Source organism: Chanodichthys erythropterus, chromosome 23 (assembly GCF_024489055.1).
Source record: "Chanodichthys erythropterus isolate Z2021 chromosome 23, ASM2448905v1, whole genome shotgun sequence".
NCBI lineage: Eukaryota > Metazoa > Chordata > Actinopteri > Cypriniformes > Xenocyprididae > Chanodichthys > Chanodichthys erythropterus.
The window spans coordinates 21283564-21355652 of record NC_090243.1 but is presented as its reverse complement, the minus strand read 5'-3'; the positions used below and the strand labels follow the sequence as shown (position 1 = coordinate 21355652).

General features: G+C 37.4%; 2 protein-coding genes across 2 annotated transcripts; both read right to left on the bottom strand.

Annotated features, from left to right (window-relative positions):
• Positions 1-16246: 16246 nt before the first annotated feature.
• Positions 16247-28832, bottom strand: LOC137013441 (myosin-7-like). Its single transcript, XM_067377194.1, has 39 exons — positions 28755-28832; positions 28627-28659; positions 28188-28397; positions 27961-28104; positions 27725-27881; positions 27613-27640; positions 27403-27511; positions 26970-27062; positions 26807-26870; positions 26614-26712; positions 26427-26530; positions 25875-26013; positions 25668-25786; positions 25362-25511; positions 25095-25265; positions 24675-24981; positions 24510-24589; positions 24225-24430; positions 23369-23492; positions 23154-23290; positions 22815-23070; positions 22482-22724; positions 22224-22400; positions 21976-22121; positions 21549-21639; positions 21075-21464; positions 20860-20986; positions 20653-20771; positions 20370-20566; positions 20004-20187; positions 19616-19781; positions 19412-19536; positions 18922-19230; positions 18624-18827; positions 18221-18517; positions 18012-18116; positions 17779-17874; positions 17548-17682; positions 16247-16375 (listed from the first exon to the last, which is right to left on the bottom strand). The coding sequence occupies exons 3-39, from the start codon at positions 28383-28385 to the stop codon at positions 16355-16357; spliced, it is 5817 nt and encodes a 1938-aa protein (XP_067233295.1). The 5' UTR covers positions 28386-28397; positions 28627-28659; positions 28755-28832; the 3' UTR covers positions 16247-16354.
• An 8593-nt stretch (positions 28833-37425) lies between these two features.
• LOC137013748 (uncharacterized) lies at positions 37426-69884 on the bottom strand. The gene is made up of 75 exons (XM_067377681.1): positions 69865-69884; positions 69736-69768; positions 69384-69596; positions 69157-69300; positions 68921-69077; positions 68814-68841; positions 68597-68705; positions 67330-67422; positions 66563-66626; positions 66368-66466; positions 66181-66284; positions 65603-65741; positions 64807-64925; positions 64511-64660; positions 64249-64419; positions 63829-64135; positions 63664-63737; positions 63379-63584; positions 63114-63237; positions 62896-63032; positions 62553-62808; positions 62225-62467; positions 61967-62143; positions 61730-61875; positions 61279-61369; positions 60805-61194; positions 60590-60716; positions 60383-60501; positions 60093-60289; positions 59747-59930; positions 59411-59576; positions 59208-59332; positions 58720-59028; positions 58422-58625; positions 58025-58321; positions 57832-57936; positions 57618-57713; positions 57387-57521; positions 57075-57091; positions 55405-55459; positions 48570-48995; positions 48334-48490; positions 48227-48254; positions 48010-48118; positions 47635-47727; positions 47472-47535; positions 47279-47377; positions 47092-47195; positions 46728-46866; positions 46514-46632; positions 46209-46358; positions 45947-46117; positions 45369-45842; positions 45084-45289; positions 44815-44938; positions 44596-44732; positions 44261-44516; positions 43928-44170; positions 43670-43846; positions 43431-43576; positions 43021-43111; positions 42541-42930; positions 42328-42454; positions 42115-42233; positions 41822-42018; positions 41475-41658; positions 41085-41250; positions 40878-41002; positions 40404-40712; positions 40120-40323; positions 39728-40024; positions 38566-38670; positions 38351-38446; positions 38119-38253; positions 37426-37819 (listed from the first exon to the last, which is right to left on the bottom strand). The coding sequence occupies exons 3-75, from the start codon at positions 69582-69584 to the stop codon at positions 37799-37801; spliced, it is 11853 nt and encodes a 3950-aa protein (XP_067233782.1). The 5' UTR covers positions 69585-69596; positions 69736-69768; positions 69865-69884; the 3' UTR covers positions 37426-37798.
• Positions 69885-72089: the final 2205 nt, after the last annotated feature.

Below are 72089 nucleotides of genomic sequence, written 5' to 3'. Positions count from 1 at the left end.
TAGCAGAGTGTTGGGTCAAGCAGATGTTTTTTTCAAGGTTTTGATTTTTAAGAAATGTGAAATTATTTGTGGCATGTTGCTTACATTATTTTGGTGGTTAGCACAAATGTCTCATTAAGGCCTTCACTGTGAATTAACAGGAGATCTGGTAACCTTAACATCCTGTCTCTTTTCCTTTAGCTGCCAGGTCCATCTCTTGCTATGACGAAGTGGAAGATTCCAATCCACACTCTTCCCTGAGATGGAGGCGATTCACTCTCACTCTCTATAATTCTGATTGTGTTTGGCTGGAAGAAGAAAGTTATATACACCTAGGATGGCTTGAGGGTAAATTATGGAATAATTTTCATTTTTGGATGAACTAACCCTTTAGGTCATCATTTTTACAGTCATTTCATGGTTTAGGGTGTTTCCATAAACGCTGATCTCACCCAAATACAGTATTATTTTTTTCTTTTATGCAGGTCTTAAAAAAGGTCTTAAAAGCCTTAAAATGTATTTTTTTTTTAAAACCCCCGCATATACAATGTGCAGTCGATTAATAAATAATTTTGAATATTTTTTTTATTGGCTAACAATTACATTGTCCATATCTTTTCATGTAATTGCAAAATGCTTATATATAATATTAACTCTGTTTTTATGTTTTAATTAAGTAATGATTCATTAAAAAAATAAAAATAAAACCAGTTTGAAATAAATGTTAAAATCAGGAATAAGAAAGCTGCAAACTGCATCTCTCGTTCAAACTTTTCAAAAAAGAAAAAAAAAAAGGAAAAAAATTCTGTAAAATTGCACTCTGACCAATATGGATTTTCTAAATGCTTTGTGCGTCTGCCGCATCATGTGTCCAGGCTAAAAACTTGATGGAAAGCCCTAATATGCTTCAAAGCACTGATTCACATAGTGTGCTTGAAGTCTGTTGCTGTCCCTCAGAGAGCTGACCGAGTGGTCATACCCTTCAAGTTGTCTTGTTTACATGGCATTGTGTCCTTTACTTCAGTCCTGAGGACAAAGATAACCTGTTAAATTCTTTTGACTGTCTCTGTAATGGAAGAGATCAGATAGGGTGGTTTGAAATGTATATAGGACATGCCTCATCTGTAGACATCCATCATTTGCATGAACTCTTACCACTTAAGTTACATGACCTATTACATGACCTTATGCCTCCTCTGTGTCATGCTTGAGATACTGTTTAGCCACCTTGAACTTTCAAAAGCTAAGGTTACCTCTCATTGAACAATGTTAATGCAAATTGCCTCCAATTTATCATATTGCCTGTATGTCTACGAAAAATGGTCATTTGTCAAGTTTATATAACATTTTTAAAGCTTTTCATGTGTGTCAGAGGCTCCTCTCACATATAGTACTGTTTGTGCTAAGCTTTATGTTCCTAATATAGCACAAGTGACAAGTGTTAAAGCTGCCACACTTTCTTCATCAAGTGTTAATTATCCCCCTCCTTCCCCGACTCCTCCTTGAACGTCTGTTGGATCCACTGCATCATCTTGAGCAACGACAGGCACTTGTCACATCTACCCATTGAGTAGTTCTGTAACGAACAGTTCAAGATGACAAAGAAAATAGGGCTGCACAATTTTAGCAGAGTGTTGGGTCAAGCAGATGTTTTTTTCAAGGTTTTGATTTTTAAGAAATGTGAAATTATTTGTGGCATGTTGCTTACATTATTTTGGTGGTTAGCACAAATGTCTCATTAAGGCCTTCACTGTGAATTAACAGGAGATCTGGTAACCTTAACATCCTGTCTCTTTTCCTTTAGCTGCCAGGTCCATCTCTTGCTATGACGAGGTGGAAGATTCCAATCCACACTCTTCCCTGAGATGGAGGCGATTCACTCTCAGCCCCTTTGTCATCTCAGCTCACCAGAAGGTCAATGACTTGACCCATTGTGCTTCATGACCATTGAGCAGGCTATTAATGGAGACTGAGGGTGTCTGTTTGTTTGATTTACTTGGACAAGTGTTCACTGGACGTCCCATGATGCTTTTGCTCCTTTGAGTTGCTTGTCATTCCTTCATTATCCCTTGTTCGAGCCAGCTGTATGATGAAGACACAGAATACAGGTATTGATATTTATACAGTGTAACCCTATGTTTGTTTATCAATGTATGTATCTATGTATCTATCTGAATTTGATTGTTCTCCACAAGAACATATTATGCTTACATTAGGCATGACTTTTGACCTCTGCTGTGCAAATGTTTATTTTTCTCTTCACTCTCTTGTCACTGGTTTTTCTATCCCCACTCAGCCACACACAAACACTCTGCTCCCTGCAGGAGAAGGAGAACACATCACTGAAGCACAGATGAAGGTAATGCAAAGCAATGCTTTTTCTTGTTGATTTTTAGTTGCTCAGTGTTGTAATTGACACAAAAAAAATTTAAATATCATATTTCATAAATATTGAATTAAACTATTTAATGAGCTAAAAACAATCATGTGATCATAATGTGTGAGAACCATTACAGTTTTTTCTCAATCGCATTGGCTCATTTTTCGAAACAGTCTTAACATTCTCTAAACTGTAAGTGCATCTGTCGCAACTCTTCGCTTAAAATAAAAAAAGTGTTTTTGCCATCGTGTGAGCCACACTGGTTAAAATGTTTAGATGTATTTTCACCATGGAAATATTTGTTATATACAAATTTCCTGTGTTTTCTATTTTTTAGTTGACACTGTCTGTTATCTACACTATACAAGAATGTCAGTTCTTGTCATTCCACTAAGCTTTTTAGATACAGATTTCAGCAGTAGGTAAAAATGTACTAGAAAAAGCCAATACTGTAGTACACAAAAAGAAAATGGACATAATGTGTCCTTATCTACTATGTACTTACATCAAAAAAAGTACAGTGTACTTATTGTGTTCATTTTGTTTTGCAAAACACTTGCTGCTATTGAGGTGGATACGGGTAAGGGGCAGATTTGGTGGTATGGGTAGATTTAAGGGGTAAGGTCAACAGTGTAATTACAGATTTATTTACAGCTGTAAGTACAATGTAAAAAATCAACACAGTAAGTGCATTGTATAAAATGATTAATGTAAATTTTAGTACAGTTAAATAGTTATGGTAGTTAAAGACACCTAATATAAAGTTGGACAGAACATTTTTATTTATGCTTTACATGTAAACTCCATATAGCCTACTGTACGCTTATGATTCTTATTTCATTGCAATGGCAGGTTCCTAATTCATTACATTTGCAAATTTAGCAGACATTACAAACATTCCATGTCACATGTATTTATGGAATATACATGCATGTAGTGAAAGGACATAAATTGATCATTCAAAGATTTCTGTGTAATTTAATTTCAATTTTCATTGGTTATGATTGTTAAAAGGTGAAATGCCTGGGTCATACTTCACACCAACATTTATAGAAAAAAAAATAAATCAAGGCCTTTAAATCTTTAAATTCCCAGTTGCTTTCTGTAATGTGAAAAAATATATTTTGTTGTAATATAGGAAAAGTTTAAACACCAAAATGTAAAGAAAAATTATGTTTGCAAAAAAAATGAAACCTTTAAACCTTTGAATTCCTAGTTTCTTTCTATAATGTGAAAAAATTGCTGTAATATAGGATAAATCATTTAAAATGTAAAGAATGTTTTTAAAGTACTATCAAAATCTTTATCATTATAGTATCTGTACTGAATTTATTTTACACTGATGTTATCCAAATGAAGTCACAATGGAAAAAAATCATCCTAACAATAGGAATATTTTTCTCATTATCAACTTTTTTTCTTTTTGGGGTGAATTGACATTTATCTGTGAGATTGTACTTACATTAATTAATACCTTAATTTGGTTAATAACTGAGAATGTGTTTTGATAATAGACAGTGGGACAAGTTGTCACAGGGGAAATATCTCAGTAACTTTTTGGTTTGGTCAGTGTTATCAGCTTATTGAGAGAATTATCATGTTATACTCTCTCATATACACAGTCTTTACTCATTTGTTACTGTTGGTGTAATTGGTAACACTTTACAATAAGGTTCAGTTCATTTACGCATTTGGTTATGCATTAGGTAACATGACCTAACAATGATCAATGGTTTTACAGCATAGGAATATAGGTTAATGTTAATTTCTGCATATACAAATTTTTTTATACAGTGGCATGTAAAAGTATGTGAACCCCTTGCAGAATCTGTGAAAATGAGAATTATTTTAATAAAATAAGAGGGTTAATAAAAAAATGCATGTTATTTTTTGTTTAGTACTGTCCTGAGTAAGATATTTTACATAAAAGATGTTTGCATTTAGTTCACAAGACAAAACAATAGCTGAATTTATTAAAATTACCCCATTCATAAGTATGTGAACCATTGATTCTCAATACTGTGTGTGGTTACCTGATCACGACTGTTCTTTTGTTTTGTGACGGTTGTTCATGAGTCTCTTGTTTGTCCTGAGCAGTTAAACTGAGCTCTGTTCTTCAGAAAAATATTCCAGCTCCTGCAGATTCATCAGTTTTCAAGCATTTTTGCATATGTGACTGTAGGATTTTGAGATCTGTGTTTTCATACTGAGGGACTCAAACACAACTATTAAAAAAGGTTCAAACATTCACTGATGCTCCAGAAGAAAACACGATGCATTAAGAACCGGGGTGTGTAAACTTTTGAACAGGATGAAGATGTCACAATTTTACAATTTGATACTTGCATGTTTCCCGGCAGAAAAATTAAGTACAATTTACCTTGATGTTTGAATTCAACATCCTTCATTTTACAGACACATAGCATGTACCATCTTAGTTGTATAACATCTTTTCACAACAGATCTATTTTGTAACCCACAATGTGTCATCGTCGAACCTTGGTGGTGATTCCTTGAGCTGATTTCACCTGTACACAAATCTTAGAGAGGAAATGAAGACATTTCTTTACAATAGTTTAACATGTCATGTTCACACAATTCAATTGATGCCACTCGTTGTTTAGCCCCTTCCATTCCCAAAAATGGGGTCTTCCAACCTAATTTAAAACATTTCAGGCATATTTTCAGCCATACATTAAAGGTGCCCTAGTACTTTTTTTAAAAAGATGTAATATAAGTCTAAGGTGTCCCCTGAATGTGTCTGTGAAGTTTTCAGCTCAAAATACCCCATAGATTTTTTTTTTTTTAACTGCCTATTTTGGGGCATAATTAGAAATGAGCCGATTCAGGGTGTGTGGCCCTTTAATTCTAGTGCTCCACGCCCCAAGAGCTCGCGCTTGCCTCAAACAACATAAAAAAAAAGTTCAAACAGCTAATATAACCCTCAAAATGGATCTTTACAAAGTGTTCGTCATGCAGCATGTCTAATTGTGTAAGTACAGAGTTTATTTTGATGTTTACATTGATTCTGAATGAGTTTGAGGCTATGCTCCGTGGCTAACGGCTAATGCTACACTGTTAGAGAGATTTATAAAGAATGAAGTTGTGTTTATGAATTATACAGACTGCAAGTGTTTAAAACTGAAAATAGCGACGGCTCTTGTCTCCGTGAATACAGTAATAAACGATGGTAACCTTAACCACATTTAACAGTACATTAGCAATATGCTAACGAAACATTTAGAAAGACAATTTACAAATATCACTAAAAATATCATGTTATCATGAATCATGTCAGTTATTATTGCTCCATCTGCCATTTTTCGCTATTGTCCTTGCTTGCTTACCTAGTCTGTTGATTCAGCTGTGCACATCCAGATGTTCTGCCCTTGTTTAATGCGTTTCATAATGTTGGGAACATGGGCTGGCATATGCAAATATTTGGGGCATACACCCCGATATTTTGAATCTAGGGCACCTTTAACTCTCTGGAGTCGGGTAACGTGCCGGCGAGTTTTGCAGGATTTTTTTCACATTGCAGCAAAACAGACTTAAAATACTCTGTCATTTTTTGTCATAGAGACATAAGTAATATATCAATTGAAACTATAGCATGTCTTCTTTTATTTATGTACACTCAGAGTAAAAACAAAATGTTGTGCTTTTTGTAAAATAAAGAAAACTAACATGATGCGTGATCTCTCGTCTCCCTCTGAATGAAGTCCAATCTGATAGTTCTCAGAAAATGAACTGTAACTTAGTGAATACTAATGACAAAAAAATTAGACTTATGTGTAAAGAAACGTTGAAATATCAGGTTTTAAATCATGTAAGTCAAATCGAAAACAAACACTCTGTGTTTATGTAATCTGTATGAAAAGAGACACATGTCAGACCTCCATGATTCAGCTCATTATCCTCTAATGCAGGCAAATTCTGAGGCAATACTTGTATGCATCGTCTCAATCGTGTATTTATTGTCTTGAAAAGTGTTTATCTGGATGTTAAAGCCATGGTAAGCGACCTCTAGAAGACATGCCATCAGTTCCTGGTTCCTGTTCTTCTTTAGATTAATTTGTGGACTAAAAATGCACAAAGGGCCCTCCGGCTGCAAGTATGAATTGAAGACACAGTATCCAACGCTCACAGTGATGACAATAAATATTGAATAAATATTACTCCTCTGTATAGAAAATTTACATAAACATATGAGAATCCATTAATATTTCTCCAAATGTGCATGCGTTTAAGCTAAAAGCCTATATGAAATGCCATAGAGGTAACATATCTGTTCAGACACTTTGCATCACAGAAATACATTAGTTTTTAAAGTATATAATAGAAAACCATTATTTTAACTTGTAATAATATTTCACAGTATTGCTTTTTTTTCCTGTATGTTTGATATACACCATGGTGAGCTTGAGACATGATCACAGAGGGCTTTTTCACAGCCTACCTGTCTGAAAGAGCTCATTATTTATGCAGGTTATTACAACTCATTATGCAATTCTTTTGTCTTCTCAGGTGTAAATGACCCATTATTCATGATGATTTACGCCTCCACGCATACCGTTTCAAAAAGTGATAAGTGTCTTAGAAAATTTAAATCTCTCTATTGTTTTATATGAAGGAGTAGGCAGAATCATTTTTACATCATTCTGAAGCAAAAAACTCTAGTCTACAACCTCCAATAGCCAGAAGTCTTGTGAAAACATATATAATATTATTTTTTTGGCCTTATTTAAGTGACTTAAGTTTTTTTTTTTTCAATAAACACGCATAAACGTTATTCCTTCAAAAATACAAACATGTACAAACATTTTTCTCACATATTATTGCAGCGTAGTTCGTGCTGAATACAGTGTAATGACACTTTTTTCCATTAATATGTTTATGAACAACTGAAAAAAGCACAAATGTCAGGGCATGTCAAAACTTCTCCAGGCTCCAAATCAGCCTCAGACTCCAGAGGGTTAATTTAGTTTCCATCCTCCCTTTATGATGCATTTCCCATCAGTTTATCATAGTGGTTGGAGAAATGTTCCTCTAAACAACATTTGCCATCAACACTAAACTAAACACCGTCTTTAATTCTGCAACCAGATTCCCTCCAGCTTTCTCTGCCTCTGAACATGCTCTGTAAAGAGTTAGAAAACACATGGTTATTTTCAGATAACAGATTACACACAATCTCTTGTGTCTGCTCCAGCACTTCCTACAGAAACAGAGACTTTTTTCATTAGTTTTGTAGCACAAACAGAAATTCAAACCCCAGCACCTCAAACAAAAATTGTCTACCACCCCAAACCAATAACGGGTGTCTGTGTGAATAGTCTCAATTTTGTCAGTCATCAGTTTACCTGCTCCAGTGAGGGTCACAAGCTCATCTGCTTATGCCAAATAATTAGAGGACAGCAGCCCTGAATCTAACACTTCACATTCCATGGTCACAACTTATTCTTTGCAATTCAGGCCTGTTGTTTTGTCTCTGAAGGCAGAGCCATCTATAAAACACCTCCCATCAGCTTTGACCCCCTGCCTTAGGTTGTCCCCTGTCTGGCCAAAGAGGATCTTACCCGTCATTGAGAAATCACCTTGTGCACACTGGTAACCGCTCTTTCCCATCATGAAATCTCTGACAGTTTTCTTCAACAGAATCAGGTGTTTTCTGGAGCTTATGGAAGTTGCATTCAAGAGCCACCAGAGCCATTGGACTGCCTAATAGTGTTAAAACATGGAGACAGGTTAATGACAGCAGTATTTAATCACTAAAATCATTAGGCATTCTCTTAGCAGCAACATATCAGTGCTGAGATTATACTCAGTGAACTTATTACAACTGTCCATTCAGTGTAGTGTTCTGTTACATCTGTAACCGGAGCCATCAGCCCTGCACATTGTGGTGACAAACATCATACAAAAAGTTATTGGTCATAGAAGAAATTCATCAAAATAGTCACTTCTATCATTCAAGGTCTATATTATTAATTTAAAGACCTCTTTATACTCATTTGTCAAAGTTTTCCTTTGACATATTTAACAATTAACTGCCGTCTTCATGGCAATCATTTCTTTTAACATCTCTGTGTCCATGATTTTCAACTGAGACACTGTACTTCACCATAAATAGCTTGGTATCTCTTATGACACAGGCTCATATAGCAGCATTTAGCTGACTTTGAATGAGAGAGAGACTCTTGGGCATTCAGGAATAGTACACTGCCTTTTAATAACTTTTAACATCAGACGTTATCTACTGTCTTTTGTCTCTGGCCCAGCTTAAGACTTTGCCAGAAATGACGTACGTTTTCAAATAAACAACTGTTTATATTTGTCTTTTACTAACACATCAGATAATTTAGAAATTAGAAATTTCCAATCAGTTCGAGTCTGTTGTCTCATTTTTGCCATTTAAACCCCTTTCATTTTGACCATCAAAAAAACATTTAAAAATTAAAGGTCCTGAATCATTTTAGTTATTTTACACCAGGGGTTCTCAACCTTTTGCAATCTGGGCCCCCCCAAAGCTGGTTCATTGCAGTTGGGGTTTAGATATTTGCAACACTACAATGACACTAATAATTCTTAATTTCTGATAGAAATGCAAAATCAATCGGTAGTTATTAATAGCATATCAAGACACAAACCTTTACATTCAATCGCATTTGGTCCCATTTATTTTTGATCACAGTGCATACACATACAAACTTTAAGTCCAAAAGTGCGCACATTTGGAGAAATACACGTTTACCTCAGATTTCATTAGATAGAATATAAGCCGGGCCGTATGCAGGGTTTCATAATTACAGAGGTCAGAAAATGTAGTTTGCTAGGGGGGTACGGAGACATGCTCCCCCGAGAAAATTTAGAATTACTTAGTGTACATATGTGCATTTTTTAAGACGTTTTAAGGCCAACAATAGCGTTAAAACCATGTCAACAAATACATACATGCACAGTTTTGAGACAGCTTTAATTGCATGTTTGGTAATTTCATGACTTAACTTACAACAGAACAACAGATGGTGAATGCACGTAGTTTCTTTTGCATTTTATTTAAGCTATAATAAATGTATATATATGTACATATATACATACATATATATATATAATTCTAACCTTTAACAATTCTTTAATAACTTTTTTAAATTTTATTTGTTTGATTTTTATGCATTAACACTTTCGGGTCGGCGGTCACGCCGGCGTGATCAGCGCATTTTTTTTCTTACCAGTGTGAAAGAGACTCAAAATACTCCGTCAATGTTGCACATACAATTAAGAGTCATACACCATTTTAATCTGTGGAATATCTTCTTTTATTTGTGTCCACTCAGAGTAACAACAAAATGTTGTGCTTCTTGTAAAATAAAGAAAACTAACATGATGCGTGATCTCTCGTCTCCCTCTGAACGAAGTCCAATCTGATAGAAAAAAATTAGACTTATGTCTAAAAAAACATTGAAATGTCAGGTTTTAAATCGTGTAAGTCAAATCTAAAAACAAATATTCTGTGTTTATGTAATCTGTATGAAAAGAGAGCCATGTCAGAAGTCCGTTATTCAGCTCACTATCCGCTAATGCGGCCACGCCCACGGAGCCAGCGCTATTCAGACGCAAATTCAGTCAATACATGCATTCATCGTCTCAATCGTGTATTTTTTGTCTTGAAAAGTGTTTTGAATAGCCATAGTTAGCGATCTCTGGCCTCTGTTAGTTCGGTTATTTCCTGGATTGCCTATTCTTCTTTAGTGCTCAGGCATTTGTGGACTAAAGGTGTACAGAGCGCCCTCCGGCTGCAAGTATGAATTCAAAACAGTATCCAGCCCTCATAGTAATGACAATAAATCCTGAATAAATATTACTCCTCTGTATAGAAAATTGACAAACATGAGAATCCATCAGTATTTCTCCAAATGTGCATGCTTTTAAGCTAAAAGCCTATATAAAATGCAATAGAGGTAACATAATTGTTCAGACACTTTGCATCACAGAAATACATTATATTTTAAAGAATATAATAGAATACCATTATTTAAATTGTAATAATATTTCACAGTATTGCTATTTTTTCTTTATGTTTGATTTACATTATGATGAGATTTGAGACATGATCAACAGAGGGATTCCCAGCCTACCTGACTGAAAGAGCTCATTATTTATGCAGCTCATTAGAGCTCTTTATTCGATTCTTTTTTCTTCTCAGGTGAGAATCACCCATTATTCATGATTATTCACGCCTCCACGCATACTGTGTTTCTTGACCAAAGATGTTTTAGAAAATCTCTCTATTGTTTTATATGAACAAGCAGGCAGCATAATTTTTACCTCATTTTGAAACTCTAGTCTACAACCTCAAATACCCAGAAGTTTTGTGAACAAAGATTTAATATATATATTTTTGGCCTTATTTCAGTGACTTATTTAGTTTTTTCAATAACCACGCATAAACGTTATTCCTTCAAAAACACAAAAATGTACATACATGTTCCTCACATATTATTGTAGCCTAGTTTGTGCTGAATACAGTGTAATGACACTGTTTCCATTAATATGTTTATGAACAACTGAAAAAAGCACAAATGTCAGGTCATGTCAAAACTTCTCCAAGGCCCCAAAAATCCTCAGAACCCTGAGGGTTAAAACTCATAATAAGAATATGCTAATTCGTCTCTTCTTCAGTTGCGTCACACGCCAGTAGTAGCCTGTTATGTTCTTCGCGCAAATATCCAGATTTCAGCGCACTTTTTATGTTAAAAAATAACTAACTCGCTATCTATGATGCATTTAATAAAGAAAAAATGATTTGATAAAGATGACAGGACGTCGTAACAACTTTTATCGTTTGAAGGAGAACTAACAGATAGGCTAAATGAGTTTATGATGATATCAACATCTTCAATTCAAAACCCAGCCGACTCTGACTTGTTTAGAACAGATATCAGCCATACAAGGTAAGCTATGTGTTAAGTCTGGCCCGCCGTGGCATGATAATGCAATATTTTTTGCATGTACTTTGTGAGCAAGGGGTTTTCTGAAATGTATTAATAATAAAATATAATTAGTGCCGAGATTCTTCACAGCAGTGAATAAATACAAATACATTCGCCGCATCAATTGTGTACTGTAATGGTCTCGTGGTAGAATTTTTGGCAAGCATTTCTGAGGTTCTGGGTTCTAATCCGCCCTCATCTTTTTTTTCTCATTAAAACCAAAGGTGTTCATCGGTGATCGTACATCAAGTGCAAGGACATGTTGTGTGCATTTTGTTTTGTGCTTTTACCAGAACGAAATGCTCGATTGTCTGTGTGAAGACTGCACATGTGCACAAGCGCCAAGAGAACTGATAACAGCAGCAACATTGGCCATGATTTCATAAACAACACATTCCAGCGGATAGATCACCTCTTATTTACCATCCACTTTCTGTCTCCGCCACTGGACAGTTATATATAAACACAGTGTTTTACTTGGCGATGTTTTAAAAACAGATTTTTATTTTTGGTATTTTATATGCTCTGTTGGTGGTTTGTGGAGTAACATCACCCAGGGGGGATATTTTTTTTTATCCCCACCGAGGATAAAAATAATTCAGCAGAGGCAGGGATACATAGACCAGAAGGGGTCCCCCTACAAATCGCACCCTGTGTGTATGTATATATATATATATATATATATATATATATATATATATATATATATATATATATATTTTTTTTTAATATATATATATATATATATATATATATATATATATATATATATATATATATATATATATAAAACTAAATATGACCTCACGTTTTATACGTTTGCAGTCTCTGAAACTTCCGTCCGTCATAAAAATGAATTCGGATGGTTCGATTTTCTGCATTTTTCGCATCCATAGCAAATATTTTGAGGGGTGTTTTTCGACAATTGAGAGCCACCAAATGATGAATATGAAAAAATGAATACGACAGTTTTGGACTCAGGGTGCAAGGACATTAAACTTTTGAGGCTTGCGCAGCTTCTCGAGGAGAAATCAAACAAATGAGCGTTTCTAAAGTCTATGAGCGCAGCACACACAAATAAACTAAATTGACATACTGCAGTTAAATTTCAAAATTTTATATTTATAACATTTGAATACAGTTCAGCAACATACATCACACGACCTGACGACCAAGAGAGCTGACAATTGACCATCACTTAATTTACCAACACCTCGCAATTGAAAATGTGTCACTGATATGACAGTTCAACAAACAAGTTAATAATATTAAGTCACTTACATTTTAGACGAAATAATGACTGTTTTGGTCTATTTTAGCAGTGAAAATAGATCAGATGAATCCAAACAAAGATCACAACATAGCGCATCTCACAGCAACACTCAATCGTGTTTTGAACAAATCGTTTGAGTCAAAGATTCAATGATCCACCGGTTGAGAACCACTGTTTTACACTATGATAGCGATGCGCTCATCAAATAAAAAACATACTTGAGAATGTTCAAATATTTTTCCATAAAGTGAAACATTCTTTCGAAATTTTCATTTTCATAACACTTTTGCTGCTATATTTCTCTTCATTATAGCCACTTATCCCATATTCCTCTTTCAAATAATTAGTCTGCAGATGCAAAACATATCTTCAATATGGTTTCTACTGTTATGCAGAACCATGTTGTTTTACCCATATCTCAACTACTAGGTTGCACCAACAGCCTTATAGCTGCTTTCTCCTTCAACCATTATTATATAAGTTGTAGTTCTCTTCAACTCATTCCCTTATGACCTTAAGTCTTATGAAACTCAATGTTCCTTCTCTCTAAACATCATAACATTTGACTAATTTTCCTACATCTAGCATGCATTTTTGGCTATACAATCTTCTCATTTAACAAAACACGGGTGTATCATATTTTGTAAGCTTACTCTGGGATTTCCCCATATTGGCTCTCCTGAACTCCTGTGGATGTACGTTGTCGGTGCGCACCTAAATAATCTGTTGGACGTCTCCTACAGACCCGACTTTTCACCTAAATTCGGACAGGTTGAGCCTTCCGCTCCAGCTTAAGACGTCTAAGCCGTGTCACACAGACTCCCCTGGCTTCCCCTGAACCCACAAATTTTCTGTAGTCCCCTGAATTTCCCTTCCAGAAATTAACTATGTTGCTTTTGCCCACGTGATCTCAATTCCCCTTAGGAAACCCCTTAACCATGACCACAGAGTCAACCAGACCAATCAATATTGTTTGTTCCGTTTCCTAATCTTTTACCCAATTTACCAAATCACAAATTTTCAATTTCCCATAAAAATTTATAATTTATCTCTTACCAGAGAGTCATGCAGCCACCTGGGTTTGTTTACTGATTTCAGTGCTGTCCCCTTCTGGACCCTTGCGGTCAGCCCCTCATCCCTCAATCTATTTGGGGTAGGGCTGAGACTACTAAATCCAGGATGATCAGTCACCATCCGCTCTTGGGTCCAAAAGGCACATCCAAGGAATCCCACTCTTCTGACATCAAATTGTTGTGGCAAAAATCAACAGGACCCTTACTGCATAAGAGACAAACACGTCCAATTGTCTTTCGAAAGTTTTATTTCTTGCAAGAAAGGTCAAACAGTCAACAGAAACACAAGTAGCTGCAGAGTGTAAGACAAAGAATGAAACCTTCCCCTTACTTTTATATCTCTAACCTCCAAGGCTGAAGCCTCTGTCCTTTTACCATTTTAGGAACATGTTTACCACTATAGTGTTTTTCCACTTGTCACCCAAAGAATGCATATTTAAGCACTTCTGAGAAAAAAAATCATTTAACCATAAGCATATAAGTAAAATCATATGGAAATTATACAGAAACTCAAAATTGCTCCCACAGCTGCTCACAGAAATAATTTATATTGACTGTAATTCAAATCATAATTCACATTCACCATTGAGATGTAATGGTCTATGTAGCCTATTATTATTTGAATTTTCCCTGCATTTTACTGCTCTATCAAAACTGAATAAATCTAATTTAATGCCTTTGATGGAGGCATTATAATAGATCCATGCACACTGAACCCTCAAATTTTTGTGGCTTCAGTCAAAGATGGGATACTCTTTTAAAGCTGGCAGCATCAACAGTTTATATATCGAAATATATCGTATATCGTTTTGAGCCACTGACCATTACACTGTATGTTTTGACACAGCTCATCCTCAAGGAATAAAATGAAATAAGGTATTATGGAAATAACATGTTAATTTTTTTCCTGAGCAATACAATTGGAAAAGTTAAAAAGATTTTTGAAGCTGTTATGTGTATATGGTGTATACATTAATTAATGTTCAAAAATAAACCTACACAGAGAAATTAAAGAAATAAAAAGCTGTGACAACCTGCCCCATTCTGCTTTACATGGACACCTAGAAAGTATGATTCATATGAGATTTAATGGTGGTGGTGTCCTCTACTGGTGGTGACTGACTATTGCAGTGCTCAAATTCACAGCATTGTGGAGGTCACTTTAAATTAGGAATTAATATATTGCTAACATAATTGACAAAAAATATTATCTTTCAATTCAATAAGTATTAAAATTAAATTGAAAAATATTATTTTTCAATTCAATAAATAAAAAGATATTTTGAATTGAGCTGAAAAGTAAATTCTTAGTCTAAAGATGATGGCTGCTCACAACAATAAATTATATTGACTGTAATTCAAATAATAATTCACATTCACAGATATAATGGTCTATGTAGGCTATTATTATATGGTACTTGAATTTTCCCTGCATTTTACTGCTCTGTCAAAACTGAATAAATCTAATTTAATGGCATTGATGGAGGAATTATAATAAATACATGTGCACTTTAAATCATAATGCCTTAATTTAATTTTATTCCTTGATGATGAGCTGTGTCAAAACATACAATGTGATGGTCAGTGCCTTACAACTTAATATGCATTATGTGGTTTGCAGTAGTTTGGTAAAATTGGTAAACACCCTGTATCTTTGTATGGTTGGCCCTACTTCAAATGACAAGTGTGATGGAATTTTTGAACTAACTAACATTTATGTTCTTCTACAGGCCTAATAATAATCTAATTTTGAAATAGAGAAATAGTCACTAGGTGTTGTAAGTGGAAAACTTCTGCTGTGCTGGCTAGACAGCATCCTTCTAAGGATAAAAAATAGTCTTTAAGAAATTGTTTTAACCTAATGAGTAATCTGAACTATTAACCCTGAGACATTTTTTGATGATCTTGTGATTCAGTTGTTCTAATCTAAATTTATGTGGACAGAGGAACTGAGATGTTTTTCTTAAATCTAAACCAATCGTATTAAGACTGATGATAATGAGTAATAGATCATGCCATACTGACTGTGAAGTGTACCTGAAATCCTATAAAACTTGTTTTATTCCTTTGTCCGGAGAGAGATTCTCTGGGAATAATTAGAACCCTCCTGGCCGTGATTAAAGCTTAGAAGGGCAACAACTGGAGTCTCTGGTTATTGCTGCAGCAAGTCAGGTTAGGGAACAAGGTTTAAGAGGGTCAAGACGTTGACCAAGATATTGAGCATCGATTAGGAGACGCTCCGAAAGATCATATATTATTGAGTGTCGATTTGGAGATGCTCCCAAGTGTATTATTGAATGTCGATTAGGAGATGCTTCGAAAGATCAGGATATTTAATGAGTGTCGTATAGGAGACGCCCCAGAACAGGTAACTTAAATCAGGTGCGTCTTGGAAAATCTACCACACAAGTTAAGAACATTTCGAGTTTAGATTGAATTATCTTAGACTGGACAGTTTAGTCTGTGGCACATACAGTATATTCAGGCAACTGATTTACTGTCATGTTCAGGATCATGTTGGGATATTGCAGTGTTTACATTGTTTAAAAAAAGACAAAAGAGGATGTGGTATTCATTTTCATGGCTGTTTTATTCTACAGAACTACAGAAGAGATTGTCACAGCAATCAGTGTTTAGAGAGATCCATCTAATATTTTCACTCCTCATCGGCCCCTTTCTGTTAGAAAGAAGAATTACAAAAAAAAAATGTTAAAGGTAAGCTGATCCAAGCTGATTCAAAATGGCTTAAACTCTACACAGACAATTGACATTTATGGTATTTTATTTTAATAGCCACACTTGTTAAATAGTGAAATGCATTTCATCAAGTGTAGTTGTTGAATGTAGTTGCTATTCATATTCTAAAGTCACTAAAAAGTGCAGATCTAGAGTAGCTATTAAGTCGAGTAGGGCTGTCACAATTCCTTGATTAAATTTGAGTACTCAATTGCAATTTACTCGTGTTGAGTAACCGCAAGATACCGAAAGTGGCACATTCCACAGATGAGAACTTTCACAACTTTGACGCAAAGCCCTTACGTCACATGTTACGTCCTCTCTGAGAGCGGCTTTGTTCACAGTAAATACTGCTCCACACAAACCGATTCTCTATAGTATCGTGTTTGTTTGGGTTTCCATTAACGTGCATTTGATTAAGCATAGAAAGTCTGATGCGCTTTGTGTTTAATAGCGTTAGGTGTTGCACTGTTATCATTTTCATGAGTGGAGCGCAACTCACACTCCATCTCTGCATATGCTGTATGTTTGCATTGCTTATAACGTTCATCTTGGAATGCAATTGGTGCTAGGTTTGTAAGGCATACATCAATATCTTTCTAAATATGCTAGCTGTTCATCATGATTTCAAAATAAAATTTTAAACCCTCACTCTGAGTTTGCATGTTTTAAAGTGTCCACATATTCTTGTTCAAGAAATTACAGTGGCTATAGCATTTCTATCTTAAGGGGTGGCCCAATGTTACATATTAAGTGGACATTTCAAGGAAATGTTGTTTGGCCAACATTAAACAAGGATTCGATCTGCTGTGAAGTATAATAATCTTCAGGCCGTTGGCACCCTCTGCAAGCATTTTTTATGTATATATTTTAGCAGTGTTGTTCAATAAATCCATATGATTACTTGCTTTTGATACTTTATTTGAATCTATTATTTTTGCCTCATTGTTATGTATTTTAAGTCATTTTAACAGCTATTGTTCGCCTTAGGCCTATTTTTATTACCACAAATAAAATTACTTATTTTTTACTCATAACAGACTTATTACTCTGTTACCAAAATAATCGTCAGTGACAGCCCTAAAATCAACGAAATTCACTTGTTTTAAGTACCTTGGATCCTGTATCACGGCTCTTGGCTCTCAGCTTGTTGACCTGAGATTCAGCAATATCAGCCCTCTCCTCTGCCTCATCCAGCTCATGCTGAAGCTTACGGAACTTGCCCAGATTGGAATTGGATTGTTCTTCCTAAAAATTACACAAAACAGCATTTGTGAAAATCAAAAGATACAATTACTGCAGAAGTTGTATCATATGATGGCACCAGTGGGGGAAAATACTCACCGCCACCTCAGAAGCTCTCTTGTAGGATTTGACCTTCAGCTGGAGTTTGTCCACCAGATCCTGCAAGCGACCCAGATTCTTTCGGTCTTCCTCAGTCTATGCAAAGCAAAAAATGTTTCTAGTATATGCAGTATACATTTAAATACTGTAAGACAACACCTTATGTATTTTCAACAAAAAACATGATCAAATCAACCAGGGACAAAATAGTTAAGAGGCTTAATTTTTCCTACCTGGTAGGTGAGCTCCTTGATGCGTCTTTCATATTTACGAATCCCCTTGATAGAGTCACTGGCCTTTCTCTGTTCTATTTCCACCTCACTTTCCAGCTCTCTCACCTATCAGATGTGTAACAATTATGGTATAAAATATTTTAAGTTTAGAATAAGCATTTTACAGAAAACACTGTATACTTGTTTCTAAAAAAACACTAGCAACTTACCCTGACTTCCAGTTTCTGGACCTGCTTCTTGCCACCCTTCATGGCAATCTGCTCAGCTTCATCCAGACGGTGCTGCAGGTCCTTGATGGTCTGCTCCATGTTCTTCTTCATGCGCTCCAGATGAGCACTGGTGTCCTGCTCCTTCTTCAGCTCCTCAGCCATCATGGCAGCATCAGTGATGGCCTTCTTGGCTTTTTCCTCAGCATTCCTGCACTCCTGCACTGCCTCCTCAACCTCAGTCTGAAGGTGAGTATTATCTCCCTCCAGCTTCTTCTTCTGATTCAGCAGGCTGGTGTTCTGAACATAGACAATATTGACATTCATGTAGTTTCTAGTTGATATTGTCTACTGATTGAGGTTTTAATGGTTTTACTTGTGTTTGTCAAATGCAAATGTGTCATACCTGAGAATGCAGGAGCTGAACTCTCTCACTGACATCCAGCAGTTCCTGCTCAGCCAGTTTCCTTCCTCTCTCAGTCTGTTCCACCATGGATCTCAGCTCATCCAGTTCAGCCTGCAGCAGATTGTTGCGTCTCTCCACGATGGCAAAGTTCTCTTTAAGATCATCATTACTGCGAAGAGCGTCATCTAGTTGCAGTTGGGCATCCTGTTAAGTACAAGTTTTACAAATGAAAAGACTGAAGAACTATATTGGATTTCACCAAAGCATCAAAAAATCTTGATTTGAAGTTTCGTCATACTTTGAGATGTCCATGAAGTCCCTTGAGTTGCTTCTGGGCTTCTGCTGCTTGTCTGTTAGCCTGGCTGAGCTGAATCTCCATCTCATTGAGGTCTCCCTCCATCTTCTTCTTCAGTCTGAGAGCTTCATTCCTGCTGCGAGTCTCTGATTCCAGTGAGCTCTGCAGGGTATCCACCATTCTCTGCTGGTTCCTCTTGGCCTGCTCCATCTCTTCATCTTTCTCAGCCAGCTTACGTTCAATTTCAGCTTTGACCTGATTGAACTCCAACTGAGCTCTAAGTATCTTGCCTTCCTCGTGTTCAAGGGAACCCTATGAAGAGTAAAATTGGTGTTTGTTATTGTTGAGTTTTAAAGTTTTGTTTAGCCTTTTTGGGTGGGAGGTGACTTCCCTTAAATTAGTATGTAATGATCAATTGCCTTAATAGCTTGATATAAATCAGAGAGTTGTCAAAAGAATAAGAATTTTGGGGGAAAATTTGTTCTTCTTTTACCTCAGCCTCCTCCAGAGCACTTTGGATCTCTTGTTTCTCCTGCTCTAGTTGTTTTCGTAGTTTCTCCAGCTCATGAATACTTTTCCCACTCTCACCAAGTTGCTCAGTGAGGTCAGAAATCTCCTCTGTGCAATAGACATAACATGTGAGCTCACAAATACAAGCAATTAAAGTAATGGTTTGGAGTTGTAAAACCACTTTTACCTTGGAGATTCTTGTTCTCCCTCTTCATGCTCTCCAGGTGGTCCAATGACTCCTCATATGAGTTTTTCAATTTAAAGAGTTCAGTGCTCAGAGATCTAGCTTCTTTTTGAGCACTTTCCAGTTCAGTTTGGGACTCCTCATACTTCTGCTTCCACTCAGCCAGGACCTGGTTAAATTTAACAATGAGAGCAGTGCCATTTTGGTCAAGTGGTTTTGTAGTAAAGAATAGACCCTAAAGTACTAGACCCTATCTATAGTCAAAAACCTGTTTACTATCATTTTAACATTGAACATTTTTTATGCTATTTGGTATTTTACATGGTATTTTGTTTTGTAAATATATGGCTATTTTTTTCAGCTAATGACAAAATGTACTTTCTCTCCTTACTTTATCAAAGTTTCTTTGCTTTTTGTCCAGAGCAGCAGCAGCAGCATTGGATCTCTCCACATCCACCATGAGATCTTCAATCTCATTCTGCAGCCTGTGCTTGGTCTTCTCCAGAGAGGAGCATTTAGCATTAACAGCTTCCACAGCTTCTTCTGCATCTTGGAGACGCAGAGTCAGTTTCTTCCTGTAATAAGAAAAATACAATATATATCATTACATATACATCTGAAATATACATCTGAAGCATCATTCATTAAACTGTATTTAAATGTGTTTAAAAGGCCACAAACTATAGCAGAAAATTCAGAAAAGTCTCACACCATTAAAGACCAGACTCTTAACATTTAAATATTGTTTGTTTCTTACTTTGCTTCCTCCAGCTCCTCAGTCCTCTGGATGGCATCAGTTTCATACTTGGTTCTCCACTGAGCCACTTCAGAGTTTGCCTTGGACATACTACGCTGCAGCTCAGCCTTGGTTTCTTGCTCCTCCTCATATTGCTCCCTCAGCAGATCAGCATCATGTCGAGCAGACTGAACTGCATGGGCCAGGGCATTCTTAGCCTAAAGATAAACAAAAACAAACAAATATTTGGGGCCAGTTTATTGCTTTAGCAAAAATTTTAGACTTAGATGGAAATTTTGAAAACCTTGATTTCTTCTTCTAGCTGTCTTTTGAGGTCTTCAATTTGCTGAGTGTTGGACTGCTTGCCTCTGGTTAACTGAGTCACCAGGGAGTCTTTCTCCTCAAACTGTCTGGCAAGTTCACCTAAAATGAAATATTAAAAAATATTGCCTTTTTTCCAATTATCATTATGGTACATTTTGTAACACAACACAATATTTTGTGTTCTTACCATTTTCAGTTTGCAGCTTGGCTTTTTGCGTGGCAAAATCATTGATTGTGCGCTGACCTTCCTCAGCCTTGGTTCTGTACTCACTCATCTGGTCTTCCAGAGTTCTGCACATTTTCTCCAGGTTTATCTTGAGGATAAATTATGTCATAATTGATTGTTTTCTATGACTGACAACACATACGTTATAGACTCTCTGCATAATTTCTCTCACTCACCTTTGCCTTTACAAGCTGCTCCATGTTGGAGACCACATCATCCAGTTCCAGTCTGAGTTCACTCTTCTCTTTCTCCAGCTTCTGCTTCACTCTCTGGAGGTTGTCAATCTGCTCTCCCAGATCAGCCACACTGTCTGCATGTTTCTTCCTCAGTGTAGCTGCAGTGGCCTCATGTTGCAGAGTGGCCTCTTCAAGGTCTCTGCGCACTTTCTGGAACTCAGCTTCACGTTTCTTGTTCATCTCAATCTGGGAAGCAGTGGCTCCACCAGCCTCCTCCAACCTCTCACTGATCTCCTCCAGTTCTCTGGACAGATCAGCTCTCTGTTTCTCAACTTTAGCACGAGCAGCTCTCTCAGCCTCCAGCTCTTCCTCAAGCTCTTCAATTCTAGCCTGGTAATGTGCATAAATGCAAAATTAAGGTTAAAATTCAAAAACTATCTAAGTGTTTAACTTATTAAGATATATAAAGTTTACCTGCAACTCTTTCAGTTTTTTCTGGAGTTGGGACTCCAAAGCTTGTCCATCTTCAATCTTGCTATTGAGCTGGCTTATTTCAAAGTCTTTCCTGCCATTAGATAATCAAACAACATTAACTAACAATGAACAATACATTTGTTACAGTATTTATTAAACTGTGTTAACATTAATTGATAAAAATAAAACTTTTCATTGTTAGCTTGTTTCAGGTCAGGCCCATTTAATAATATTTTTATTAAATATAATTAAATATATATTAAAATTTTAATAATGTGTTATAATTTACTAAGATTAATAAATGATTAGATTAGCATTTTTGTCATTATTAGTTCATGGTAAATAATGTAGTTAACTAAAGTCAAATGGAACCTTATTGTTAAGTATTAAAATTGTGTTTTATTTTGTAAATTATGAAATATATTACTTCTTTAGTCGCTCATCTGTCTGCTGCTTATCATTTTCCAAATCCATCACATTCTCTTGAGTCAACTTCAAGTCACCCTCAAGCTTTCTTTTAGCTCTCTCAAGATCCATGCGAATTTTCTTTTCTTGTTCCAAAGAACCTTCAAGCTATATTTCATCCAAAAAATATAAAATGTTTAAACAATTATTAAAAAACATTTGAATTCTCATTTTCATTTTAATTCTAGTGTTATGTTATCTGGTTCTTACATCATCCACTTGTTGCTCCAGCTTGGCTTTGGCTTTGGTAAGCGTGTTGACTTTGTCTTCCTCACTCTGGAGGTCATCCAGCGTTTGCTGATGGGCCTCCTGCAGAGCTTTCTTCTCCTTGGTCAGCTTAGCAATGATCTCGTCCAAAGCTGCCATCTCTTCTGTAAGGTTTTTAACCTGTAGAAATGTGTCATTATATGAACGGACACTTAACACACCATTCTTGCATCACTAACAGGGTTGGTGTTGAAAACTGACCTTGTTCTCAGTGGCATGTTTCTCTTTCTCCACTTTGGCCAGAGTGAGCTCAAGATCATCAATGTCCTTCTTGAGCTCAGAACATTCATCCTCCAGCTTTCGTTTCTTTGCAGTCAGCTCAGCATTCATTTCATCTTCATCCTCCAGTCTTTCAGTCAGCTCTTTGACTTTGGCCTCAAACTGGATCTTGCTCTTGATCAGACCCTCACATCTCTCCTCGGCATCTATAAGATTATCTTGCTCCTATCAACATGAAAAAAGATGAAAAAGAAAACTTGTTTTGTTTTCTGACTTGTGAAAATGTGAAAAGTGCAGAGATGCATGTGAACTTACAGACTGCATTGAAAGCTGCAGGTCATTCTTCTCTTGGAGAAGGGAAACCATCTTTTCCTCAAGCTCCTTTCTGCGGGCTTCAGATTTGGCGTAAGCCTCCTTCAACTTGATGAATTCCTCCTTCATATTGGCCATCTCTTTCTCAGATTCTGCACTTTTCAGCAGAGGCTTGATCTTGAAGTAGAGCTTCATCCAGGGCCAATTCTTGACCCCCATGAAAGCACGTACATTCCACTGGATCACCAACAAAGCATCTCTGTAAATATTAAATAAGAAATTGAAGTTCAATTATAAAATGTAACTTAGAGAATGTTAAAGACTGAAGAGCTAAAATCTAACCTTCTTTCCACAAGTTTCTGGAACTCCTCTCTTGATAGAAAACCACGAGACATGGACTGAATTCCAGTTATAATGAGTGCAAGACGGTCATCTCGCATCTCTTCAAGACCACCCAGAAGACCAGCCTTAAAAAAGACCTGAAAATAGTAAAGAAGTTTGCGTCAAAAAGGTTGACAAAAGAAAAGTGGCTTTGGAAAAAGTTAATATAAAAATACCTTAGTATGTCCTAACTTGTACTGTTCGTGATCGATGTCCAGGGAGCCCAGAAGTTTTTCTGCACCCTTCTTGTTATCAATGAACTGTCCTTCAGGGATAGCAGCAGGATTTAGGATGCGGTAGCTACCAAAAAAACAAAAACAAATTAACAATTATTTTTATATGTATTTATTTTTATTTCTAGAAATTGCTTAAATTTGCAGACAGAGAGTTGAAATATTGCAACTTGAAATAACTTAAGAGTCATACATAAAATTATTTTGTAAGACATTCAAATCCAGACTCAAAACACTAGCTGCGCATTTACTGAATGAGCACTGTGCCACTGTACGTCCTACTGATTGCACTTTACCTGATCTTTGCATCATCTTTTCTATTTTTATTCTTTTAAATTTTTTTTATAACTGTTTTAATTATTCTTGTTTTTATTTTTGTTTAAGATTTTATTTATTTTTGGTTAGGGCTGTCTTGTTGGAAGAGTTGAGAGAACTGGGAAATGAGATTGTGAGCACGCACTCAGATGTGAGTGTGGGACACCAGTTCCTTTGACGCAGGCTGGTTTATTACCAAAAGCCATCAGAGCTGGACGTTTGGTGATAACTCCACTCCATTAAGGGGTTGAAGGAACACTGGAAGACATCAGAGGTAGAAGGTGTTAGAATACTACACCCTATTGAGGGGTAGGAGGGTCACTAGGAAGCCGGGAGCTGCTACTAATATGTCTCGCGAACCGAAGCTCTCTGACTCTTCCATTTAGATTTAGTGATTCAGGCATTATATTTTAATTTCTTAGGCATCTCTTGTGTTTTATGATTATTTTAATTCATTTTCTATGTAAAGCACTGAATTACTAACCGTTGTTTAAAATCTCCATACAGGATCCTGTTGGGGAATCCCTTCCTGCAGATCCTGATGCCCTCCAGCACACCGTTACAGCGCAGCTGGTGCATGACCAGAGGATTCTCCATCGCCCCAGGAGTCTTAGTCTCATTGGGGATGATGCAGCGCACAAAGTGAGGGTGAGTTGACCTCAAGTTGGTCATCAGCTTGTTCAGGTTCTCCTGTTGGTAGACCATAGAGGATTTAAATTTATATGCAGTTAAACCTTGTAAGATACAATTGTGTTATATTATTTCATACCCTATGAAGGGCTGACACTGTCTGGAAGGAAGAACCCTTCTTTTTGCTGCCTTTGCCAGATTTACCTCCAGAATCCGCAGCTGTGAAATAAATGATTTTTGTTACTATTAAACAACAAAAGTAGTGCTTATTATATTTTCATGTTATACTTCAATGTGTACTTACCATCATCAGTAGCGAAATTAGCAAACAGAATAGACAACAGCTTAAGAGTTGACTTCTGGAAATACCCTACAACCGTCTCATTGAGAGGGTCCTTGTTCTTCACCAGCCAGTTTGAAATGTTGTAGTCAACAGTGCCAGCATAGTGAACAAGAGCAAAATGGGCCTCTGGTTTACCCTTGACAATCCTAGGCTTCTGGAAGTTTGGATTTTTCCCCAAATGGTTGTCATAAAGCTTAGCTTTAAACGTTGCATCACTGGCTTTTGGGAACATGCACTCCTCTTCAAGGATGGACATGATACCCATGGGCTACAATGAATTGTAGATTGTGACAGTCAATATATCAGTTTGCCACAAAAGTTATTACTGAAAAGTAGGATTTTTCCCCTCACAGTATAATCATCAACATAATATTCACTCACCTTCTCAATAAGCTCAATACAAGCCTGCAAGTCCATGCCAAAGTCAATAAACACCCACTCAATGCCCTCCTTCTTGTATTCTTCTTGCTCCAGCACAAACATGTGGTGGTTGAAGAACTGCTGCAACTTCTCATTAGTGAAGTTGATGCACAGCTGCTCAAAAGTGTTGTACTGCAGGTGGAATATATTGTATAATCACAATGGTGCTTATCCAACTGCTTGTTGGATTTGTTCTTGAATAGAAATAATCAGTTGATTTCAGCTTACATCAAAGATCTCAAATCCAGCAATGTCCAGCACACCAATGAAGTACTGGCGAGGCTGTTTGGTGGCCAGAGATTGGTTGATTCTCACCACCATCCAGAGGAACATCTTCTCGTACACTGACTTTGCCAGAGCACCAATAGCGTAGTTCACCTGATGAAGAAAAGATTGAATTTTGCAGAATTTGACCCACTGCAAACTAGATAGAGATTTTTCAGAGACATGAAAGATTTCGTTTGTATGTCTTGGAAAATGAATTTTGATGCTAAAAACTCTAATTCCTATTAGATTATTATTTTCATTCATTACCTGCTGGACATTCTGTCCCTTGGTGACCCACTCATTTCCTACTTTGACTCTTGGGTGGCACAAACCCTTGATCAAGTCAGCTGAATTTAGACCCATCAGATATGAGATTTTGTCAGCATCTACATGTTAAAGAAGAATACAGAGCTATGACACTATATACTACATGTCTTAGACTTTTTTGAATCTGAGATTCCAAGTTATACTGACCCTCAGTCCCATCAGCCTCGGCCTGTTCCTCTCTTTGCTTCTGTTTGAACTTAAGGTTGCCGAAGTGCATGACAGAACCAGTCAGCTTGTAGATGCTGTTCTTCTCTTCATGGGTGAAGCCCAACACATCAAACGCTTCCTATAGCAAATGTACAGAGCATGTTAAATGTTTCATGTTCTACTTTTTGGCAAAGTCTTTCTTTTTAAAGAAGAGACTGGGCAAGAGAACCAATTATTCTCTTTCAAGTTGTCCTATGCCTGTATGACTTAATTTCTTCTGTGAAATAAGAAAAGGAGAGCGTGTTCACGCTGTTCTTTTCCTTTTATTGTGCTTTTTCATACTTATTGAGAGCCCCTGATCATTATATGCTGTTATTGTATAGAAACCAACCAGGACATTAACAATTCATGTTCCACAGCAGAAACACAGTCATGCAGGTTGTCAAAAGTGTTAAAGGTGACTTTAAATTGCAAATGCTGGGTGGACTATTTCTTATAATATTTTATAATGTGAAATCTTGTATTGTGGACTGCCTATTAACAAACACTCACATCAGTGCCCATCAGCTCATCACCGTCATCAATAGAAGCCACTTGTGTCTCTCCTTGGGAGATGAAGGCGTAGTCATAGGGGTTGTTGGTGATGAGCAGCATCTCTAAGGAGAAATGAGAACATAGATCAGAAAAGACTCTTCTAATTAGAGATGGCAGTGTTAATAGATATAATGGGTAATTTTACCCAGCAGTTCTGGTCTTCTCTGGGACAGAATCTGATAGAAGATGTGATAGTCTCTCTCAGCCTTGAGCTGAAAAGTGACACGTGACTTCTCCAGCAGATCTAAATGAATTAAAAAAGGGATGGATATTAAAACAGTTACACATTTCATCAATGTGTGATTTATTGGAATGATGTTGGGCAGTAAAGTACTTACAAGTCTCAATGTCAGCAGAAGCTAACTTTCCACTGTGTCCAAAATGGATACGGATAAATTTACCCTGTAAATAAAACAATACATAATACAATACATAACATGCTCATGTAACATATCATGGAAACCAGTATAGAATAACAACACCAATGTAAACCACACTTACAAATCTGGAGGAGTTGTCATTTCTGATGGTCTTGGCATTACCGAAAGCCTCCAGAGCAGGATTACACTGGATGATTTGATCCTCCAGAGTTCCCTGAGAATATTGTAATAATAAGTGTGTAAAATGCTTGATGTGTCTACTTTTCAGTTAATAGCCATGCATATTTTCAGATATTATGTAGTTTTGTAATAATAATAGAATAATCCATACAGAATCTAAGTCACAGTAGAAAAATAATTGGAAACAAAAATGTTGTTGTTTGTTTACTAGTAAGTGCATTGCAATATGGTATTAAGGGAGCAAATTATGTCAATTTGTGACTCCAATGTTTAATATAAGACATCAATTTAGTAATTATTTTTTGTATGTTATGTTATATAGAAGGTATATTCATTCATCCATAATAAGCTATTTTTTATGGGAAATTAAGCACCTTTTTGTCCTGTGATGGGTCCTTCTTGCCGGGTGATACTGCTGCAATGCTCGCAAAGTACTGGATTACTTTTTTAGTGTTCACAGTCTTTCCGGCACCGGATTCTCCACTTAGAAGGAAAACAGTTAATTAAAATGCTGATAAAGTGCAGCAAAGAAAATATTGGTTAAAGGAGGAATATTATGCTACGTCATAATATGTATTACATACGTGATCAAGACAGACTGGTTTTCTCTGTCTGTGAGAAAATAAAACATAAAAAATCTTAGCATTTGAAATTGCATTAGAACCCCCCCCCCCCCCCCGATCATCAGATCATCACCTGACAACATGTACTGGTAGGCATTGTCAGAGATGGAGAAGATGTGTGGAGGGGCCTCATTTCGTTTCTTTCCTCTATAGGCATTGACAACCTCCTGGTTGTACACTGGCAAAAACTTGTAGGGGTTCACAGTGACACAGAAGAGTCCAGAGTAGGTCTGTAAGAGATTCACAGAAGGATTAGATCTGCTCATGCAAGATAAAGAGAATGTGTGAGTGTTTTAAGACTCGACTCACATAGATCATCCAGGCTGCGTAACGCTCTTTGAGGTTAAACAGCACAGCGGGCTCATGCAAGAAGGTGAACATCACCATGTCCTCAATTTTATCGAACTTTGGTGGGTTCTGAGGGTGAATATCGGCCTCCTTCACAGTTACTGTCTGTGGATAACACACAAAAACGTTTTTACAGTCATATTGTACTTTTGTCTATAATCTACAACAGTGCAGAGATCAGATCTTACCTTTCCGAATTCAGTGTCAGCAGTGACTTTGCCACCGTCTCTACTGATAATGGAGGCTTTGACAAATTCAACCTCAGGGTCGGGCACAAAGCACTCTTTCTTCATGTCAAAGGGTCGAGTTTGGGCCTCCAGACGCTCCTTGTCTGACTTTCGTAAGAACGAAGCAGCTGCCCCGAACTCTGACATCACATCCACCATTGTTCAGTCAGACTGAGGCACAGATGACAAAATTCTCAGAACTTGTTCACAATTTAATTAATTTTTACAATCTGTTGTAAAAATAATAAATTAAATATAATTATTTAGAAATATACAAATATAAAATATTTCTAATTATTTATTTGGCTTTCAACAGAAATTATTGCATTCAAAAAGAAAATGTTGCATGAACACACACACATATACACAATGTTTTGACCTTCATAAAAGCATGCCTTACCAGATGAAATCCAAACCCAAGAAAGTTAAAGTCCTTTCAATAAAAAATAAACATCATTAATGAGAAGTCATCTTATTCTATGCTTCAGTCCTCATGAACAATTTAATCTAAATTGTGTGTCCTCTTACCTTTAGATGGCACAATGATGTGAGCTTGCAATATTGTGCTCTAAGGTATCTCTTTATATAGAGGCACAATGACTGTGACGTTGACACAAATCTGTATTTGGTTTGGGTCACTTGTGTGTGCAGCTCTTTTTGGGTGCCTGAAAAATCTTTGAGTAGTTTAGCATGTGGTGTGTGGAAAGATCAGAAAGGATCTAATCACAATGGTGCTATTTTTGTCCCATATGTATATCTTCTTTTTTAAAGATATCAGATCTTGGCTAAAGTTCTTCACTTCCATATTTATGTCAAATTCACATCATGTCTGCTTTTTTTATGTCTGTAATGTATTATAGAGGTGGAGATAAATAAAATTGCTTAATTTACAGATTCCAGCAAAATGCACTATAATGCTTTTCTAGAAATGTATGTCATTTTCGTTCCTCAAAGACAGACAGGCGTACACTGGAAATTTCACAGGTTTGTCTTTGTGCTCAAGGATCAAGACAAGGTAACAATGCCTCACGAGCAAGACGACTGTCACAGAACAATAAAATTGTCAGTAGACAGCTGTAATGGTAACAATGAATGTCTGCACTTGCGACCTTTTGTTCTTGCTTAATGCAGAGACAGCTGCAACTCTTGCTTGTTCTTGTTTGTTGCTATGACCTTTCTTGACTTCCCAATGCTAAATCCTTCATTTGTGTTTTACAGGTTCATTTGCAGTCATTCAAACAACAGCTTCATTCATGTTCATCCATGTTCACCTCATTCTTTCTTCAAAAAGATTTTCCAGCTTTACAAAGATTCCCAAAAGAAATGCATTCAACTGATTCTGTAAGATACAAAATGTAATTTGTATGTTTACAGAAGTTAATATTTTCTGAATACAGTACAGCTGTGTTACTGTTTCTGTGCATCATGGAGAGCAGGTCAAACTAACCATCTTAGCCCCAGATCTGTTTCTAAACAATGTTAATGTATTGTCAACTCTGGAGTGTTGATTTGTTAGGGAGCCGTGTGAGCCATTGCTCAAGACCTTTTGTAAGGTTTCTGGCCTGCCTTGACCTCTTGTCCCTCAGTTATTCTGCACCTTCTCAACAAGTACCTTACTTAGTCTTAGCTCTTGGGCAATCTATTCTAGGTCCCTCATACTTTACAGAGCCTCATTCTCAGCTGTCTATTTACCCTTGTTTATCAGATCTCTGGAGCAAGAATGGAAGAAATGGGGGCAACCTTATGTCTAATAAAGTTTGTAATCGGAGCTTCCCCTTTGTCATTGGGTGCTTTTAGAATGGTCTTGCATTTGTTGGGTTAAATAGGAATCCATTGTGTCTCTACTTCCTGTCTTCTGCTTCAACCCATACAGCTAGTTTTGCTACTAACAAGTTGATTTAAAAGCTGGAGTAGGTGTAATTCTTAATCATTAAACAATGGCACATTGATTAAACGCAACAGTGGCAAGGAAACATTTCTTGTCAGAATGACCCAGCAGATACAATTCTTGGTTATATTTTCTTTGAGATACATAGTTGGGTTAAAAACAAGCTTATTATTGTTAACTTGAACTAAAACATTTCTCATTTTAATTTAGTTTAAATTGATTTACTAAAATAAAAGACTAAAACTTTAACTAACAGGTTTCCCACACTTCTTGAAAGTTATTGAAAGTCCTTGATTTAAACATGAACTACATTTTGTTAGAGTTAGAGCCATTACAAAACTTGTTAGAGTTAGAGCTATTTCAAAACAGCTTAATGTGAAGATCAACTAATATTTTTACACAGCTCACATGCAGAGTTGTAAATGGTGGATGAATAAGAAGCTAATGTGCTTTAAAACATTTAGAATAATTAGGCATCTAGAGTATTATGTATAATGTTGATTCATCCCTTTTCTTAAAAAACGGAAGAGGGTTACGACAGTAGCCAAGACGTTGCCTTTCTATCTGTCATGTTTGGCAGATATTTGTCGACTGACATTGGGGTCCCTATGGAAAGCGCACAGCCACTGAACTGTTACGAGTGTTGCTGATGCAGATGCTGGCAAGTTGTAGTGTGCCTGTTGGCAACAGCCCTCATTACGTTGTAACCTACCCTGCACCCCTTGTAAGACATGGAATTGACAGGCTTTACCATAAAGATGGTCATAAGCACTGATGCAGGAACGGCGCATGGCGACCATCTCTGCCCTCCGGGCAACCAGGTTCGCGGCGTGGGCCGCCGACCAAACGATGTCCACCTTGCTGGCCCAGGAATGCCATCTCTTGCTGAAACTTGCAGAGATGCAGGATGCTGACAAAGTGTGTTTTCTCAATGGCCTCTTCAGTAACACTGTCACAGACTTTGGCCAGCAGTTCTCGGCAGTCCAAAAGCAGACAGAGGCCATCAAACACATCTTGCCCCCATGTGATTCCACCGCTACAGGCCGCTGAGGGGTGGCCCTTAGTCTGCTCGGCACCAAGTGTGTCCCCCTGTGGCTTCTACACTTGCTCTGGCAGGGCAGATGCAACACCTTGGTCGCAATGTCGAGCCCACTGCAGGAAGGTGATGCAGTACATCCCTCAGGCTGCCTCTAAACCATCCAAACATCCATTGAAGCAGCCTTGAGAAGTGCAAACCAGAGTTTGAGGGAGCTGCTCTGAACCCGGAGGTAGTGTTCACACCACTCCTTTCACCGGAAGGGGGCCAGGCAGAGAATCTTTTGCTTCATTTATAAGACTCTATTTCTGTTCTGCCCAAATTCTCAATAAAAGAGCAGTTACCTCAGTCTCTGTGCCACACTTCGCTTGCTCAATCCCAGCCTTGACCTCTCTTTTCACCACAGGCCAAGAGGTTGCATTCTGACGCGGTGAATCGATCACCCAGAAACCAATCATTCAACTACTGCGTTCAGGGCAAGGTGGAGGGTTCCAATCAAGCCTGATGTCTGAGGCGGCCCAGGAAAGCATGGCCGTCAACTCTGAATCCGACTCTGCCTGAGCAACCACCCAAGAAGGTGGAAGCTCATTAGGGTCTGCATCCCCAGAGGACAGTAGCCCACTCTCCGATGCAGCTATTGACATCTGGTCTGCCATGAGATGGACCTATGCCATTATCCAGGAGCTCAGCTGCATGGAGGAGAATATTTTTCTTAAAAAAATGCATCTCTTCACTTCAGAAGGCCCCCTGGAGCCGTATGGATTACTTTTATGATGAATGGATGCTTTAATAATGGATGGATGCCTTTTTTTGGGCTTCAAAATCTAGGGTACCACTAGTCCCATTATAAAGATTGGAAGAGCCAGGATATTTTTTTAATATAACTCTGATTGTGTTTGGCTTGAAGAAGAAAGTCATACACACCTAGGATGGCTTGAGGGTAAATTATGGGATAATTTTCATTTTTGGGTGAACTAACCCTTTAAGTCATCATTTTTACAGTCATTTTATGGTTTAGCATGTTTCCATAAATGCTGATCTCACCCCAATACAGTATTCATTTTATTTATGCAGGTGTTAAAAAAGGTCTTAAAAGCCTTAAAAAAAACAAAAAAAACAAAAACTGAATGTACCATGTGCAATTGATTAATAAATAATTTTAAATATTTTTATTGGCTAACAATTAAAAATATTATCTCTATATTTTAATGTTTTAATTAGGTAATTATAATAAACCAGTAATAAATAAACCAGTTTGAAATAAATGTTAAAAACAGGAATAAGAAAGCTGCAAACTGCATCTCTTGTTTAAACTTTTCAAAAAAGAAAGAAAAAGCTTCTTTTTTTTTTCTCTCTCTATAAAAATGCACTCTGACCAATATGGATTTTCTAAATGCTTTGTGCGTCTGCCGCATCATGTGCCCAGGCTAAAAACTTGATGGATAGCCTTAATATGCTTCGAAGCACTGATTCACATAGTGTGCTTGAAGTCTGTTGCTGTCCCTCAGAGAGCTGACCGAGTGGTCATACCCTTCAAGTTGTCTTGTTTACATGGCATTGTGTCCTTTACTTTAGCCCTGAGGACAAAGATAACCTGTTAAATTCTTTTGACTGTCTCTGTGATGGAAGAGATTAGATAGGTTGTTTGAAACAGTATGTAGGACATGTCTGTAGATATCCATCACTTGCATGAACTCTTACTACTTAAGTTACATGACCTATTGAATGACCTAATGCCTCCTCCATGCCACGCTTGAGATATTGTTTAATCACCTTGAACTTTCAAAAGCTATGGCTACCTCTCATTGAACAATGTTAATGCAAGTGACAAGTGTTAAAGTTGCCACACTTTCTTCATCAAGTCACTCCTTTAACGTCTGTTGGAGCCACTGCATCATCTTGAGCAACAACAGGCTCTTGTCACATCTACCCATTAAAAAGTTCTGTAATTGATTTTGGTTTTATGTCATGCAACTAAAAATAAATGTTCTTAACCTGCATAAACTGTGGCAAACAACTTTGCGTATAAATCAGACAACATGCTATCATATATCCTAATATTCAAAAAATATTTATATACCTATATTTAGGGATTTATAAGTTAATTCTGCCTGTTTGTTTTTCTTATTAACAGGTCTTGAAGCTCTTAACATCATAAAGCCAGTTGGACCCATCCATCACTATGACCTTGGGGAGGTCAGTGATCATTTCTGGTTAGCATGGTTAGTGTTGGATCAAGCTTTTTTCAAGGTTTTGATTAAAAAAAAAAGTGAAATTATTTGTGGCATGTTGCTTACATGATTTTAGTGGTTAGCACAATTGTCTCATTAAGGCCTTCACTCCGGATTAACAGGAGATCTGGAGAACCTTAACATCCTGTCTCTTTTCCTATCCCAAGGTGGAAAATTCTGATCCACACTCTTCCCTGAGATGGAGGCGATTCATTCTCAGCCCCTTTGTCATCTCAGCTCACCAGAAGGTCAATGGCTTGACCCATTGTGCTTCATGACCATTGAACAGGCTATTAATGGAGACTGAAGGGGTCTGTTTGTTTGATTTACTTGGACAAGTGTTCACTGGACATCCCATGATGCTTTTGCTCCTTTGAGTTGCTTGTCATTCCTTTGTTATCCCTTGTTCGAGCCAGCTGTATGATGAAGACACAGAATACAGGTATTGATATTTACACAATGTAACCCTATGTTTGTTTATCAATGTATGTATCCATGTATCTATATATCCATGTATCTATCTATCTATTTATCTGAATTTGATTGTTCTCCACAAGAACATATTATGCTTACATTAGGCAAACTGGCATGACTTTTGACCTCTGCTGTGCAAATGTTTCATTTTCCCTCACTCTCGTCACTGGTTTTTCTATCCCCACTCAGCCACACACAAACACTCTGCTCCCTGCAGGAGAAGGAGAACACATCACTGAATCACAGATGAAGGTAATGCAAAGCAATGCTTTTTCTTTTTGATTTTTAGTTGCTCAGTGTTGTAATTGGCAAGAAAAATGTTTAAATATCATATTTCATAAATATTGAATTAAACTGTTTAATAAGCTAAAAACAATTGTGATCATAATGTCTGAGGACCACAGTTTTTTCTCAATTGCTTTGGCTCATTTTTCAAAACAGTTTTAGCATTCTCTTATTGCAACTGTCACAACTGTTCACTTGAAATAAAAAAGTGTTTTTTTTTGCCATCGTGTGAGCCATACTGGTTAAAATGTTTGGATGTATTTTCACCATGGAAATATTTGTTATATACAAATTTCTTGTGTTTTCTATTTTTAGTTGACACTGTCTGTTATGTACACTATACAAGCACTATACCACTGAGCTTTTTAGATACAAATTTCAGCAGTAGGTAAATATGTTCTAGAAAAAGCCAATACTGTAGTACACAAAAAGAAAATGGACATCTACTATGTACTTGCATAAAAACTACAGTGTACTTATTGTGTTCATTTTGTATTGCAAAATACTTGCTTCTATAGAGGTGGATACGGGTAAGGGGCAGATTTGGTGTTATGGGTAGATTTAAAGGGGCTCTAAGAATTTTACTTTAATAAAGCATAAAAATACCCCAATATGTTTGCATATATTTAGGAAACATGCTAAGTTCACCTACTTGTTTCTTAGAAAAACAATGCTACAGCCAGATATTCTACTTTGAAATGTGCGTTCCATGTCGGAATGTCTGTCTTTGTTTTGGTCTGTGCGAAACCGCATGTTACCAGTTTATCCAATAGTATTTCGACATCTCAGGTTGCCAGTTGGCGGAAAACACCACGTATTGCAGCCATAGAAACCAGCAAACAAACTGGGTTAGAGAATCGCAGATTCTATCTGACCTAAAAAGCCTCTGCATCCATCTAAATATCTCTATGAACAACAGCATATTAAAACAGATAAATCACCTCATCAGCTTACGGTGTGTAAGTCTCCTCAGCTTTCATTGTGAATTGCGCTACCTATTGTTGCTGGCAACACACGTCTTTGAACGAGGGGGCGGGACAAACAATATTTTGAATTTGGACTGCAGTACCTATTTTGAACACTGGGTGTCATTTCTACATAGAGCCCCTTTAAGGGTGGTTTAAGGGGTAAGGGAAAGGTCAACTGTAATTATAGATTTATTTACAGCTGTAAGTACAATGTAAAAAATCTACACAGTAAGCACATTGTATCAAATGATTAATGTAAATTTTAGTACATAGTTTTTGAAGACACCTAATATAAAGTTGGACAGAACATTTTTATTTATGCATTACATGTAAACTCCATATAGCCTACTGTACGCTTGTGATTCTTATTTCATTGCAATGGCAGGTTCCTAATTTATTACATTTGCATATTTAGCAGACATTACAAACATTCAATTTCACATATATTTATGGAATATACATCCATGTAGTAAAAGGACATAAATTGATCATTCAAAGATTTCTGTGTAATGTCATTTAAATTTTCATTGGTTATGAATGTTAAAAGTTGAAATGCCTGGGTCATACTTCACACCAAAATTTATAGAAAAAATAAATGAATTGAAGCCTTTAAAAAATTGCTGTAATATAAGATAAGTTATTTAATATGTAAAGTATGTTTGTAAAGTACAATCAATATCTTTATCATTATAGTATCTGTACTGAATTTCTTTTACACTGATGTCATCCAAATTAAGTCACAATGAAAAAGAATCATCCTAACAATAGGAATATTTTTCTTTTCAACTTTTTTCTTTTTTTTTGAGGTGAATTATGCCATTTATCTGTGAGATTGTACTTACATTAATTGATACCTTGGTTAATAACTGAGAATGTGAGAATGTGTATTGATAATAGACAGTGGGACAAGTTGTCACAAGGGAAATATCTCAGTAACTATTTGGTTGGTTTAGTCAGTGCTATCAGCTTATTGAGTTATCATGTTATACTCTCTCATATACACAGTCTTTACTCATTTGTTACTGTTGGTGTAATTGGTAACACTTTACAAAAAGATTCAGTTCATTTATGCAATTGGTTATGCATTAGGTAACATGACCTAACAATGATCAATGGGTTTACAGCATAGGAATATTGGTTAATTTTATTTTCTGCATATACATTTTTTAAAAAGTTTTTTTCACTTTACTATTGTAAAGTGTGGCAAAATGAACATGTTATTTTAATTCATGTTCCCCTAAGCAACACCAGTAGAATATTTTTGAAACAGGGGCGTAAATCGCGGGGGGGACAGGGGGGTCAGGACCCCCCCTATCTGAGTGCTGCCCCCCCCCCAAAAAATATAATTAATAACCACGCTAAGTATTGTACATAAATTATATAAACGTAAAATAATTATGTAAGTAGTGAAGCAATACAAACGCAAACAGGCGTTTTAAGTTTAGAAACATTTAGAGTCACCCCTCCCTTGCCTCACAGTGGTTTGGTCCACCGCGCACGTCACACTCGCGTGTATGTAGATTCTGTAGAAGTCCGGCGGCGCCGGCGGGAGAGAACAGTTCTACTGACAGATGAGTTCCAGTAAGTCGGCTGTCAAGGCTATTTTATTCAAAAACATCGGATGAAGTGATTATTTTATCTTTAATGCTGAAGGTGCTGAGTAATTAGTCATAACATCAACAACAAAAAGATGACAACTGATGATTATATGTTTGATTATATGATGATTTTATGTTTATTGTCCCCCCTACTGTCAGATGAAATTTACGCCCCTGTTTTGAAATGTTCAATTTTTGAAGCCTTCATGTGTAAATTGTGTACGAACTGATGCTCAATAATAAACCTACACTGAGAAAATAAAGAAATGAAAAGTTGTGACTGCTTTAGGATGGGGACAACTTCCTCATCCTGCTTTACATGGACACCAAGAAAGTGTGCTTCATATGAGATTTAATGGTGGTGGTGCCCTCAAGTGGTGGTGACTGACTATTGCAACTCTTTAACTCACAGGATTGTGGAGGTCACTTTAGATTTAGAATGAATGTATTGCCAGCATAATTGACAAGAAAGAGATTGTTCTTAATTGAGCTAAACTGTAAATTCTTAGTCCAATGATGATGGCTGCTCACAGCAATATTTAAATTGACCGTAATTCAAATCATAATTCACATTCACCATTGAGATGTAATTGTCTATGTAGCCTATTATTTGAATTTTCCCTGCATTTTACTGCTCTATCAAAACTGAAAAAAATCTAATGTAATGCCTTTGATGGAGGCATAATAATAGATCCATGCTCATTTTAAACCATAATGCTTTATTTCATTTTATTCCTTGAGGATGAGCTGTGTCAAAACATACAGTGTAATGGTCAGTGGCTTAAAACCTAATCTACATTATGTGGTTTTCAATAGTTTGGTAAAATTGGTATCTTTGTTTGGATGACCCTACTTCAGAAGACAGTTTAAGAACATTTTGAGTTTAGTTTAAATTAGATCTTAGACTTGGGTACATTTAGGCAACTGGTTTACTGTTGTGTTCAGGAACATGTTGGGATATTGCAATTTCTAAATTGTTAAAAAAAAAAAAAAAAGAGGATGTGGTATTCATTTTCATGTTTGGTTTATTCTACATAACTACAAAGGAGATTGTCACAGCAATCTATGTTTAGAGAAATCCATCTAATATTTTCACTCCTCACTGGACACCTTCTGTTAGAAAGAAAAGAGAGAAAAAAAAAGAATGTTAAATGATCCAGTTCAAAATGGCTTAAACTCTACACATATAATTGACATTGATATGTTTTTTTCAATAGCCATGTCTTGTTAAATAGCAAAATTCATTTCATTTAGTGTAGCTGTTGAAACTACTTGTTATTTATATCCTAAAGTAACTAAAAGTGCAAATCTAGAGTTTACCTATGAAGTTGACTTAACTGTGACTGTATAATTATGGATTTTCTGAGATTTTTATTTTTGTCCAAAAAAATACCCATATCACTTTCAAGTACCTTGGATCCTGTATCACGGCTCTTGGCTCTCAGCTTGTTGACCTGAGATTCAGCAATATCAGCCCTCTCCTCTGCCTCATCCAGTTCATGCTGTATCTTACGGAACTTGCCCAGATTGGAATTGGATTGTTCTTCCTAAAAATTACACACATTTGCATTTGTGAAAATCAAAAGATACAATTACTGCAGAAGTTGTATCATATGATGGCACCAGTGAGGGGAAAGTACTCACCGCCTCCTCAGCAGCTCTCTTGAAGGATTTGACCTTCAGCTGGAGTTTGTCCACCAGATCCTGCAGCCGAGCCAGATTCTTTCGGTCTTCCTCAGTCTATGCAAAGCAAAAAAAAAAAAAAAATGTTTTTTGTATATGCAGTATACATTTAAATACAGTTAGACAGCACTTTATGTATTTTCAAAATAAAGTGTTATTAGGCAATATTTTCCTACCTGGTAGGTGAGGTCCTTGATGCGTCTCTCATATTTTCGAATCCCCTTGATAGAGTCACTGGATTTTCTCTGTTCTAGCTCCACCTCACTTTCCAACTCTCTCACCTAAGAGATGTGTAACAATTTTAGGATAAAAATGTAAAATTTTAGAAAAAGAATTTTACAGAGAATGTCTCAGGTTACACATCTAACCATGGTTCCCTGAAAAGGGAACAAGACATTGCATGACAAGACAAGACAACATGACAGTGACATTGGCGTGGGACAGCCCGTACCGTCAATCGAGTGCGACCAAGAGTACAATAGGAGCACCTGGAGTACACGTCATCAGCATTTTGAATCCTTGAATGTAGCTTAAATTGGGGCTTAAATGAGCGGAGGTCTCAGAAGAAAGACTCTCTAAAGTGAGAGGAGGCCAAATATACTCAATTTCAAAGTCAGTTTACTTGTCTGTGGTTCACAGTCCCAGACAGCCCAGGGACTCACCGCCTCGACTCTAGGTGGGTGTTCTAACTGGGTGGTTATGGCTGGCCAAGAAACGTTCGTCTTATCTACCACGAACGACCTGTGGCTTTTCGCATTTCCACAGAAGATCTAATCTCTGTGTCACACGAGCCATAGCCTCCAGCAGTTCATTGTATGTGGGGAAGGCAGACTGAGAGGGCTCCATAAAAATGCCCTCCGGTCCTGCTCTAACTGGCTCAAAGCCAGAAGAGCGCTATCCACCAGATCAGATGTTTCTAGAGAAAGAACATCCTCATCCAGCTCAGTGCTCACACCGGTGGCAGAGGAATGAGAAAGAGACATACCTCGCTCAAAGTCCTCCGCCAGCTCGACCTGAGAGCCCCAAGATCTCAGTCTCCACTGTGCCTCAGCTGCAGCTGGTCCTGAGACCCCCGGGGACCCCAGGCATGAGGAATCCATAGTGACAATCACCTACACACACTTCAAACAAAGGGTCACCTGAAGACAAAAAAGCTGATGACGTGTACTTCAGGTGCTCCTTTTGTATTCACAGTAGCTGACGCAGGGCAATGTTATTGTTGCGTTTTTACACGTACTTAGACATCGTAATGCCAAGGCATTCCCCAAAGTGTCTTTCGATGCAATGCAAGTTCCCATTCGAAAGGGAACCCTATTGCTAAAAACACTAGCACCTTACCCTAGCTTCCAGTTTCTGGACCTGCTTCTTGCCACCCTTCATGGCGATCTGCTCAGCTTCATCCAGACGGTGCTGCAGGTCCTTGATGGTCTGCTCCATGTTCTTCTTCATGCGCTCCAGATGAGCACTGGTGTCCTGCTCCTTCTTCAGCTCCTCAGCCATCATGGCAGCATCAGTGATGGCCTTCTTGGCTTTTTCCTCAGCATTCCTGCACTCCTGCACTGCCTCCTCAACCTCAGTCTGAAGGTGAGTATTATCTCCCTCCAGCTTCTTCTTCTGATTCAGCAGGCTGGTGTTCTGAACATGGAAAATATTGACATGCTTGCAGTCTCTAGTTGATATTGTATTAACTGAAGTTTTACTTGTGTTTGTCTAATAAAGATGTGTCATACCTGAGAATGCAGGAGCTGAACTCTCTCACTGACATCCAGCAGTTCCTGCTCAGCCAGTTTCCTTCCTCTCTCAGTCTGTTCCACCATGGATCTCAGCTCATCCAGTTCAGCCTGCAGCAGATTGTTGCGTCTCTCCACAATGGCGATGTTCTCTTTGAGATCATCATTACTACGAAGTGCGTCATCAAGCTGCAGTTGGGCATCCTGTTAAATACAAGTTTTACAATTAAAAAATAACTATTTTGGATTTCACCTAAGCATCTTAAAATCTCAATTCATCATACTTTGAGATGTCCATGAAGACCCTTGAGTTGCTTCTGGGCTTCTGCTGCCTGTCTGTTAGCCTGGCTGAGCTGAATCTCCATCTCATTGAGGTCTCCCTCCATCTTCTTCTTCAGTCTGAGAGCTTCATTCCTGCTGCGAGTCTCTGATTCCAATGAGGTCTGTAGGGTATCCACCACTCTCTGCTGGTTCCTCTTGGCCTGCTCCATCTCTTCATCTTTCTCTGTCAGCTTACGTTCAATTTCAGCTTTGATCTGATTGAACTCCAGCTGAGCTCTAAGTATCTTTCCTTCCTCGTGTTCGAGGGAACCCTATGAAGAGTAAAATTGGTGTTTGTTATTATTGAGCTTTAAGGTTTTGTTTAGCCCTTTGTTTTGGGGTGGGAGGTGATGTCCCTTAAAACAATAGCTTGATATAAATCAAAGAGTTGTCAAAGGAATATGAATTTTGGGGGGAAATTGCTGTTCTTCTTTTACCTCAGCCTCCTCCAGAGCAGTTTGGATCTCTTGTTTCTCCTGCTCCAGCTGTTTTCGTAGTTTCTCCAACTCATGAATACTCTTCCCACTCTCACCAAGTTGTTCAGTGAGGTCAGAAATTTCCTCTGTGCAATAGAAAAAAAAACATGTAAGTTCACAAATACAAGCAATTAAAGTAATGGTTTGGAGTTGTAAAACCACTCTTACCTTGGAGATTCTTGTTCTCCCTCTTCATGCTCTCCAAGTGGTCCAATGACTCCTCATACGAGTTTTTCAATTTAAAGAGTTCAGTGCTCAGAGATCTAGCTTCTTTTTGAGAACTTTCCAGTTCAGTTTGGGACTCCTCATACTTCTGTTTCCACTCAGCCAGGACCTGGTTAAATTAAACAATGAGAGCAGTGCCATTTTGGTCAAGTGGCTTTGTAATAAAGAATAGACTCTAAAGTACTGGACCCTGTCAATAATAAGAAACTAAATTTTACTATCAATTTAACATTGAACATTTTCAATTCTATTTGATATTTTACATAGTATTTTGTTTTGTAAATATATGACTAATTTTTACAGCTAATGAGAAAATGTACTTTCTCTCCTTACTTTATCAAAGTTTCTTTGCTTCTTGTCCAGAGCAGCAGCAGCAGCATTGGATCTCTCCACATCCACCATGAGATCTTCAATCTCATTCTGCAGCCTGTGCTTGGTCTTCTCAAGAGAGGAGCATTTAGCATTAACAGCTTCCACAGCTTCTTCTGCATCTTGCAGACGCTGAGTCAGTTTCTTCCTGTAATAATCAAAATACAAAATATCATAAACATCTGAAATATCATTCATTAATCTGTATTTGAATGTGTCTAAAGGGCCACAAACTATTACAGAAAATTCAGAAAATGTCTCATCACTAAAGACTAAACTCATTTAACTTTTAAATATTATTTATTTCTTACTTTGCTTCCTCCAGCTCCTCAGTCCTCTGGATGGCATCAGTTTCATACTTGGTTCTCCACTGAGCCACTTCAGAGTTTGCCTTGGACATACTACGCTGCAGCTCTGCCTTGGCTTCTTGCTCCTCCTCATATTGCTCCCTCAGCAGATCAGCATCATGTCGAGCAGACTGAACTGCATGGGCCAGGGCATTCTTAGCCTGAAGACATAAAAATATTTGGGGCCAGTTTATTTGCAAAAGTCAATTTTTATGTCTTTAGCAAAAATTTTAGACTTCGAAGGAGATTTTGAAAACCTTGATTTCTTCTTCTAGCTGTCTCTTGAGGTCTTCAATTTGCTGAGTGTTGGACTGCTTGCCTCTGGTTAACTGAGATACCAGGGAGTCTTTCTCTTCTAACTGTCTGGCAAGTTCACCTATATTTCAATATTTAAAAAAAAAAAAAAGACTTATTTCCTAAGTATCATTAAGGTACAATTGGTAACATTACACAATATTTTGTGTTCTTACCATTTTCAGTTTGCAGCTTGGCTTTTTGCATAGTGAAATCATTGATTGTGCGCTGACCTTCCTCAGCCTTGGTTCTGTACTCACTCATCTGGTCTTCCAGAGTTCTGCACATTTTCTCCAGGTTTGTCTAAAGGATAAATGATTTCATAGTAGATTGCTTTCTATGACTGACAACACACCTTATAGACTTTCTGCATAATTTCTCTCACTCACCTTTGCCTTTACAAGCTGCTCCATGTTGGAGACCACATCATCCAGTTCCAGTCTGAGTTCACTCTTCTCTTTCTCCAGCTTCTGCTTCACTCTCTGGAGGTTGTCAATCTGCTCTCCCAGATCAGCCACACTATCTGCATGTTTCTTCCTCAGTGTAGCTGCAGTGGCCTCATGTTGCAGAGTGGCCTCTTCAAGGTCTCTGCGCACTTTCTGGAACTCAGCTTCACGTTTCTTGTTCATCTCAATCTGGGAAGCAGTGGCTCCACCAGCCTCCTCCAACCTCTCACTGATCTCCTCCAGTTCTCTGGACAGATCAGCTCTCTGTTTCTCAACTTTAGCACGAGCAGCTCTCTCAGCCTCCAGCTCTTCCTCAAGCTCTTCAATTCTAGCCTAGTAATGTGCATAAATTCAAAATTAGGGTTAAAATTGCTAACTATCCAACTGTCTTATATTATTAAGATGATAATAACATCTTATTACCTGCAACTCTTTCAGTTTTTTCTGGAGTTGGGACTCCAAAGCTTGTCCATCTTCAATCTTGCTATTGAGCTGGCTTATTTCAAAGTCTTTCCTGCCATTAGATAATGTATTAAACAACATTAACTCATAATGAACAACACATTTGTTACAGTATTTATTAAACTTGTTGATATTAATTAATAAAAATAAAACTTTTCATTCTTAGCTTCTCATAGCTTAGACCCATTTATTAATATTAACAGTATTAAAAATATTACATTTTGATTTTTAAAATTGTGTTAGTAAATGTTTAAATTTACATTAAATAAGATTAATAAATACTTGGCAGCATTTTTCATTATTAGTTCACATTATTAAAAAAAGTCAAAATATCTTTTAATAATACAATTGGATTTTATAAAATATATTACTTCTTTAGCCGCTCCTCTGTCTGCTGCTTGTCATTTTCCAAATCCATCACATTCTCTTGAGTCAACTTCAAGTCACCCTCAAGCTTTCTTTTAGCTCTCTCAAGGTCCATGCGAATTTTCTTTTCTTGTTCCAGAGAACCTTCAAGCTAAATTTCATCCAAAAAATATAAAAATTAATCAAGCAATTACTTATAAAAGCATCTCATTTTAATTATAGTCTTATGTTTTCTTGCCCTTACATCATCCACTTGTTGCTCCAGCTTGGCTTTGGCTTTGGTGAGTGTGTTGACTTTGTCTTCCTCACTCTGGAGGTCATCCAGTGTTTGCTGATGGGCCTCCTGAAGAGCTTTCTTCTCCTTGGTCAGCTTAGCGATGATCTCATCCAAAGCTGCCATCTCTTCTGTCAGGTTTTTAACCTGTAGAAATGTGTCATTATATGAATGGACACTTAACACACCATTCTTGCATCACTAACAGGTTCAGTGTTGAAAACCGACCTTGTTCTCAGTGGCATGTTTCTCTTTCTCCACTTTGGCCAGAGTGAGCTCAAGATCATCAATGTCCTTCTTGAGCTCAGAACATTCATCCTCCAGCTTTCGTTTCTTTGCAGTCAGCTCAGCATTCATTTCATCTTCATCCTCCAGTCTCTCAGTCAGCTCTTTGACTTTGGCCTCAAACTGGATCTTGCTCTTGATCAGGCCCTCACATCTCTCCTCAGCATCACAAAGATTATCTTGCTCCTATCAAAATGAAAATAATAATAATTGAAAACTTATTTTGTTTTCTGACTTGTTAAAATGTTAAAAGTGCAGAGTTGAATGTGAACTTACAGACTGCATTGCAAGCTGCAAGTCATTCTTCTCTTGTAGAACAGAAACCATCTTTTCCTCAAGCTCCTTTCTGCGGGCTTCAGATTTGGCATAAGCCTCCTTCAACTTGGTGAATTCCTCCTTCATGTTGGCCATTTCTTTCTCAGATTCTGCACTTTTGAGCAGAGGCTTGATCTTGAAGTAGAGCTTCATCCAGGGCCAATTCTTGACCCCCATGAAAGCACGTACATTCCACTGGATCACCAACAAAGCATCCCTGTAGATATTAAAGAAGAATATTAATTCTTGCCTTTTAAATGTAATTTAGAGAATATATTGAAGAGCAAAAATCTAACCTTCTTTCAACAATTTTCTGGAACTCAACTCTTGATAGAAAACCACGAGACCTGGACTGAATTCCAGTTATAATAAGTGCAAGACGGTCATCTCGCATCTCTTCAAGAGTACCCAGAAGACCAGCCTTAAAAAAGACCTGAAAATAGTAAAGAATTTTGTCAAAAGAGATGACAAAAGAAAAATGGCTTTGGAAAAAGTTAATGTTAATATAAAAATACCTTAGTATGTCCTAACTTGTACTGGCTGTGATCGATGTCCAGAGAGCCCAGAAGTTTTTCTGCACCCTTCTTGTTATCAATGAACTGTCCTTCAGGGATAGCAGCAGGATTTAGGATGCGGTATCTATATAAAAAAAAACCCATTAACAATTAGTTTTTTATATTTATTTATTTATATTCTAGCAAATGCTTAAGTTTGCAACTTGCTATAACTTGGAGTCATACAAAAAATTTTGTAAGACATGAAAGCCATTTGGTTTCGTACTAACCGTTGTTTAAAATCTCCATACAGGATCCTGTTGGGGAATCCCTTTCTGCAGATCCTAATGCCCTCCAGCACACCGTTACAGCGCAGCTGGTGCATGACCAGAGGATTCTCCATCGCCCCAGGAGTCTTAGTCTCATTGGGGATGATGCAGCGCACAAAGTGAGGGTGAGTTGACCTCAAGTTGGTCATCAGCTTGTTCAAGTTCTCCTGTTGGTAGACCATAGAGGATTTAGATTTATATGCAATAAAACCATGCAAGACAAAATCGTGTTATATTATTTTATACCCTATGAAGGGCTGACACCGTCTGGAAGGAAGAACCCTTCTTTTTGGCACCTTTGCCAGCCTTACCTCCAGAATCTGCAGTTGTGAAATAAAAGATTTTTGTTATTATTAAACAGTAAAAGTAGTGCTTATTATATTGCATGTTACACTTCAGTGTGTTCTTACCTGAGTCAGCACTGGCATAATTAGCAAACAGAATAGACAACAGTTTAAGAGTTGACTTCTGGAAATACCCTACAACCGTCTCATTAAGAGGGTCCTTGTTCTTCACCAGCCAGTTTGAAATATTGTAGTCGACTGTGCCAGCATAGTGAACAAGAGCAAAATGGGCCTCTGGTTTACCCTTGACAATCCTGGGCTTCTGGAAGTTTGGATTTTTCCCCAAATGGTTGTCATAAAGCTTAGCTTTAAACGTTGAATCACTGGCTTTGGGGAACATGCACTCCTCTTCAAGGATGGACATGATACCCATGGGCTACAATGAATTGTAGATTGTGACAGACAAAATGTCAGTAATACTGACATTGAGTTAATACTGAAAAATATGATTTTTTGATATATGACTTGATATTCACTCACCTTCTCAATAAGCTCAATACAAGCCTGCAAGTCCATGCCAAAGTCAATAAACACCCACTCAATGCCCTCCTTCTTGTATTCCTCTTGCTCCAGCACAAACATGTGGTGGTTGAAGAACTGCTGCAACTTCTCATTAGTGAAGTTGATGCACAGCTGCTCAAAGGTATTGAACTGCAGGTGGAATATATTGTATAATCACAATGGGTTGCTATGATTGTTGGATTTGATCTTGAATAACAATAATCAGTTGATTTCAACTTACATCAAAGATCTCAAATCCAGCAATGTCCAGCACACCAATGAAGTACTGGCGAGGCTGTTTGGTGGCCAGGGATTGGTTGATTCTCACAACCATCCAGAGGAACATCTTCTCGTACACTGACTTTGCCAGAGCACCAATAGAGTAGTACACCTAATAGAAAAAATATTGAATTTTGCAGAACTTGACACATTGCAAACTAGAAAGCAATTTCAGGGATATGAAAGATTTTGTTTGTATGTCTTGGAAAGTGAACTTATGATGCTGAAAACTCTAATGCCTATTAGATTATTATTTTCATTCATTACCTGCTGGACATTCTGTCCCTTGGTGACCCACTCATTTCCTACTTTGACTCTTGGGTGGCACAAACCCTTGATCAAGTCAGCTGAATTTAGACCCATCAGATATGAGATTTTGTCAGCATCTACATGTTAAAGAAGAATACAGAGCTATGACACTATATACTACATGTCTTAGACTTTTTTCCTTTATGAAGCTGAGATTCCAAGTTATACTGACCCTCAGTCCCATCAGCTTCGGCCTGTTCTTCTCTTTGCTTCTGTTTGAACTTCATGTTGCCGAAGTGCATGACAGAACCAGTCAGCTTGTAGATGCTGTTCTTCTCTTCAGTGGTGAAGCCCAACACATCAAACGCTTCCTACAGAAAATGTACAGTATGTTAAATTTTATGGCAAATGTTTCATATTCTGCTTTTTGACAAGTACATTAAACATCTTTCTTTTTAAAGAATAGACTGGCCAAGAGAATCAATAGTGATAACTAATAGTGAATAAATTGCAAACGCTATTTGGACTATATCTTACAATATTTTATAATATGGTATCTTTTATTTGTGAACTGCCTATGTTTAACAAACACTCACATCAGTGGCCATCAGCTCGTCACCATCATCAATAGAAGCCACTTGTGTCTCTCCTTGGGAGATGAAGGCGTAGTCATAGGGGTTGTTGGTGATGAGCAGCATCTCTAAGGAGAAATGAGAACATAGATCAGAAAAGACTTTTCTAATTAGAGATGGCAGTGTTAATAGATATAATGGGTAATTTTACCCAGCAGTTCTGGTCTTCTCTGGGACAGAATCTGATAGAAGATGTGATAGTCTCTCTCAGCCTTGAGCTGAAAAGTGACACGAGACTTCTCCAGCAGATCTACATGAATTAAAAAAGGGATGGATATTAAAACAGTTACACATTTCATCAATGTGTGATTTATTGGAATGATGTTGGGCGTTAAAGTACTTACAAGTCTCAATGTCAGCAGAAGATAACTTTCCACTGACACCAAAATGGATACGGATAAATTTACCCTGTAAATTAAGCAATACATAATACAATACATAATACGCTCATATACAATTTCATGGAAACCAGTATAGAATAACAACACCAATGTAAACCCCACTTACAAATCTGGAGGAGTTGTCATTTCTGATGGTCTTGGCATTACCGAAAGCCTCCAGAGCAGGATTACACTGGATGATTTGATCCTCCAGAGTTCCCTGAGAATCATATTTTAATAATAAGTGTTTTCAGTTAACAGACATGCACATTTTCTGACTTTATGTAGTCCATAGAGAATAATAAATGGGAAAATAAAAATGTTGTTAGTTTGTGTAAAAGCATTTCAATATGGTACAAGTAAGGCAGTATCAAATTATAACAATTTGTGACTCCAATATTTAATATATGAAGACATCATTAATTTTGTCAATTTTAATGCTATGCTATATAGAAGGTATATTAATTCATCCATAATAAGATATTTTTTTGGAACTAAGCACCTTTTTCTCCTGTGATGGGTCCTTCTTGCCGGTCGTTACTGCTGCAATACTCGCAAAGTACTGGATCACTCTTTTAGTGTTCACAGTCTTTCCAGCACCGGATTCTCCACTTAGAATAAAAATGGTTAATTAAAAGGCTGATAAAATGCATCATAGAAGGAATATATTAGTGGAAGGAGGAATATTATGCTACGTCATGTAAATATGTATTACTTACGTGATCAAGACAGACTGGTTTTCTCTGTCTATGAGAAATAAAACATAAGAAACTTAGCATTTAAAATTGTATTAGAAATCTCCAAAAATTACAAGTCAGATCATCACCTGACAGCATGTACTGGTAGGCATTGTCAGAGATGGAGAAGATGTGAGGAGGAGCTTCACTCCTCTTCTTTCCTCTATAGGCATTGACGACTTCCTGGTTGTACACTGGCAGCCACTTGTAGGGATTCACAGTGACACAGAAGAGCCCAGAGTAGGTCTGTAAGAGATTCACAGAAGGTTTAGATCTGATCATGCAAGATAAAGAGAATGTGTGAGTGTTTTAAGACTCGACTCACGTAGATCATCCAGGCTGCATAACGCTCTTTGAGGTTAAACAGCACAGCAGGCTCATGCAGGAAGGTGAACATCGCCATGTCCTCAATTTTATCAAACTTTGGTGGGTTCTGGGGATGAACATCAACCTCCTTCACAGTTACTGTCTGTGGATAACACAAAAATGTTTTGACAGTCATACTGTATTTCTGTCTACAATCTAACACAGTGCAGAGATCAGATCTTACCTTCCCGAATTCAGTGTTAACAGTGACTTTGTCACCGTCTCTACTGATAATGGAGGCTTTGACAAATTCAACCTCAGGGTCGGGCACAAAGCACTCTTTCTTCATGTCAAAGGGTCGAGTTTGGGCCTCCAGGCGCTCCTTGTCTGACTTTCGTAAGAAAGGAGCAGCTGTCCCGAACTCTGCCATCACAGCATCCCCCATTTTTCAGTCAGACTGAGGCAAAGATGATAAAATTTTCTTCAATTAAAATTTACAAATAAAATATATTGTAAAATAATAAATTAAATCTAATTTTCTATAAATATATAAAATATTTCTAATTATTTATTGGTCTTTCAACAGAAATTATTGCATTCAAAAAGAAAATATTGGATAAACATAAAGTCTCTCACACATATACACAATGTGTTGACCTTTATAAAGCATGTCTTACCAGATGAAATCCAAACCTTTCAATCCAAATTCAAGTCCAAGTCCTTTCAATAAAAAAGCAACATCATTAATGAGAAGTCATCTTATTCTATTGTTCAGTCCTCATTAACAATTTAATCTAAATTATGTGTCCTCTTACCTTTAGATGGCACAATGATGTGAGCTTGCAGTATTGTGCTGTAAGGTATCTCTTTATATAAAGGCACAATGACTGTGACGTTGACCATCTGTATATGGTTCGGGTCACTTGTGTGTGTGTAGCTCATTTTGGGTGCCTGAAAAAATCTTTGTGTGAGTCACAGTAGTTTAGCATGTGATGTGTGGTGGTAGCACGAAAGATCAGAAAGGTTCACAATGGTGCTATTTTTGTCCCATATGTAATCTTTTTTTAAAGACATCAGATCTTTACTAAAATTTTTATATCGAAATGTACACCTTCACTTTGATATTTTCTATTAGTTTCATAGGCCAAATTCACAACTAGATAATTTCATAGGCCAAATTCACAACATGTCTTTTTTTTTTTTTTTTTTTTACGTAAAACATTATAGAGGTGGAGACTCTTGTATATATAATATATCTGAACCGTAGTTCATCATTCGCACAATCCTTATTAAATAAAATTGCTTATTTGACAGTTATATTCCAGCAATAATGTGCTTTTCTAGAACTTTATTTATTTATTTTAATTTATTTATTTATTTTATTTATTTTTACCCCAATGAAAGACTGGCATACACTGTTAATTTCACAGGTTTGTCTTTGTGATAAAGGATGAAATCACGGTAATAATGCCTCATGAGCAAGACGACTGTCACAAACAGTAAAATTGTCAGTAGACAGCTGTAACGGCAACAATGAATATCTGCACTTGCGACCTTTTGTTCTCACCTTATGCAGAGACAGCTGCAACTCTTGCTTGTTCTTGTTTAGTGCTATGACCTTTCTTGATTTCCCAATACTTTATCTATCATTTGTGTTTTACAGGTTTTACCAAGTTTATTTGCAGTCATTCAAATGAACAACAGCTTCATTCATGTTCATCCATGTTCACCACATTCTTTCTTCAAAAAGATTTTTCAGCTTTACAAAGATTCCCAAAACAAATGCATGAAAAGGATTCTGTAAGATACAAAATGTAATTTCTATGTTTACAGAAGTTAAAATAGTCTGAATACATTACAGCATTATTTTTTTTTTTTTTTTGTGCATCAGCTAGCGTGAAGGTGTTTATAAATATTTCTTCTTAACAGAAAGAACATGGCAAGCAGGTCAAACAAACCGTCTTAACCCCCTATCTGTTTTTAAACAGTGTTAATTTATTATCAACTCTACAGTGTTGATTTGTTGGGGATCCGCGTTGAGCCATCACTCAGGACCTTTTGTGAGTTTCCTGGCCTGCCTTCTGGCTGCCTTTCTGGCCTGACCTCTTGTCCCTCAGTTATTCTGCACTCAACAAGCACCTTACTTAGTCTTAGCACTTGGGCAATCTATTCTAGGTCCCTTATCCATTACAGAGCCTCATTCTCAGCTTTCTATTTACCCTTGTTTATCAGAACTCAGAAACAAGAATGGAAGAAATGGGGGCAACCTTATGTCTAATAAAGTTTGTAATCTGCATCTTGCATCTGTTGGGTAAAAACCTCTTAAAGGGGGTCTAATGCTATTTCATGCATTCTGTTTTATTTACACTGTTAAGGAGATGGATTATCTTGCTAAACACGGCCACAATTTTTTTTTAAAAGAGTTGGACGTATGATTATTATCATTTTTGATAATATTATTTCTATTTCTGTGCCAAATACACTCCTTCAGATTTCGTGCAAGTTTCGGAAAGTTTTTTTTTTTCAAGCATGGCCTGTATTATATAATAAAGGGTGGAATTCCTTGTATGGGTACTTCTCCCGGATGAGCATGCACACACATCAACCAGAGAGAGAGAGAGAGCAAGAGCATGCAACGGCCAAGCCAAACACCTTTTCTATGGATGTACTACCATCAGAATCAAACTGACTGGATTTTGCAGAATATGCTCAAATTTTCCCTCCGCAAAATTGGTATGAACCTAGGATCTTTGCCTCCATCTACCCTGCAAGAAACTCAGTCCCAGGTATGTAAGTCTCTTAAAATTTTTGAGACAGATCACACCTGTATTTTTTTGTCTTCAGTTTCCTGCTAACTATTGTATTTCTCCCACTTTTCATGTCTATTTTGTTGCTCCTGACACTCCTCCCTCTATCCAGCAGAGGGCTGCCTCAGCTGAGTTTTAATGAGACATTCCCTGGACTACATTTCCCATAACTCCATATGTGGACTGATTGCTACAAATCTGTTTCCAATTCCCTGGCCTATTTAAGCACAGTGTTCCCCACACTCTGCAAAGTCTTGTTTTGCCTTGGTGGACATTTCTGAGCATTTATTTTTCCATTTATTATCTCTTGTTGTGACCTGTGTGCTGTTCATTCATTTACAACTCTCTGCTGCCTGCCTTGTTGCTCACACTCACTGTTCCTTGCTGCCTGCCCTGACACTTTGCCTGTGTCCAACTACGATTACTGTCCTGCCCTTGTTGATGTTTTTGCCGGTTGCCGACCTTTGCCTGTTTGTTTCATTCTATTTTCTTCACTAATAAAGCTGCACATGGATCTTGACCCAAGCTTGTCTGAGTTTCTGTTACACCTTATTTCTTATTGGATTTTTGGATTTTTTTATTTGATATTTTCTATAAAAATGCACTGACCAGTATGTGTTTTATAAATGCATTGTGCATCATGTGCCCAGGCTAAAAACATGATGGATATGCCCAATATGTCTATATATATATCAAAGCACTGAATCACAGAACATGCTTGAAGTCTGAGAGGCCATACCCTTCAAGTTGTTTACATGAAGGGTATGTTTACATGGCTGTAACAGGTGCATAGAGGTGCATAACAGGTACATAGAGATGAGGGTGAATCCAAATGCGCACACAGTTTATTAACAAAAGGCAAAGTCACCGATAATTCATTCCAAACCTTGAGTAGGCAAACATTCCAGACAAGAGTGACATAGGAAAATAATCCAGAAACACATGGAGAAAACAAGAATGTCCAAGCACCCCCTGATCAAACACACGAACACCAATAGCAACTCATAAAAATTGAAAAGTAAGAGCTTAAACATACAAAGCAATGAGTAGATAATGAACAACAGCTGGCACCAATGAAGGTGACCATAGTGACTAATATGACAACACAGAGGAATAGAAACCAAACAGGAAAGGACCACAGACACAATGGAAACTCAGAATGCATTTCAACATAAACGTCCTTTAACAAGACAAAACAAAAGACCTGTATCATAACAACACTCCCCCAAGCATCCCCCCACCCACACACACACACACAAAAAAGGAGTGGCTTCCAGACAATAAATACAGGATGGAGGTGGAAAAGGGGGATGGAAAGAGGGCCAGGCCTGTGAAGCAGAAGAGGGCCTAGAGACTGAGTCAGAGCAGTTGGCCAGGGGGGAACAGGCTGAGCAGAAGGCCAGGGCAGAGCAGGCTGTGCAGAGGGCCCGGGCAGAGCAGGCTGACAAGCAGACAGACTTGAAGACCCCCACGGCGGAGCAGACGGCCACCACAGCAGTATAGACTGGTTTGAAGGTCTCTGTGGTTGCATCAGGGCAGACAGGAAGTTTAGAGCATGCAATAAACTCTGGGATGATCTCCATGGTTGGGTCAGAGCAGACAAAAAACTCAAAAGGCTGGAGTGGGCTCTGGAGCGGATTCATGAATTGGAGCAGGCTCTGGAGCGGATTCATGGACTGGAGCCGATGTGTGCGCATAATGGCCAGCGCCGCAATCTCTGAGGGCTCAGGCTTGGCGGCCAACTTGTCTGAGGGCTCAGGAGCGGTGGCCATGATGGGACGAGACTCTGGAATGGCGGCCATGACGGGACGAGACACTGGAATGGTCAGATAAGACGGGACGAGACTCTGGAATGGCGGCCATGACGAGATGAGACTCTGGGATGGTGGCCATGACGGGACGAGACTCTGGAGTGGCGGCCATGATGGGACGAGACTCTGGAGTGGCGGCCGTGACGGGACGAGATTCTGGAGTGGCGGCCGTGACGGGACGAGATTCTGGAATGGTGGCCATGATGGCTGGACATTGGCGTGGTGGAGGTCCACCCTCATGACACCCACTGTGAAAACATACACTCAGTTGCAAAGCAATGTCTATAATATTCTAGGGTCCAGTTAGTACTGTGCAGTGGCATACATGAACTGAGTGACTCTGCAAGACCTCTTCGAAAAAAAATATGAGGCGCACAAAGTCTAGGGAAGTTAAATTTGCCAATTCAACAAAGTCTTGAACATAGTCCTCAATCGGGCGGTCTCCCTGACGGAGACCATGATCTGTGCGGCTGGATTTATGTTTTTGATGAGTCATTTTGATGAGTAGATAATGAACAACAGCTGGAACTAATGAAGGTGACAAAAATAGAGGAATGGAAATCAAACAAAAGTCCTTTAACAAGACAAAACAAAAGACCCGGCTCGTGACAATGACATTGTTTCCTTTACTTTAGCCCTGAGGACAAAGATAATCTGTTAAATTTCTTTGACTGTCTCTGTTATGGAAAAGATCAGATAGGGTGGTTTGAAACAGTATGTAGGACATGTCTCGTCTGTAGACATCCATCACTTATATGAACTCTTACTACTTAAGTTACATGACCTACACGACCTAATGCCTCCTCCATGCCATGCTTAAGATATTGTTTATCCACCTTGAACTTTCAAAAGCTATGGCTAGCTCTCTGAACAATGTTAATGCACAAATTGGCTCCAATTTATCATATTGCCTGTATGTCTACGAAAAATGGTCAATGTAAAGTATTTATAACCTTTTTTATGCTTTTTATGTCTGTCAGATGCTTCTCTCACATATAGTACTGTATATAGCACTTGTACTTAATATAGCACAAGTGTTAAAGTTGCCACACTTACTTCATCAAGTGTTAATTAACTCCCTCCTTCCCGACTCTTCCTTTAACACATCTGTTGGAGCCACTGCATCATCTTGAGCAACAACAGGCACTTGTCACATCTGTCCTTCCCACTGAGTAGTTCTGTAATGAACAGTTCAAGATGACAAAGAAAATAGGGCTGCACAATTTTAAAAATTGGGAAAAAATCCAATTGCGATTTCTCTTGTGAAATTGCTTGTTTGTAGGCCTGTTGGCGAATATTTGTAATTATATATCAATATGGCTAAGCCATATCTTGATTTTGGTTTTATGTCATGCAGCTAAAAGTAAATGTTCTTAACTTGCATAAACTGTGGCAAGCAACTTTGCGTATAAAAATCAGATATCCCAATAATTAATTAATATTTTTATACTTATATTTAGGGATGTATAAGTTCATTCTGCCTGTTTGTTTTTCATATTAACAGGTCTTGAAGATCTCAACATCATAAAGACAGTTGGACCCATCCATCACAATGACCTTGTGGAGGTCAGTGATCATTTCTGATTAGCATCCCAGAGTGTTGGGTCAAGCAAATGTTTTTTCAAGGTTTTGAGTTATTTGAGTTAATTATTTGTGGCATGTTGCTTACATGATTTTAGTGGTTAGCACAAATGTCTCATTAAGGCTTTCACTCTGAATTAACAGGAGATCTGGAGAACCTTAACATCCTGTCTCTTTTCCTATAGCTGCCAGGTCCATCTCTTGCTATGATACGGTGGAAGATTCCGATCCACACTCTTCCCTGAGATGGAGGCGATTCATTCTCAGCCCCTTTGTCGTCTTAGCTCACCAGAAGGTCAATGACTTGACCCATTGTGCTTCGTGACCATTGAACAGGCTATTAATGGAGACTGAAGGGGTCTGTTTGTTTGATTTACTTGGAGAAATGTTCACTGGAGGTCCCATGATGCTTTTGCTCCTTTGATTGCGTTGCTTGTCATTTCTTCATTATCCCTTGGTCGAGCCAGCTGTATGATGAAGACAGAGAATACAGGTATTGATATTTACACAATGTATCCTTATGTTTGTTTATCAATGTATGTATCTATGTATCTATCTGAATTTGATTGTTCTCCACAAGAACACATTATGCTTCCATTAGGCAAATTGGCATGACTTTTGACCTCTGCTGTGCAAATGTTTCATTTTCCCTCACTCTCTTGTCACTGGTTTTTCTATCCCCACTCAGCCACACACAAACACTCTGCTCCCTGCAGGAGAAGGAGAACACATCACTGAAGCACAGATGAAGGTAATGCAAAGCAGTGCTTTTTCTTTTTGAAAAAGTGTTGTAATTGACAGGGAAAATGTTTTAAATATCATATTTAATAAATAATGAATTAAACTATAACAAACAAAAAAAACAATCACATGATCTTAATATGTGAGAATCAATACAGTTTTTCTGAATCGCTTTGGCACATTTTTCAAAACAGTCTTAACATTCTCTAAATTGTAAGTGCAACTGTAACAACTGTTTGCTTGAACATCAGAAACATCAGATCTGTAAAATGTAGTTACTCAGAAAAAACATTTCATTCAAGCTTCAAAACTTAATTTTCTTTTTCAACATCTTGAGACAATGTTCACAATTAATATTAGCTGTTTTGCTTTTTTTTTTTTTTTGAAAAAAAGTAAAATTAATATATATTTACTTATCACAAAATCTGAATGTCCTGCACTAATGGCGCACATGTTGGATTTAGGTCAGGCTGACTAATTGATCACAGAAAACTTAAAACAAATATAATGTAACCAGCATACTCAAGACAGACCAGGCTATGATAAATGATAAAAGGATTTGATGAAAAAAATCTTTCTTATGCCCCAAACAACACACTAAAGAGTATGTATCTCGTGCCTGTTTTAGGGTTTAGTAACAACAAACAATGGTTTTACAGCATAGGAATATAGGTTAATGTTAATTTCTGCAAGTACTTTTTTTTTGTCCAATTGAACCCTGTTGTAAAGTGTAGCAAAACATTTTCAAATTGTGTAACCATGAATTGATGTTCAAAAATAAACCTACACTGAGAAATTAAAGGAATAAAAAGTTGTGACAACCTGCCCCATCCTGCTTTAAATGGACACCTAGAAAATATGCTTTATAGGAGATTTAATAGTGGTGGTGCCTGACTATTGAATCTCTCAAACTCACAGCATTGTGGAGGTCACTTTAGATTTAGAATTAAAATATTGCCAACATAATTGACAAGAAAGAGATTCCAGTCCAATGATGATGGCTGCTCACAGCAATAATTTATATTGACTGTAATTTAATTCATAATTCACATTTACCATAGAGATGTAGTGGTCTATATAGGCTATTGTTATACTTTAAATTTTCCCTGCATTTTACTGCTCTGTCAAAACTGAATAACTCTAATTAAATGGCTTTGATGGAGGCATTATAATAGCTCCGAGTGCAATTTAAATAATAATGCCTTATTTCATTTTATTTCCTGAGGATGAGCTATGTCAAAACATACAGTGTAATGGTCTGTGGCTTACAACTTTAAGTGGTTTGCAATAGTTTGGTAAAATTGGTAAACACACTGTATCTTTGTATGGTTGACCCTACTTCAAATGGCAAGTTAATAACATTTGCAGTTTAGTTTGAATTAGATCTTAGACTAGACAGACTAGTCTGTAGTACATACAGTACATTCTGATTTACTGTTGTGTTTAGGATCATATTGCAATGTCTACATTGTTTAAAAAAAAAGAGGATGCGGTATTCATTTTCATGTCTGGTTTATTCTACAGAACTACAGAAGAGATTGTCACAGCAATCAGTGTTTAGAGAGATCCATCTAATATTTTCACTCCTCATTAGCCCCCTTCTGTTTGAAAGAAAAAGGAAAAAAGAATGTTAAATGTAAGCTGATCCAGTTCAAAATGGCTTAAACTCTACACAGCTAATTGATATTGATGGTATTTTTTCCCCAATAGCCACGCTTGTTAAATAGCTAAATGCATTTCATCAAGTGTAGTTGTTGAAACTACTTGCTATTCATATTCAAGTCACTAAAATGTGCAGATCTAGAGTTGACCTATGAAGTTGACTTTATTTATTTATTTATTTGTGGCTTTTCTGAGGTTTTTATTTTTGTGACCAAAATCACTTGTTTTAAGTACCTTGGATCCTGTATCACGGCTCTTGGCTCTCAGCTTGTTGACCTGAGATTCAGCAATATCAGCCCTCTCCTCTGCCTCATCCAGCTCATGCTGAAGCTTACGGTACTTGCCCAGATTGGAATTAGATTGTTCTTCCTAAAAATTACACACAACAGCATTTGTGAAAATCAAAAGATACAATTACTGCAGAAATTGTATTATATGATGGTACCAGTGAGGGAAAATACACACCGCCTCCTCAGCAGTTCTCTTGTAGGATTTGACCTTCAGCTGGAGTTTGTCCACCAGATCCTGCAGGCGAGCCAGATTCTTTCGGTCTTCCTCATTCTATTCAAATCAAAAAATGTTTTTAGTATATGCAGTATACATTAAAATACTGTAAGACAGCACTTTATGTATCTTCAATATATAAAATAAAATTGTTATTAGGCAGTATTTTTCCTACCTGGTAGGTGAGCTCCTTGATGCGTCTCTCATATTTACGAATCCCCTTGATAGAGTCACTGGCCTTTCTCTGTTCTGTCTCCACCTCACTTTCCAGCTCTCTCACCTATCAGATGTATAACAATTTTAGTACACAAATGTAACATTTTAAAGAAAACACTGTATATTTGTTTCTTAAAACATTAGTGACTTACCCTGGCTTCCAGTTTCTGGATCTGCTTCTTGCCACCCTTCATAGCAATCTGCTCAGCTTCATCCAGACGGTGCTGCAGGTCCTTGATGGTCTGCTCCATGTTCTTCTTCATGCGCTCCATATGAGCACTGGTGTCCTGCTCCTTCTTCAGCTCCTCAGCCATCATGGCAGCATCAGTGATGGCCTTCTTGGCTTTTTCCTCAGCATTCCTGCACTCCTGCACTGCCTCCTCAACCTCAGTCTGAAGCTGAGTATTATCTCCCTCCAGCTTCTTCTTCTGATTCAGCAGGCTGGTGTTCTGAACATGGACAATGTTGATATGCATATAGTCTTTAGTTGATATTGTGTACTAAGAGAGGGTTTAAAGGTTTTATTTGTCTAATAAAGATGTGTCATACCTGAGAATGCAGGAGCTGAACTCTCTCACTGACATCCAGCAGTTCCTGCTCAGCCAGTTTCCTTCCTCTCTCAGTCTGTTCCACCATGGATCTCAGCTCATCCAGTTCAGCCTGCAACAGAATGTTGCGTCTCTCCACAATGGCAAAGTTCTCTTTTAGATCATCATTACTACGAAGAGCGTCATCTAGTTGCAGTTGGGCATCCTGTAAAGTACAAGTCTTGCAAATGAAAGGACTGAAGAACAATGTTGGATTTCACCTAAGCATCATAAAATCTTGATTTGCAGATTCAACATACTTTGAGATGTCCATGAAGACCCTTTAGTTGCTTCTGGGCTTCTGCTGCCTGTCTGTTAGCCTGGCTGAGCTGAATCTCCATCTCATTGAGGTCTCCCTCCATCTTCTTCTTCAGTCTGAGAGCTTCATTCCTGCTGCGAGTCTCTGATTCCAGTGAGCTCTGCAGGGTATCCACCACTCTCTGCTGGTTCCTCTTGGCCTGCTCCATCTCTTCATCTTTCTCTGTCAGCTTACGTTCAAGTTCAGCTTTGATCTGATTGAACTCCAGCTGAGCTCTAAGTATCTTGCCTTCCTCGTGTTCAAGGGAAGCCTATGAAGAGTAAAATGGGTGTTCGTTATTATTGAGATTTAAGGTTTTGTTTTGCCCTGTGTTTTGGGGTGGGAGGTTACTTCCCTTAAAATAATCTGGAATTGCCTTAATAGCCTGATATAAATCAGAGAGTTGTCAAAAGAATAAGAATTTGGGGGGGGGAATTGTTCTTCTTTTACCTCAGCCTCCTCCAGAGCAGTTTGGATCTCTTGTTTCTCCTGCTCCAGTTGTTTTCGTAGTTTCTCCAGCTCATGAATACTCTTCCCACTCTCACCAAGTTGCTCAGTGAGGTCAGAAATTTCCTCTGTGCAATAGAAATAACATGTGAGCTCACAAGTACAAGCAATTAAAGTAATGTTTGGAGTTGTATAACCACTCTTACCTTGGAGATTCTTGTTCTCCCTCTTCATGCTCTCCAGGTGGTCCAATGACTCCTCATATGAGTTTTTCAATTTAAAGAGTTCAGTGCTCAGAGATCTAGCTTCTTTTTGAGCACTTTCCAGTTCAGTTTGGGACTCCTCATACTTCTGTTTCCACTCAGACAGGACCTGGTTAAATTAAACAAGGCCAAATGGCTAAATTAGAGCAGTCAAGTCAAGTGGTATTGTAGTAAAGAATAAACCCTATCCATAGTTAGAAATTTAATTTAACTCTGAATGTTTTCAATGGTATCTGGTAATTTTTCCAGCTAATGACAAAATGTACTTTCTCTCCTTACTTTATCAAAGTTTCTTTGCTTCTTGTCCAGAGCAGCAGCAGCAGCATTGGATCTCTCCACATCCACCATGAGATCTTCAATCTCATTTTGCAGCCTGTGCTTGGTCTTCTCCAGTGAGGAGCATTTAGCATTAACAGCTTCCACAGCTTCTTCTGCATCTTGCAGACGCTGAGTCAGTTTCTTCCTGTAATAATCAAAATATAAGATATATTGAACATCTAAAGCATCATTCCTTAAACTGTATTTTAATGTGTTTAAAAGGCCACAAACTATAGCAGAAAATTCAGAAAAGTCTCACACCATTAAAGACCAGACTCTTAACATTTAAATATTGTTTGTTTCTTACTTTGCTTCCTCCAGCTCCTCAGTCCTCTGGATGGCATCAGTTTCATACTTGGTTCTCCACTGAGCCACTTCAGAGTTTGCCTTAGACATACTACGCTGCAGCTCAGCCTTGGCTTCTTGCTCCTCCTCATATTGCTCCCTCAGCAGATCAGAATCATGTCGAGCAGACTGAACTGCATGGGCCAGGGCATTCTTAGCCTGAAGACAAACAAATATTTGGGGCCAGTTTATTTGGGGCCAATTTTTATGTCTTTAGCAAAAATTTTAGACTTAGAAGGAGATTTTGAAAACCTTGATTTCTTCTTCTAGCTGTCTCTTGAGGTCTTCAATTTGCTGAGTGTTGGACTGCTTGCCTCTGGTTAACTGAGACACCAGGGAGTCCTTCTCCTCACACCGTCTGGCAAGTTCACCTAAAGTGTAATATTAAAAAATACTGACTTTTTTCCAAGTATCATTATGGTACATTTGGTAACATAACACAATATTTTGTGTTCTTACCATTTTCAGTTTGCAGCTTGGCTTTTTGCATAGTGAAATCATTGATTGTGCGCTGACCTTCCTCAGCCTTGGTTTTGTACTCACTCATCTGGTCTTCCAGAGTTCTGCACATTTTCTCCAGGTTTGTCTTGAGGATCAATTATATCATAGTTGATTGCTTTCTTTAACTGACAATACATACATTATAGACTCTCTGCATAATTTCTCTCACTCACCTTTGCCTTTACAAGCTGCTCCATGTTGGAGACCACATCGTCCAGTTCCAGTCTGAGTTCACTCTTCTCTTTCTCCAGCTTCTGCTTCACTCTCTGGAGGTTGTCAATCTGCTCTCCCAGATCAGCCACACTGTCTGCATGTTTCTTCCTCAGTGTAGCTGCAGTGGACTCATGTTGCAGAGTGGCCTCTTCAAGGTCTCTGCGCAGTTTCTGGAGCTCAGCTTCACGTTTCTTGTTCATCTCAATCTGAGAAGCAGTTGCTCCACCAGCCTCCTCCAGCCTCTCACTGATCTCCTCCAGTTCTCTGGACAGATCAGCTCTCTGTTTCTCAACTTTACCACGGGCAGCTCTCTCAGCCTCCAGCTCTTCCTCAAGCTCTTCAATTCTGGCCTAGTAATGTGAATAAATTCAAAATTAAGGTTAAAATTCAAAAACTATTCAAGTGTTTATCTTATTAAGATATATAAAGTTTACCTGCAACTCTTTCAGTTTTTTCTGGAGTTGGGACTCCAAAGCTTGTCCGTCTTCAATCTTGCCAGTGAGCTGGCTTATTTCAAAGTCTTTCCTGCCATCGGATAATCAAACAGCATTAACTAACAATGAACAATACATTTTTTACAGTATTTATTAGACTTTGTTAACATTGATTAATAAAAATAAAACTTTTTATTGTTAGCTTTTGACAGTGCAGGCCCATTTAATAATTTTAACAGTATTATATTTAGATTTTAAAATTGTGTTAGTAAATGTTTACATTTACATTAACTAAAATTAATAAATGCTTAGAAGTATTTTTTTTTTCATTTAGTTCATGTTAAATAATGTAGTTAACTAAAGTTTAATGGAACCTTATTGTAAAGTGTTACCAAATATCTTTTAATAATACAATTGGATTTTATATTTTATAAAATATAAAATATATTACTTCTTTAGCCGCTCCTCTGTCTGCTGCTTGTCATTTTCCAAATCCATCACATTCTCTTGAGTCAACTTCAAGTCACCCTCAAGCTTTCTTTTAGCTCTCTCAAGATCCATGCGAATTTTCTTTTCTTGTTCCAGAGAACCTTCAAGCTAAATTTCATCCAAAATATAAAAATTAATTATGCTATTATTTATAAAAGCTTCTCATTTTTATTCTAGTCTCATGTTTTCAGGCTCTTACATCATCCACTTGTTGCTCCAGCTTGGCTTTGGCTTTGGTGAGTGTGTTGACTTTGTCTTCCTCACTCTGGAGGTCATCCAGCGTTTGCTGATGGGCCTCCTGAAGAGCTTTCTTCTCCTTGGTCAGCTTAGCGATGATCTCATCCAAAGCTGCCATCTCTTCTGTCAGGTTTTTAACCTGTAGAAATGTGTCATTATATGAATGGACACTTAACACACCATTCTTGCATCACTTACAGGTTCAGTGTTGAAAACTGACCTTGTTCTCAGTGGCATGTTTCTCTTTCTCCACTTTGGCCAGAGTGAGCTCAAGATCATCAATGTCCTTCTTGAGCTCAGAACATTCATCCTCCAGCTTTCGTTTCTTTGCAGTCAGCTCAGCATTCATTTCCTCTTCATCCTCCAGTCTTTCAGTCAGCTCTTTGGCTTTGGCCTCAAGCTGGATCTTGCTCTTGATCAGACCCTCACATCTCTCCTCAGCATCACAAAGATTATCTTGCTCCTATCAAAATAATAAAAAAGAATAATAATTGGAAACTTGTTTTGTTTTCTCAAGAGTGCAGAGTTGAGGTCCCATGTGAACTTACAGACTGCATTAAAAGCTGCAGGTCATTCTTTTCTTGGAGAAGAGAAACCATCTTTTCCTCAAGCTCCTTTCTGCGGGCCTCAGATTTGGCATAAGCCTCCTTCAATTTGGTGAATTCCTCCTTCATGTTGGCCATTTCTTTTTCAGATTCTGCACTTTTCAGCAGAGGCTTGATCTTGAAGTAGAGCTTCATCCAGGGCCAATTCTTGACCCCCATGAAAGCACGTACATTCCACTGGATCACCAACAAAGCATCTCTGTAAATATTACCCAATAAATTGGAGTCTTGAATAATAAAATGTTACTTGTGAAATATGTTAAAGACTGACAAGCTAAAATCTAACCTTCTTTCCACAATTTTCTGAAACTCATCTCTTGATAGAAAACCACGAGACCTGGACTGAATTCCAGTTATAATGAGTGCAAGACGGTCATCTCGCATCTCTTCAAGAGCACCCAGAAGACCAGCCTTAAAAAAGACCTAAATAGTAAAGAAGTTTGCGTCAAAATGTTGACAATGGAAACGTGGCTTTGGAAAAACCTAAAGTTAATATAAATATACCTTAGTATGTCCTAACTTGTACTGGTTGTGATCGATGTCCAGAGAGCCCAGAAGTTTTTCTGCACCCTTCTTGTTATCAATGAACTGTCCCTCAGGGATAGCAGCAGGATTTAGGATGCGGTATCTACCAAAAAAAAAAAACTATTATTCTTATGTGTATTTATTTTTATTTCTAGCAAATGCTTAAATTTGCAACTTGCAATAACTTGGAGTCATACATCCAATTATTTTGTAAGACATGAAAGCCATTTGGTTTCATACTAACCGTTGCTTGAAATCTCCATACAGGATCCTGTTGGGGAATCCCTTTCTGCAGATCCTGATGCCCTCCAGCACACCGTTACAGCGCAGCTGGTGCATGACCAGAGGATTCTCCATCGCCCCAGGAGTCTTAGTCTCATTGGGGATGATGCAGCGCACAAAGTGAGGGTGAGTTGACCTCAAGTTGGTCATCAGCTTGTTCAAGTTCTCCTGTTGGTAGACCATAGAGGATTTAGATTTATATGCAATAAAACCATGCAAGACAAAATAGTGTTATATTCTTTTATACCCTATGAAGGGCTGACACCGTCTGGAAGGAAGAACCCTTCTTTTTGCTACCTTTGGCAGCCTTACCTCCAGAATCTGCAGTTGTGAAATAAATGATTTTTGTTATTATTAAACAGTAAAAGTAGTGCTTATTATATTTTCATTTCACACTTCAGTGTGTACTTACCGTCATCAGTAGCGTAATTAGCAAACAGAATAGACAACAGCTTAAGAGTTGACTTCTGAAAATACCCTACAACGGTCTCATTGAGAGGGTCCTTGTTCTTCACCAGCCAGTTTGAAATATTGTAGTCGACTGTGCCAGCATAGTGAACCAGAGCAAAATGGGCCTCTGGTTTACCCTTAACAATCCTGGGCTTCTGGAAGTTTGGATTTTTCCCCAAATGGTTGTCATAAAGCTTAGCTTTAAACGTTGCATCACTGGCTTTTGGGAACATGCACTCCTCTTCAAGGATGGACATGATACCCATGGGCTTCAATGAATTGTAGATCGTGACAGTCAATATATAATTTTGCCACACAAGTTAATACTGAAAAATATGATTTTTCCCCTCACAGTATAATCATCAACATAATATTCACCCACCTTCTCAATAAGCTCAATACAAGCCTGCAAGTCCATGCCAAAGTCAATAAACACCCACTCAATGCCCTCCTTCTTGTATTCTTCTTGCTCCAGCACAAACATGTGGTGGTTGAAGAACTGCTGCAACTTCTCATTAGTGAAGTTGATGCACAGCTGCTCAAAAGTGTTGGACTGCAGGTGGAATATATTGTATAATCACAATGGGTTGCTATGATTGTTGGATTTGTTCTTGAATAACAATAATCAGTTGATTTCAACTTACTTCAAAGATTTCAAATCCAGCAATGTCCAGCACACCAATGAAGTACTGGCGAGGCTGTTTGGTGGCCAGGGATTGGTTGATTCTCACCACCATCCAGAGGAACATCTTCTCGTACACTGACTTTCCCAGAGCACCAATAGAGTAGTACACCTAATAGATAAAAGATTGAATTTTGCAGAATTTGACACATTGCAAACTAGAAACATTTTCAGAGATATAAAAGATTTTGTTTGTATGTCTTGGAAAGTGAAATGCTGAAAGCTAATGCCCATTAGATTATTATTTTCATTCATTACCTGCTGGACATTCTGTCCCTTGGTGACCCACTCATTTCCTACTTTGACTCTTGGGTGGAGCAAACCCTTGATCAAGTCAGCTGAATTTAGGCCCATCAGATATGAGATTTTGTCAGCATCTACATGTTAAAGAAGAATACAGAGCTATGACTCTAAGTACACTGTAGAAAGTAATACACTCTAGCTACTCAATAAAATTGTGGCTGCAAATTACAAGCAATGTGATTAATTAAATTCAACATATAAGAATTGAATTAGAATTAATTAAATTAATTCCTTAAAAGTCAACTATTTAAAATGTGTAAAATTAGCAAACACCATTACAAAAACCACAAACTGACATAAAAGGCAAAGAGTCAAACTGCCCATCTAAAGGAAACACTGATCACCATAATGATGATTACTTATTTTCAATAAAATCACATCAACATCTAAAACTCAGTTAATTGTTTTGTTTCTCTTTCCTTCAGTGATTCTGCTTTTTATCATCAGGTGGCTTCAATGTTGACAATAAAAAATAAAGAGCTCTTAATTCATCTTTGACATCTGTCTGTTATTCAGAAATTTTGTTTAAATTTTACTTACATTTTACTTATTTTAAATGGTTTATATTCAAGGAATTCATTTGATTAATTCTAACTCAATTCTATTTGTTCAAATTAATTAATAATACTGCTTGTAATCAGTTGCCAAAATATTGCGTAGTAGATAATAGCATATTACTTTTTACAGTGTATATACAACATGTCTTAGACATTTTTCCCTTTATAAAGCTGAGATTCCAAGTTATACTGACCCTCAGTCCCATCAGCCTCGGCCTGTTCCTCTCTTTGCTTCTGTTTGAACTTCATGTTGCCGAAGTGCATGACGGAACCAGTCAGCTTGTAGATGCTGTTCTTCTCTTCAGTGGTGAAGCCCAACACATCAAATGCTTCCTATATCAAATTTACAGAGCATGTTAAATTTCATGGCAAATACATTAGACGTCTTTCTTTTTATAGAATAGACTGGCCAAGAGAATCAATTATTTTTTTCAAGTCGTTATATACCTGTGTGACTTTGTGTGAAACACAAAAGGAGAGCGTGTTCACACTGTTCTTTTCCTTACACAATCACATGGCTTCAGAAAAACAAGTTTTTTTGGACTTTTTATGGTACTTTTTCATACTTATTGAGAGCCCCTGATCATTATATGCTTTTATTTTATAGAAACCAGCCAGGACATTAACAGTTCCACAGCAGAAACACAGTCATGCAGGTTGTCAAAAGTGTTAAAGGTGACTAAATTGCAAATGCTCAGTGGACTATTTCTTATAATATTTTATAATGTGAAATCTTGTATTGTGAACTGCCTATGATTTAACAAACACTCACATCAGTGGCCATCAGCTCGTCACCATCATCAATAGAAGCCACTTGTGTCTCTCCTTGGGAGATGAAGGCGTAGTCATAGGGGTTGTTGGTGATGAGCAGCATCTCTAAGGAGAAATGAGAACATAGATCAGAAAAGACTCTTCTAATTAGAGATGGCAGTGTTAATAGATATGATGGGTAATTTTACCCAGCAGTTCTGGTCTTCTCTGGGACAGAATCTGATAGAAGATGTGGTAGTCTCTCTCAGCCTTGAGCTGAAAAGTGACACGAGACTTCTCCAGCAGATCTACATGAATTGATAAATAGATGAATATCAAAACAGTTACACATTTCATCAATGTGTTTTGTTTGTTGGAATGATGTTGGGCAGTAAAGTACTTACAAGTCTCAATGTCAGCAGAAGATAACTTTCCACTGTGACCAAAATGGATACGAATAAATTTACCCTGTAAATTAAGCAATACATAATACAATACATAATATGCTCATATAACATATCATAGAGCTGCATGATTAATTGTTAAAAAAAATCTCAATTTCAATTCAAACACCCACCCAATCTCATTCCTAAATGACAACAATTCTCCTGTGTCTATTAAAAACAAAATCATACTGCAACATTCAAATCTGCATTGGCTCTGCCACTGATGCAGAGAGAGTATAAATATGTATTTAAATCATGTATTAGTATAACAGCTTCACAAACAGTCTTTTCAACCAAACAGTATTGTTATTTCTGTGTTACAAACATTCATATTATCATAAAAGAACTGGAATAAAAGTTTATTGTTAGGATTAAACACTAATGTTTACAGTAGCGATCAAGTGAATCACCTTTTAAAAGTAACATGGTGCGTCAAATAACGAGTTTATCATTTACACCCTTATGCCTCCAGGTTTTAACAGGACAAGTAACTGTTAAAAAAAAAAGCAATTCATTCAAAAAACGCTGATTCATACAAATGAAAAAAAGTGAAGTGTTTATGAGTAATTACATGTTATTCAGTTTAGTTGTTTTTTCAGAATAATGGGAGAATCATGATCTCTGTTTGAAACCAAAAAATCATGATTCTTAATTTATCCAGATTTGTGCAGCTCTAATATATCAAACCAATATAGAATAACAAAACCAATGTAAACCCCACTTACAAATCTGGAGGAGTTGTCATTTCTGATGGTCTTGGCATTACCAAAAGCTTCCAGAGCAGGATTACACTGGATGATTTGATCCTCCAGAGTTCCCTGAGAATCATATTTTAATAATTAGTGTCTAAAATGTTTGATGTGCCTACTTTTCAGTTAACAGCCATACATATTTTCAGACATTGTGTAGTCTTGTAATAATAGAAATAATAATCCATAGGGAACCACAAAATAATTAGGAAAACAAAAATGTTGTTGTTTGTTTTCATGTAACTGCATTGCAATATGTTACAAGTAAGGGAGTATCAAATTATGACAGTTTGTGACTCCACTATTTAATATTCAGGGATGTGATTCTTCCAGATTAATCTGGATTTCTGTTTTTTCAGCCTAAAATCATGAGGGTTATGTTGGTTACTGCATGATGATTGAAATCTCGAAATGGCCTTAAACAATTATCTAATTATTAATTACTTTAATTCATCATATATCAAAATGAAAAGTGAGTGAAGAGTAAAGACATTTAAAATGTTACAAAATATTTCTATTTAATAAATTATTTAATAAGTTTAATATATTCAATAAATCCAAATAAATGCTGTTCATTCAACATTCTATTTTTCAAAGAATCCTGAAAAATAAAACGTATGACCATTTCCACAAAAATATGAAGCAGCGCAGCTGTTTTCAACATTGATAATAATCAGAAATGTTTCTTGGGCATCAAATCAAATTGTAATGATTCTGAAGGATCATGTGACACTGAAGACTGGAGTAATGATGCTGAAAATTCAGCTTTGATCACAAAAATAAATTAAATTTTATAATATATTAAAATAATAGCTTTTTATTTTTAACAATATTTCATAATATGACTGTATTTTACTGTATTTTTTTATCAAATAAATGCAGACTTGGTTAGCAGAAGATATTTATTTTAAAATCATGAATTGTTTCCAAACATTTGGCAGGTACTTTAATAATAACTCTTAAATAAGTCTATTAATACTTTTATTATATAATATATTAGTTATTATCATGATTACTAAGTGTTGCTTTTATTATATGCCTTTTAATGTGATACTTTTTTTAATTAGAATTGCCGGGGTCGTGGCTTGGGGGTGTGGCCCGATTTTCCTGCCTTTTATCTCTAGCTGATCACATGCCTGAATATATGAAGACATCATTATTTTAGTAATTATTTTTGTTTGCTATGTTATATAGAAGGTATATTCATTCATACATAATAAGCCATTTTATGGGAATTAAGCACCTTTTTCTCCTGTGATGGGTCCTTCTTGCCGGTCGTTACTGCTGCAATACTCGCAAAGTACTGGATCACTCTTTTAGTGTTCACAGTCTTTCCAGCACCGGATTCTCCACTTAGAATAAAAATGGTTAATTAAAAGGCTGATAAAATGCATCATAGAAGGAATATATTGGTGGAAGGAGGAATGTTATGCTACATCATCTAAATATGTATTACTTACGTGATCAAGACAGACTGGTTTTCTCTGTCTATGAGAAATAAAACATAAGAAACTTAGCATTTAAAATTGTATTAGAAATCTCCAAAAATTACAAGTCAGATCATCACCTGACAGCATGTACTGGTAGGCATTGTCAGAGATGGAGAAGATGTGAGGAGGAGCTTCACTCCTCTTCTTTCCTCTATAGGCATTGACGACTTCCTGGTTGTACACTGGCAGCCACTTGTAGGGATTCACAGTGACACAGAAGAGCCCTGAGTAGGTCTGTAAGAGATTCACAGAAGGATTAGATCTGATCATGCAAGATAAAGAGAATGTGTGAGTGTTTTAAGACTCGACTCACGTAGATCATCCAGGCTGCGTAACGCTCTTTGAGGTTAAACAGCACAGCAGGCTCATGCAGGAAGGTGAACATTGCCATGTCCTCAATTTTATCAAACTTTGGTGGGTTCTGGGGGTGAACATCATCCTCCTTTACAGTTACTGTCTGTGGATAACACACAAAAATGTTTTGACAGTCACACTTTGCTCCTATCTACAATCTAACACAGTGCAGAGATCAGATCTTACCTTCCCGAATTCAGTGTTAACAGTGACTTTATCATCATCTCTACTGGTGACTGAGGCTTTGACGTACTCAACAACAGGGTCTGGCACAAAGCACTCTTTCTTCATGTCGAAGGGTCGAGTTTGGGCCTCCAGACGCTCCCTGTCTGACTTTCGTAAGAACGAAGCAGCTGGCCCGAACTCTGCCATCACAGCATCCCCCATTTTTCAGTCAGACTGAGGCATAGATGACAAAATTCTCAGAACTTGTTTACAATTAAAAAATCTATTGTAAAAATAATAAATGAAATTTAATTTTTTAGAAATATAACACACATATACACAGTGTGTTGACCTTCATAAAAGCATGCCTTACCAAATGAAATCCAAACCCAAGAAAGTCCAAGTCCTTTCAATAAAAAAGAAACATCAATTAATGAGAAGTCATCTTATTCTATTGTTCAATCCTCATGGACAATTTAATCTAAATTGTGTGTCCTCTTACCTTTAGATGGTACAATGATATGAGCTTGCAATAATGTGCTGTAAGGTAGCTCTTTATATAAAGGCACAATGACTGTGACGTTGACACAAATCTGTATTTGGTTCGGGTCACTTGTGTGTGTAGCTCTTTTTGGGTGCCTGAAAAAATATTTGTGTGAGTCACAGTGATTTAGCATGTGGTGTGTGGCAGTAGTGCAAAAGATCAGAAAGGATCACAATGGTGCTATTTTTGTCCCATATGTATATCTCCTTTTTAAAAGATATCAGATATTTACTAAAGTTTTTATACTGATATTTACACCTTCACTTTTATATTTTCTAGTTAGTCTCATATGCCAAATTCACAACATGTCTGTTATTTGTTTGTTTGTTTGTTTGTTTGTTTTTTTATGTACATAAAGCATTATAGAGGTGGAGACTCTATATAGTGTATCTGAACCATAGTTGAAAACGCACACATTCCTTTTTAAATAAAATTACTTTGACAATTAATTTTAAGTTAATTTGACATTTAGATTCCAGCAATAATGTGCTAAGGATGCTTTTATAGAACCTGAACAAAGAGATACAGGCATTCACTGGGAATTTCATAGGTTTATCTTTGTACTAAAGGATGAAAACAAGTTAAATATGCCTCATGAGCAAGATGACTGTCAGAAACAGTAAAATTGTCAGTAGACAGCTGTAACGGTAACAATGAATATCTGTACTTGTGACCTTTTGTTCTTGCCTAATGCAGAGACAGCTGCAACTCTTGCTTGTTCTTGTTTGTTGATATGACCTTTCTTGATTTCCCAATGCTGTATCTATCATTTGTGTTTTAAAAGTTGTACCAAGTTCATTTGCAGTCGTTCAAGTGAACAACAGCTTCATTCATGTTCATCAATGTTCACCCCATTCTTTCTTCAAAAAGATTTTCCAGCTTTACAAAGATTCCTAAAAACAAATGCATGAAAAGGATTCTGTAAGATACAAAATGTAATTTGTATACCGAGATTAATATATTCTTAATACATTACAACATTTTTGTGCATTAGTTAACATGAAGGTGCTTATAATTATTCCTTCTTAACATGGCAAGCAGGTCAAACTAACCATCTTAGCCCCAGATCTGTTTCTAAACAGAGTTAATGTTTTGTCAGCTTTACAGTGTTAATTTGTTGGGGAGCTGTGTGACCCATCACTCAAGACCTTTTGTGAGGTTTCTGGCCTGCCTTGACCTCTTGTCCTTCAGTGATTCTGCACTCAACAAGCACCTTACTTAGTCTTAGCACTTGGGCAATCTATTCTAGGTCCCTCATCCTTTACAGAGCCACATTCTCAGCTGTCTATTTAACCTTGTTTATCAGAACTCAGAAACAAGAATGGAAGAAATGGGGGCAACCTTTTGTCTAATAAAGTTTGTAATCTGTCCCTGGATGCACTAGAATGGTCTTGCATCTGTTGGGCTAAAAACCCCTTAAGCTCTTAAGCTTATTTTGGATTTCTGCCTGAAATTGACATAACAAAATTTTGAAGCCTCCCCTTATCCATACAGATAAGTACATTAATAAATGTGGTGTCATTTTCAAGGAAACCCCTTAAAATAACAAACAAATGCAAATGCAAAAAAGTGCAAATATTATTGTGTGTCCAAAATGTAAAAACAGACACTTTTGGTGTTTATGAATCTTGTCTTGTGCATAGCTAAGGCTCTGTGTGCTCTGACATTTTTTGCAAGGTTTTTTCAAGCAAAGACTGGATTAAAGAATTTTGTTCCTACAATATCGGGTTAGGAAGTTATTTTCATATAACCAAAAGGGAGGAAAAAGGGCTTTTCGGAGTCTAAAAGGTTCCCATTTACCCAAAAACAACCTCAGCACTTACAAAAACTCTCATTTGGTGCCATTTTCACTGTATCTCAGGCTATAATCGGACTCTAGAGGCAAGGTCGATGGAACTGCACAATGCTAAGATCCTCAGATTTCATTTGAATCACACTTTATCATCATCCGGGTATCTGCGATCACTTGTTTTGACAATTTTGGCTGAGTTTTGCAGAGTTTAGCCAAACTAACTGATTGTGCAACTGGATTCACAAGACAATATGGTGGATTATTTATTAAAAAGTAAACTCACAGAATGGACTCACTTTGATCCAAAACAGCCTAATCTAAAAATGTCTGTATAATTTTGGCTACTTTTAGCTCAGAGATGAGGTAATCAGAGTTTCTCCTAGTTTGTGTT

What these genes read in the sequence shown, in the direction of transcription:
- LOC137013441 (XM_067377194.1), bottom strand. Translation starts at nt 28,385, where the DNA reads ATGGTGGATGTGATGTCAGAGTTCGGGGCAGCTGCTTCGTTCTTACGA. An exon ending in ATGACAACTCCTCCAGATTT is followed by an intron (nt 26,871 to 26,969) that starts GTAAGTGTGGTT and finishes TTTTATTTACAG; the next exon opens with GGTAAATTTATCCGTATCCA. An exon ending in AGGGACAGAATGTCCAGCAG is followed by an intron (nt 25,512 to 25,667) that starts GTAATGAATGAA and finishes TTTCTTCATCAG; the next exon opens with GTGAACTACGCTATTGGTGC.
- LOC137013748 (XM_067377681.1), bottom strand. Translation starts at nt 69,584, where the DNA reads ATGGGGGATGCTGTGATGGCAGAGTTCGGGCCAGCTGCTTCGTTCTTA. An exon ending in ACGAGCTGATGGCCACTGAT is followed by an intron (nt 65,742 to 66,180) that starts GTGAGTGTTTGT and finishes AATTTGATATAG; the next exon opens with GAAGCATTTGATGTGTTGGG. An exon ending in CGAGGCTGATGGGACTGAGG is followed by an intron (nt 64,926 to 65,602) that starts GTCAGTATAACT and finishes TTTAACATGTAG; the next exon opens with ATGCTGACAAAATCTCATAT.